The sequence below is a fragment of the Pagrus major genome, chromosome 9 (assembly GCF_040436345.1).
Source record: "Pagrus major chromosome 9, Pma_NU_1.0".
Taxonomy (NCBI): domain Eukaryota; kingdom Metazoa; phylum Chordata; class Actinopteri; order Spariformes; family Sparidae; genus Pagrus; species Pagrus major.
Window position 1 is genome coordinate 20,468,364 of NC_133223.1, and position 55,195 is coordinate 20,523,558.

A 55,195-nucleotide genomic window follows, 5' to 3' on the forward strand; every position below is an offset into this window, starting at 1 on the left:
TGAATATACAGTATATAGCTTACTGTATACAATGGATCAACCAATTATTTTTGGATCCAATATTCAACAATTTTCTGATTATCGGAATAAGTTGATTTAAAAAAAAAAAAATCATGATGCTTTGGCTCTGATGCAACCCGCAATCTGCAAAGTTACTAGTAACTAAATTTACTCAATAAATGTAGTGGAGTAAAAAGTACAATATTTGCCAAGATTTTCTTAAAAACTATTTTGATTTTCAAACTTTCATTTCATATAGAAATTATACATTTTCATTTCATAACAGGGTTGTAGCCTCCAGTCATATCCTCAGTATTTTTTCTGGGAATTTGGTGTATTTTAATGATCTACGGAGGAGATGACACAAATAATTACAGACGTCATGTGTGGTGTTTTTTAAGTCCACATCAGGTATTCTATATAAAGTGTCTTCAGATGTGGCCGGTGTTAACTGAAGGGAGTTAGTGTTCTCCACCAAAATCTGTGGCCTTTGATACAAAACTTTATGTAGAGGAATAAAAAATGACTGAAAATATAATATGAAAATATATCTACTGTGTGACAGAAGAGACAGACCACCACATGTTGGGTACAGTACATCAGCATTTATTCCATGCAGTTGTTTGCTCTGATTTTATTCTCCCAGATACCCTTTGCACTGTACACTGGATAATACAGGAAACTGACAGGATTGGTTGATCGTAATGCCATTCAACAGGAAAGGGAGTTTGGAAATGAAAGTAACAAAGAAAACAGATGTTTGATACATGGGATGAGGCAACATGATGTCCACAGTTAGAGACAATTTCACAGAAATTCAAATGTAAGTAACTGGTATTTTGATTAAAAATGAGAGGGAGGGATCTCTGCCTTCAGGCTTAGTGTTTCATTTACCCTGCTGTGACAGTCCACTGACTGAGTGACTCCTTATAGCTTTTGTCAAGATAACAAAAGCTTTAGAAACACTTGATGTTACTAAATACTGATGTTAAGTCTGCTAAATCATGATCTAAATGATGAATGGTCCCCTGCAGGGTCACAAAGATAAAAATGACATCAGATTCCCGTGATATGACAATGCCTTTGTTCTCCCATACAAATACTGTCCTCTTCCCGTACCACTTCATTGTGCTTCCTTTAAATAATACTTTTCAGGAGAAATCATAGGTCATGACATTTCTGAAGCTGCCTGAAATTAAAAAGAAACTCAACACCTTTTTCCAGTCATTCATAATAAATTAATTCAATAATCATGTAGGCCAGCTACAAAGAAAAAAAAAAAAAAAACAAGAATCAAAATTAAATTAAAACTTTACAACAATCATACTTCACAGGATATATGCCAGAAAGACAATGTTATTATTAACAGCTTGATCGGATTACCCAGTCATTACAATACACTAGGTTATTTCACACGTACGTAAACAGAGTGAAGAAGGTTGAAGGAGGATCAAGGAAAGGCAGCAGCTGCTTTCGGTCATTTATCCATCAGTACAGTTTTAGATTCACCTTGTGCTACTCGGTTCTTACGACTCACACCCTCCTGTAGTCTTCAATACTGATGTAATACACATTTTCTGATCAATTTCATCATCGACAGGAGCTCGAAGCTGTCGGAGCTGTGCGATACGTTAAAGGGAGAAGACAAAAAAGGATTACATTACATTTTACAGATGTTTATGTACAGGTGTAACTAACACTGAGATGAGGTTGTTTGAAAACCAAGAGCAGTGTGAATGCTCTGTGGCCTTGTCTCTGGCTTATATTTCCTAACTTTTGAAACTCAGCCGTCTGCATACACTTGAGCTGACATCTTGACATCATTATCGTTAAATTCAACCCTGGCTGGCGAAGTAAGTAGTAAGGAGGATAACAGGGATAAAAATAAAGCTCTCGCAGGTGCAGTATCCCTTTTCATAGACAACAAGACAAAATAGAGTAATATTGCTGGGGTTCTTGGGAAACAGCAGATCATTTGAAGGAATCGAACCAGGACGTTACATAACACAAGGAGAAGAAAGTCATTGTAACTGTCGCCATCTGGTGGCTGTGATTATATTGCTCCTGCTGTCAATCGGCAACATAAAAACCTGAGCATCAATATCTGGAAAGGCAAGATCACGAAATTAATGGGACAATTTAAAATAAGCTGTTTGACACTTGCTGCTCTCCTCTAGCCACCAGTCACTGTAGTGTGTCTAGCCAGCTAGACGCCGCGGATCCTGAGCCAGCAACTTCATTCTCACCTGAGCTCCGACTTACTGTATATTATTGCTGTTTGATTCACTACAGCACAAAAAAAACAAAATGATGAGCATTTTTGGGACTTATTACCCTGCTAAAAAATGGTACATGGGAGACGCTGCACCTAGTAATTAGAAGAAATGAGATACTGCACCTGGATTGCAACTAAAACGCTCTACATGTCTACAACATTAACAACAATGGGTTGAACATCAAGGCTAGCATGGTCCGTAAATATGTGCCACTCGAAGAAGACTCCTACATACGACAATTGGTCCAGTCCAGTTTCTCGCAGTCCTCGAACAATCCTGAGATGAGACTTGAAACTGTGATGTCTAATGGAGAGGAGAGGGCTTCACACACACACACACACACACGCACACACAGACACACACACAGACACATTCACACTGATAACTCCCTCAACGACTCTGGTCATGACATCTGATTGATGATGACAATGACGTTGGCGTGTCTCGAGGAAGGATGAGCTGGGTCACAGAGGAAGAGTCTTTTTTTATTTATTTATTTTTTTAAATCTCTTCATCTCTGCTGCTCTGCTAGCTTGTCCCCTTCATGCAGTCTTCTGGCAGCTTTTTTTGCAGTTAGCAAGCTGCGCGGGCATGCTGGGACAGTTCAGCGGGGATCCTGATGACGAGACACATGTGGTGTTTTTCTTTTTTTTTAGGGAGGGAGGGAGTCCGGTTGCGAGGCAGGTTGTTCATGCTGGTGTTCACACGTTTTTTTTTTTTATGAGCTCCCCATTCCCCACTCAGCATGGTGGGGACGGGATGGAAGGAGAGGAGGTGAGGGGAACTGTCTGCACTGTAAACTCATAAGAAAGCAGGTCGGTCTTACTCGAGGAGAAGGGAGTCCTTGTTGGTTTGGTCTGAAACAGTAAGATGCTGAGAGCAATCCCACAATAGCAGTGACCTAACTCCACACTGCTAGTTGTCAGCGTCTGATACATCAGCGCCCCAACACATCCTCCTTCTCATCATCATCATCTCAGTCTCTCCCCAACACACAGTTAGCCCATGCTCAGTTTCAAAATGTCAGGTTTTTGTTCTCTGTTCAGATCAGAGAACATACAGAAGTCCTGAATTTTCCTTCAAAACTCAGACAAAAATAAATTATGAATGTTACACTATCTACTGTACATTATCATTCAAAAGGGAATCCCTGCCATGGGTTGCCTGGATGCTGTGCTAGAGATGAGGGTCTTATGAAGGGAAGGGTAGGGGGTTGGAGGGGGTTCTGGGAGAGATTGCATGGGGGCTTTTGCTATAGGGAGCTTTTGTTTACACTGTCGTCCTCTTATTGCTGTGTTTTCTGCAGGGCAGAGTGGGACACGACGGCCTCCAGGCAAAAAAACCAAAACAAAACAGAAGCGAGCCCTAGGGCGGGTTTCACCATGAGGAAGGAGCACCGACTTTGTTGTTTCTGATGGTGGCATCGGAGCACTCTGCTTCTGACGAATCACAGTCCGAGTCCCCGAACTGGAGCGGGTTCTGAGAGAGAGATGAGAGAGACGGACGCAGGAACATCAGCACAGAGGACAGCTAAAGTGATCATGGACTTTGATATTTTAATGCTTTGCTCATTAACTGCATTTTAATCTACATAATATCTATGTATTAAGACATATAATAGGGTACAACTAATCTTTTAGTTTATTAAATGTCAAAAAAAGTATGAAGATTCTTCATTTATTTTCATAAACGACAAAGAACGACCTTTTGAATCTGTCCACTAGTTGTTGATATATTTCGGTCTGGACCAAACAGACTGACATTGCTATCCCTGGAGGCACGCTGCTAAAAATACTGACCTAACACAACAGGACCACACTCATCCACAGTACTGACCTCGTAGCTGTGTTCATCCGAGCACAGTTTTCCCAGCGAAATCTGGGTCTTCACCCTGCGGACGGCGCACTCCTTGTCAGAGAGGCCGTCAGACTGGGTGGAGATGTCGATGGGGATGTCTGGTGTGTGCGACAGCAGCTCGTCCAGGTGCTCCTCCTGACTGGCGCTCATCCTCTCCAGGGGCCCGCTGTGGGAGTGGTCGCTGGTGTTTCCCTCCTCTCCGTCAGACACAGACAGGTTCTCTGAGCTGAAGGTGGAGTAGGACTGGAAGCTGCTCATACAGCGGTGAGGTCTGTGAGGGAGCAGAGGAACAATTATTAACGTGTACCTATACTGATCTTTTCAGCCATATAACGCTTTGTAGTTTTCTTTTGTTGCACCACATGATGTAACAGTGTTACAACACAGTGACGGTCAAGGTATCAAACTGTATTTTACCTCTGTCTCCTTGGAAACTCCACTTCACTATCAACCTCCCCCTCCTCCTCCTCAGATGACTCATCGCCACCCTATGAGAGAAGCAATTACAGCTGTTAATCACCCATCTTTCACCTAACAAAATCACAGTACAGACTGATTCAAGGCCTCCAGCTGTGCTCACCTTCCTGAGAGGTCTGAGAGTGCGGGGCAGTGCACTGGGCAGGGTGTGACTGTGTTGGCATGCCTCTTGTTCCTGTGGCTCGGCCTTCTTCGTAGCCTCTCCCTCTAATGCCAGATCTTTGCCTGGAACCACCAAAGAGGTCGGGGCGCTTTCCTGGGTGTTGAGCAGTGAGTAGTGGGACAACTCTGGGTGGTTGGATGCAGGCGGGGTCTCCTGACAGTGTAGGCAGCCAGGGAAGGGGTGAGCCTGGCAGCAGGGACACAAAGAACCAGCACCAGCACCTGGGACAGGATTGGAGCTGGTGGATGAAGTCCGCTGTCGTGTGTCTGCATCCACAGCAGTGGATATGAGGTCAGGGCTGGAGCCAGACACGCGGCGCTGCAGGTGGTCCGTCTGAGGGCTACGGAGGGCGGCGGCGGGGCCGAAGTAGCGCAGGTTGTTGGCACAGTTGACGACGGCCTCCTCGCGGCCCTTCAAGGGGAGGAAGGGCCCCTCGGTGGGTGGGTGGTGGTGGTGGTGATGGTGGAACTGCTGCTCCTGAAGAGACTGTGTCTCTTCTAACGGCCCAGCGATAGGCTTCAGCAGCCCAGGGAACTCACTGTGGCTTCCTTTGCTGTTGGCGCGGCGGTGACGAGGCTTGCTTCTGTACCGGGCTTTGCCGGGAGGCGTGGACACCTTCGGGCTGGCTGATAGTGGCGAGGGGGAGGGGAGAGGGTCGACGCTGGGGATGCCATCAGAACGAAGCAAGTCAGGCCTGTAAGAAATGCATTCGGCGGCATTAACGAAATGTATCTAAGCTAAGAAGGATAGTCACTTATTCAATATGACTGAATGTAAATCCCATCTATATAAGGCATGCTATGCTAATGGATGTATAGCAACTGGAACTTTTTGTGTTTAGTTTCACACCTTTTAGTGGGGGGCATCCCAGGTTTGTGGGAAATGCTTCCTTTCTTCTTAATGAGCTTCTCCACGGCGTTGGACCTGACGATGGGTCTGACCAGGTGACGCTTGTAGGTGCCGGGATATTTCTTCTCCACTGCCTGCTCTCTCCTGCAGGGATGTCTGGATTAGTTTAGAGTTATAGAACAATAAACAGCATTCACATTCAGTTCTACAGAACGTTATCTTTACTCCAAACACTGGACTGATATGATTTTACAAGAAAGAATTTAAAGGGGCACTGTGTAGTTTTGGAGAAGAAATTCAAACTCATAATATTTACAATATTGATGAGGTAATAATACAAACATTAGAAATATCAGAAACTCAAGGTCCCCAGAGCACTGTTTGAAGCTAGAAAGGTGGCAGGGTCTGCCAAATATAAACAAAGTAAAACAGTATGAAATTGCATTGTCCTTTAAGGTCAGTTTGTTTATTCCGTTAATTCAGTCATGAAAATGAAGACAGTTTCATTATTTAGTTTGTTTAGGCATAAAAAAAAATATCAGTCAATGAAGATCTTTCTCTTCTCGTTAAAATTTCTTCCCCAAAACAACATGCAGTGTAGTGCACCTTTAAGTAAATTTTAAAAAACTATTAACGTGTCTGTTTCTGTGAAACACAAGACAACATACACAGCAATTATTTAGAACAGGAGAGAAAGCCTCACAGGTTGAAAAAAAATAAGTCAAGGAACTGGCAGCAAATGAAGGGAGGAAATAAATTGGCACTGTTTTTAATTGAGTCATTCCCCAGCAAAGACAAATAAATGCCGAAGAAGCTCAGGCGGATATGTGATGTGACTCAAAAAATGCCCTATTGTGCAGTGACTTTTTATTTCTTCTGTTCTTCTCGCTAGATGAATATGCTCTCAGTTGTCTTGCCAGGCCATTGTAATAATTAAAAAAGTTCCATTACTTTAAAATAATTTTGACAAGGAGGAAACAGACATACACTGACAACCAGTAAGGCTTGATAATGGAAGGAAGGAGCAGTGATAAATAACTTTACGTACTTCATTAGCTCCTTCTCTCGGACCTCCAGCTGCAGCATGATGGCACTGAGCTCCATGTAGAGGTTGTTGGCCCGCTCCAGTTTCCTCTCATAGTGCTCCCGGATGTCCAGAGCGTGCCTGAATGTGTACAGGAAATGCAGACAAATGTTTACATCGTTCACACCAAGTAATAATTCCATACACAAGTAATTAAATTGCCGTTAAAACACACAATGGTCTAACATGCAAAAGCCTTTCTGATGCATTTAAATGGAAAAATACATCTGTGCAGTAGAGTAGGAGATGCTACAGAATTTGTTTACTTGTTACTGACAGACAGAGATAATCCATCCCATTAACAGAAAACATGTTTTTATGAAATGAGGTTATGTTTTCCTCTATCTTACCTGAGTTCATCCCGCCTGCGTCGGATCAGCTCTTCGTCCAGCCTGTGGATGCAGGTGCCTTCGCTTTTGATCTTCTCAAAATGTTTCTTCACTTCCTCCCTCCACTCTGACTGTAATATGGATGGACAGAGAAAATAATGCTGACAACCCACTCGAAGACAGAAACGTCATCAGATGATTTAAACCCTGCGCTGTGTCAAAAAGAAACAATATCATCTTGAACTACTGTCTTTGGCTTGAGCTCTACACTCATTGTAAGCACGTATCAAACTTGTTTTAAGAAAAGAAGCGTCTAGAACCTTGTGACTTAAATAAAGAGAAGGTTATTGTGTTATAGTGCTAACCTGAGACTTGAAGTAGGTCTCCTGAGGAGCTCCGAGGACATCAGCAGAGGCAATGTCGAGGTGTAGGAGGATCTGACGGAATGAAGGCCTATTCCTGGGTTTGCCTTGCCTTGAATCAGCAAAAAAAGGAAGAGGGGAGAAAATTAAATTGGTAAGAATGCCCCGATTTTAAGTTGCAGTTTGGGGTAATCCTGTGTGGTGCATCATTAGCATTTATCTTGAAGAATAACTTCAATATTTTAGCAGATGTGGTGGACAACGATGCTACTAAACATAATACGTGATCCACACTCACCATGTTTGTTTCATGAGGATTTTGAAGCCATCCGGGCAGGTGGAGGGGACAGGAAGGTGAAGACTGTTGCTGCCGACGCCCCAAATAATGGCAGAGGAGTCCACATCTTTGTAGGGAATCTCTCCGGTCAGCAGCTCCCATAACACAACTCCAAATGACCTGCAACACATGAGTTAAGAGAGTAAGGACTCACCACAGACTTTTATCTATGATGTTTTCTATTTTCAAACATTTTAAATTTGTGTCAGTACTCACCAGATGTCCACTTTTTCAGACACAGGCTCGTTTCTTATCACTTCCGGTGCCATCCAGGCCACCGTACCGGCAAATGACATCTTTGTACTTTTGTCACTGAGCTCTTTGGACGTTCCAAAGTCTGAGATTTTCACAGTGTCGTTGTGGGTGACCAAAACACTAAAACAGAGGACACAGAAGACTTGTTGGCAAGGTCAGACCAAAAAGGACAGACAATATCTCCTACTTTACAGATGTCTTATGATGATCTATTGATAATCTACTGTATAGAAATACTATAGTTTTTGTAAAAACATGTTTACTTTCATATTGGACCTGAACGCTTTCAGACAGATTAATCTAGGTCAGATGCCCTCAGTTAAACACCAAGTTTTTCCTGTTACATTCGACTGGTTTTAAAGCGGTGTGAGTTCATTTTGCAGCGTTTCAATCTAAGCCTTAAAGACTCAGCTGTTACAGAAGCACATTTCTGCATCTGAATCACCCCATTAGCCGAATGAGGCTGACCTTTCAAGCACATTCAGCCCGCGATCGTTCTGCTGACTAATACAGTGTTTGGCACTGCTGCGGCATGAAGATATTGATTAGAGGAACAGGGCTACAGTGTGCAGAGGATGAGACAGGACGAGCAGGAGGAGACAGGACACTGTGTCTTACTCTTACGATGGGGCGACTAGCTTTTATGAATTCTGAGAATGGCCTTTGAGTTAATGTCAGAGCTGAAAGGATGAATTGTTGTTGTTGCTGTGGGCTAAGAAATCTTGAAAAAGGCTGTTGAGCTGTTTCCTGAAATTTACAGATCAGCTGCTGCATGTTAAGGACAGAACAAAAACATACTAAACTTTCCTGGAAATCAGAAGGGAATATCAAACTTTCTGCTTTTTATACTGCAGCAATTTCATTTAATTTAACTGTATTTTTATTGTAATTCAACACAATTGTAAATCTGGGTCCTGCTCAATGGTTTTTGATCAAATAAAGATTGCTCATGAAGCAGAAACTCACTTGGGAGACTTGAGATCTCTGTGGATGATCTTGTGCAGGTGTAGGTAGTTCATGCCGCTGGCGATGCCTGAGGCCCAGTCCACCAGCATCCTGGGGGTCACTTTCCTCCCCGCCCTCAACACCTCATACAGTTGGCCCTGGGCACAGTACTCCATGATGATGCAGTAACAGGGTGCCTGAGTGCACACGCCCCTAAGATGGTGAAAACACATCAGAAACACATTTAGAGATCAACACCTGTCAACCAGAGATCTACCAGCTAAAACAAGAAGAAAATATCAGATAACATGCAAGTGGTTGTAGACTTACTTGAAGCTGATGATGTTTGGGTGCTTGAGTTTCCGCAGGTGTTTAATGTCCGTCTCCTTCTGCTCGCGCACCTTCTTGATGGCCACCTCTTCAGAGCGGAACTTGCCCAAGAAGACGGCTCCTTGTGCACCGCTGCCCAGCCACTGCAGCTCCGAAATCTCCTCAAATGGAACCTCCCACATGTCTGGAAACAAGTGAAGTATATTTTTTCAAAATAAAAGCTAAAAAAAAGGTGTTCATAATGTTCTTCCACAAGTTTGGGTCGACAAGCTAAAATGTCATTTATTTGTGCAAGACAAATACAGAAAGATAAAGACATTAGCTGCCAGCAGGAACGCCGTAGGGCGAAAATGTTGACAGGTTAAACCTCCATGAAACACTGAATGAATCGATACTGTTACTGCTGTTCAAGGGATAGAGAAAATATCTATTGATGTGTATATCCATCAGTATAACGCCTGTATCAATACATAGGTGACCAACTGTTTTGTTTGTTATACCATGTTTAACTGTATTCCAATATGTTCTTGAAAATATAAAGTATAAAGTAAAAAAGAGAGGGGGGGGTTGGTTGATCTGCAGGACTATTTCATGGCTGGGCGAAGTTACTTCTTTGAGGTTCCACTGTTTGTCTGGCAACCTCACAGTGACAACAAGACTCCAGGAAGTGAAAATAAAAAGTGAAAATGTCAAACTACCCCTTTAAAATGTGAAACTTAAATGTCATGAAGTTTATTTCTCCTGGAAGCATCCTAAATGAAATTTACAGATGTGTGGCACAGCACAACAAAACACAGAAAACATGGTTAAACATGGTAACACTAAATATCGTATTTCATATTTTTAAGCCACACTGAGCAAAAATAAACCTAAAGCCCTGTGCAACACTGCTATAAATGACTTAGAAACAGCTCAAACAGTGAGTCATATGCTCTTCCATCCTCGTTATGTGGTTTGGAAGCGTAGCACTGAAGCTACAGTATGCTGCTGAGATCTCCAGCCCACCACATTTAGACATTAGCTGATCAACCACAAAACCCAGCCCAGTTCTGTCTGACCTCGACTCGTATCCTGTAGCCTCTGTGTCCAGCCTGTGCAGGCAGCCCTGCAGCAAGGTGAGTCTACCTTTACCATGACCTCAATTCAAACTGACAGCTGTATAGCTTCACACGCAACACACAGTAGGATGAAGCTAAAGATGGATGTTCAGTTACGGTTAGCAGAAACAGGGAGGGAATCTGAAGTTTGTTTCTCTGAGGCCTTAAAGGGATGTCTGAGTTAAACTCAAAGCATTTAGTTTCCTTAATTAAAGCCATGCAGGAATGAAAAAACAAACAGAACCAACCTTGCTGTTGTAGCTTGTATTCTGTGGAGTAGGTCTTCCCTATGATATTCCAGACAGGCCGCAGACATCCAAACAGCCCCTCTAAGAAGCCGCCTGACCCTGGCCCGGCTCGGTGGAAGTGCAGCTTGATGTCATCAGGGTGGTGATGGTGGTGGCCCTGTCTCCCCTCTCCACTCTGGTGCATGGGACATTCCCCTTCTCCCATCTGCTCCTCCATCCCACTGCCACATCCACCGTGCTCGCACGAGGCCGGCGATCCTGCTTCCTCATGGTCATGCTCCTGCAGCTGGAGCACGCTGTTGTCAAAGTGCCCACCCTCGCTCCGAGTCGAGTCCACGCTCAAGGCTGTGTTTGGGGGACTTATACCCCCCAGCATTGAGTCCTCATCCTGGCCCGGAGTCTGCAGCGTCTGCAGGGGAACGGGCAGGTGCGTTGGCGGGGCCAGGTCTGTGATAATCTGAGGAGGTAAATTGGAGGCAGGGGCCTGAGGAGGCTGAGGTTGGGAGTTGGGCGAGTTTGATTTCTTCATGGCCTCCCCGACCACGGTGAGTTTGAGCTCCTCCTTCAGCTTACCCACCAGCAGACTGGGGCAAGAAGTCCACGAGAGCACCTCGGGGGAACTACCCATGGTGTCGTGCATGTGCATGGGCTACCCAGTGATGAGGAGTCGGGCGCGTCCTAACACACTGGTTTGACTGAATGCTGAAAATCACCTGCAGATACAGAACAAGACAGAGAGACAGGTTAGCTAAAATTATAAAGTAAGTGGCAAATGAAATGCAGATTAAAAAAAAACACAGATGACTGCAGACACTTCTGATGCAACGTAAACATGAATATAACTGTTGCCATGGGGCTCTATTACTTCCACAAAGAGAAGTGCAATCCTCTCATTTCCTCTCATAGATCTGGGATTGAAAGAGCTTACATTAATTATGATTATTTTTAACTATAAAGTGAAAACACTGCTGTAAAAAAATATCAGGATTTAAAACAGCATAAGAGACAGTGTTGCTAAATGAAAGACGTTGCAAAGTAGATCCTAATAATGGAATTCTGGGAAATTTCAGGGAAACAGTTGGACTTAACCAATCACACAAACACAGACACACAGACACACACACACACACACACACACAAGTGGGGCTTTACTATGTTCTCTGTGAGGCAGTAACAGTATAGCTGGGATTAGTGGGGAAGTCTTGCTGTGTATTAGTGCTGCTGAGAGTGAAACATCTGGCACACACAGCCCGTTCTCACTGCTTAACCAGCCAGCTAGCCATAGCCACCACAGGCCGGTAACCTGCCGCACAGCAAACCTACTAGTTTCCTTCAGTCGCTGAATCACCAAGAGAAAATCTGTATCATCTCAATCTGCCTATTAGTGTTACACAAGAGACGCTGCAGAACCAGGGTCAAGAAAGAGATGCACCTTTCCTAAACGCCTAAACACAGAGCAACATGTTGTCTGTAGGGCTGCACGATATGGGGAAAAAATTATATAATGATTATCTTAATTGATATTGCAATTTGAGCAGGTTAAGTTTAATTTTCACTGAAGAAAAAAAACCTAATTAAAATCATGATTATGTGACTGGCACCTGTAGATCAATGGAGTCAGTGAACAAAGATACAAAACAGGAACCTAGTCCTAAAAACATTGCCTCACTACCATAGTTGTTGTTTAAAGGTGCACTATGTAGTTTGGGGGAAGAAATCAGAAGACAAAGACCTTTTTATGCCTAAACCAACTAAATAAACAAACTCTTCATTTTCATGACTGAACAAGTCAGGTTCAGTCAAGTTCCATCAGTTACGGAAAAAAATACAAATTTCTGAGTTTGTATTATTACCTCATTAATATTGTAAATATCAAAATACTGATTATATTGTCTTAGATCAAATTATTATGATAGCAAAAGTTTTAGTTTGTAGTTTGTCTTTCTTTCTTTTCATTATCTCCCTATTTCAGATGGCGTGCAATGCTCTTTCCAACAGTATCCTTTTCAACACTACCACTCAAAGTCAGAAATGATAAAATCCTACACGTGGGGGCTGTATTTTGTTGCAGCCGTAACTTACACCGTGTTTTCTGACAAACAGATGGCCATTTATCCAGCCGGTCTGTGCTTGTTTACCAATCCAGGCCAAAAAAAGCTGTACAAAACACTGAATCAATTGCTTTGCAAATGACACTTGATTCCCCCCCTGTTTTAAACCCATGAGGACATGGCCTTAGAAATCCAATCAAGTTTGAGGGGGCAGTAGAAAACACAGAGTGAGAGAGAGAGATAGTGCAAGGCTGTACAGTCGGGAACAGAAGATCAAAGTCCAGGAGGGAGGAGACAGAGAGGCAGAGCAGTGAGCTGGATCTGTGTTACGTGGACGTTTTCTGAGGGCGACAGGGCAGACAGGAAGTCCAATCCAAACGCACTTCGGTTATGTTGCCCTCTGCGGGGGAACGTGGGCATGAATGCACAGCTCTTCCTCAGCGTAGGTCAAACCACAATCAAGAGATCCCTCTAATACAGATCATTTTGCTGCTGAAATGATGCAAATGTGTTTTTTTAATTATGCATTCGTTGCCTTTTTGGATACTTGATAATAGAATAAAGAAGGGAAAATATGTGGAAAGAGAAAATGGATATTAAAAGTTCCTGACAGGACTCAAAGTGATGCTCACAGTTGCTCCACACAGATGCTGCTTACACATTTGTGCGAATGCATGTACTGTATCTGTGTGGGGTAACCTGAGCGCTGTGAGAGTGTAGCAGCTGCCAGGAGCTCATCTATAATGCAGGCCTGTCTCTAAGCAGGTTGCTGAGAGTGCAGGGGAAGGAGAGAATGCTCTCTCAGATATCCAATAAATCCGTCCCCTCCAAAGCCGAGACAATCGAGCCGTTCGAGTAGAGGCCCGCGCTGTAATTCCACCCTGTGGACGACTCTCAGAGCTGGGCTTGTGACGTGGGCCGCGGTGGGTGGATGTGGTCGGCTGGGCAGGAGAAACACGCACATGAAGACAAGCCCAGCACGCACAGTCACCCCTATATAACCTTACTAAAACTGCACAATTATCTCGCCTGAATAATGACTACAGAGCTCAGTCTGAGAGAAAATCTGACGCCTTTCAACTTCTTATAATTTTCATCCGTTTGTACTCTCTCTGCCCAATCTCTTTCCTCTTTCCTGAATCAGGGCCGAGTCTATGCATCTATATCTGACACCAAGAATAGGAAACGGACCTCTCGCTCCTTCCCATTAATCTCTAATGGAAGATCTCTATGGGCATAGAATCCCATGAATAATGTCTGCGCCTCATCAAGAAGGGTTTCGTTTACAGTCATTTATTTACAGGAACTTTCCGAAAGTGACCGTGATGACTGGGCAGAAGGAAGCGCTGACATACGTCCCTCTGATGCTGAAAAAATGCTTGCATGAATCTCTTTAGAGAAAGAAACAATGTGGATGCTGAACTGAATCATTAAAAAGAAGAAAGAGGGGAAGAGAGATAGAGGGAGAGAGAGAGAGCTAGAGAAATTATCAGGGGCTGATCCTTTAATCCCTCTACAGGCCTCTAGAAACAAGCTTGTACAAACAGACCGTATTCAGCCCTCCCCCTCCATATCTCCTCTACACACTTCCTTTCATTTATCGCCTCTCTTAAGGCGACCTTATGTCAGTGGTCAATAGCACAATGCACCATGGGAACTTTAGTATATGAACATACTGTACATACTGACAGAGAGAGACCTCACTGGTACAGTTATTGTATCACACTTTATTAGAGTGTGTGTGTGTGTGTGTGTGTGTGTGTGTGTGTGTGTGTGTGTGTGTGTGTGTGTGTGTGTGTGTGTGTGTGTGTGTGTGTGTGTGCGCACATGGCAGCTGGTGATGCAGGGGGATCAGGTTCAGAGAACACACACTCACACACACACATGCCTGGGGCGTGTCTGGCAGGATCCAATAATCCCACTACTCCCAGCAATCCACTGGGGAAGGCAGTTATTCTGTGCCACTCAGCAAATGCTACTCCAGTTTTTTAGATTGGGTTTCAAGGTACTGAAGCCTAACAAAAGCAGCTGGACCTCTCACCACATATTAACAGACCTTTAACATACACAGGAGGTGCTCGTCACATTCACACTCACGCAGCAGCATCAGTAGCAGCAGCAGCAGAGTCATCTGTGTCTCCATCACTCGTCTCCTCATTAAGGGGAGTCCTGCTGGGCCCCATAGGGGGAACCTCCCTTTAGGTGACAGCTGCGCCACCAACAAAGAACCAATTTAGCCCCTATCCCACCTCGTCATTCACACGTTACCATGTCAACACAGCATCCATCCTGACCTTCTGGTAGCAGTCACACTCGCTCTCATCCAACACTTTGGAGAGGCCAAAAAGCCCGGAGGTTGCTTTTATATCCACTGAGTCACATACGTATTGGTCTTTTTTTGAAGATCATGCTATAGCTTCTTACCTCAAAAGAAGATGGGTGCTAGTCTCAGCCTCACGAGCCACAAAACATAGTGAAAATAAATAGTGACAGCCCAATTATTGGATCTTGATATTTGCAATTTGTAAGATAAACGGAATCTGTGTTTTTTTTGTCCGATTGCCGCTAAATTAAATTAACTTATAAATGTGCTATTTTGGCTCTGATGCCTCTGCCTCTCTCTGTATGTAGTCAGAGACTCTGAAATAGCAGTGTTGGTGTTGTTCCTACAAAATTACAATTAATGATGCTCCACAACCATCATTTCAACTTACGAAACGGTGACGAAAAACACATCTAGAGCAAGCTGACAAGGCTGAGTGGGTTAGATATAGGACTCTCACTCAGGAGACATGGATTCGTATTCCATTTGAGATACATTATTGTGCTGTTCAGTTATTATTTTCCCTTTTTTTTCCGTTTTCTGATGAGCTTAAGGAAAATATGGTTTGGGTTAAAGTAGACCCTTTCACAATGTTTAACATGTGTTACAAAGGATAACTTCTTCCACAGGCGTATAGTCGCACAGCTATAACAATACAAAAACATGATTGGTCAGTTGCAATGATGGTCCTGGAACAAGATTAATTATGATGATGATGGAACAATAACAAAACGGCCATATCAGATCATGCCAGACCAATTACCGGCTCCAATATTCATCATTGGTCCAAATTATGTGAATCTCACTACTTTGGCTTTGATGCAGCTGCCTCACTCTATCTGTAGTAACCCAACTCAGTAATCTAACTCAGTGTGGGGCCCACAGCATTGTCTGATTGGTTACATGTCAAGAGTAATAGCCTATCAACCCCGAACAATCTGAATCTGCAAAGTAACTAGTAACTAAAGTTATCCCAAAAAAAAAAAAAAGATTAAAAAGGATGGAAATACTCAAGTAAATTACAAGTAACTCAAGACCAGATAACATCACAGTTTACTCTAAATTTTGAATATTAGATTTTCACTTTAACTGAAATTATATATCAGTGCCAAATATCAGCTAATAACAGATATCAGTATCGGCCCTGAAAAATAAAAAAATATAACTTCATTCAACTTCATCATTAGACAGAGATGTATGACTGTGGCCCAGGGTCAGACCTTTTCACAGATACTGTCCAGATCCGACGTCCTGGAGAGCTCACTGCTGGAAGGAAAAGATAAATACCTCCTCCAGACTGTTTCTGTCCCTCCTGACCTCCTCTCTTGAAACAAATGGAGCACAAAATGGATGGTGAGAGCAGGACTCGTCTCCACTGAGCATCAATAAAAACAAAATAAACTGGACAAATACAAGAGTCTGTTATCAGACGGTCTCTAGCGTCTGCACTACACATGTGACCGTCTGTTATTCTGGGTCACAGTTGAACAGCTGAACTCTGCTATCTGTACTTGTTTCCCGAGTCAGTGCAGACTATGGACTTTCACAGCCAGTGTTTATCATGTGAGTAAACAATGTTACGAAACAGAAATCTGGGAACGAACTGCTTGTAGATCTCTTTCTGGTCATTGAGTCTGCCAAATTAAAAACACATGCAGCAATGTCAAAAACAGAGACCTCGGAAATATGATTCTGCCAGCAGAGTCCTGATTTGATTGTCGGGATGTGGGCCGATGTCTAAATCAGCTTTCCCTCGCTACCGTGGCCGTGAGCGCTGCCAGAGGGGATTGGACGGCCTGCTGTAGGTGGTTGAAAGTAATAATCTGCTGGTGCGCGGCGCAGTGAGCGGTGGAGGGGGAAATAAACAAATTCTGGCACAGCGTTCAGGCATCTGCCGTCACATGGCTGACATTTTCTCTATAATCTGCCTTTCTTCATATTCTGATTCCCTCTGGTGACTCACCTGGGCTGATTTAACAACCTGGTTGGCTGGAGGGGAAAGCGGGCCACAGGACAATAATCCCTGCCTGCCTAGCTGCCTGCCTGCTACCCGGGGTTTGACTGGTGTTGCTGGGCAAATGGAACAAGGTCAAAGCTGCAAGCCACGGGGAAAGTGCCAGGTGGGATCATCTGGAATACGCCTGGTTCGTTGTGAAGGCAGGAGGAGGAGGAGGAGGAGGAGGAGGAGGAGGAGGGCAGTCAGGTGGATGAATGAAACAGGCAGAGAGTGTGTAAAAACAGAACAGCTACACTTTGGCTTCTTCTTCTGAAGTCTAAAACATCAACATCTGAGTCATACTTTATAGAACTCAGCTGACCGACACGTTCTGGAGGCTGAAAGTGAATCTCAGAGTTGACATGGCTGTGAATAATTAGCACTCCAAACACACACACACACACACACACACACACACACACACACACACACAACTCATGCCTCAAATAGCCTCAGCCGGTACCAGCCAGAATCAGAGAAAATAAATAACTGAAGAAAAGAGTGTGCGCCATCGACACGTCACACACTCTCCCCTCCAGCTTCATTCTTCCAGCCTCTCAGCGAGGCTGCAGCCAGCACTGCAACCAGGACACACCGCATCCTAAAATCTGCAACTATCATGCACACCCTACTCCGAAAAAACTCCAACATCGGCCTTTTCAGTCGAGTAGACTCTTTGTCCCCATGTTCTTAACGATAAAGCTTTACAGAGCTCTGTTTATGAATGCTAACCAGATCTGTCCAGATAGATGATGAATGCAAACAGACAGAGAGGGATGGTGAGGGCCAAGGAGACAGTGGAGGGAAAGAATAGTTCAGAGAAAAGTAGAGGAAGAAAAGCAGATTAGGGAGACGGAAAAGGATACGGAGGGTTATGAGTGAGCGAGACGGAAGCAGAAAACAGAGAAAATAGAGAGACATAAAGGAGAAACTGCCTGTCTGCTTTACTGCTTGCGGCACGATACTGTACCGACCACGCTCCGATGGGAAAGACTCCCAGAGCGACAACAAAGGACACAAGAGGAGCCGGCTCCATGTGAACTGGGCCTGTCTGCCCTGCACGGCCAGGAGACAGGACACACACACATACACAAACACACTCAACACTGCACACCAGAGCAGCTGCTGCCACAACAATCCCCCTTGTGCTCTTTTAATAGGGACGGCCTGCCTGGCCCGCCAACAACAAGGGCTGAGGAGAGAGACAGACACACAAAAAGTGACACAACAGACAAACGCGCATGTTGCAGGAGACTGGCTGCGACTGACACCGTTATAACGGCTGCAATATGAAAATACACAAGGCTACGGAGCACAAAAAATAAATAGGGCATGTGAGTTTAACAAGAGGAAATGGGTGTTGGGCTTCTTTCGTCTGCATAAAGCCAAGAAATCAATGCACATTAGTGCTTCTGTCAGCTCCTGGGTTCATGCTATCCCTGCAACGTCAGCTTTGTTTTTATATTAAATCCTCTGGAGCAGCTCAAGTGAGACAATCTGGAAGAAAATATGGCAAACTCCTTGTGGATTTGAATATGCAGCCATTATTTCAAACGCTCAGTGGAGAATGCATGGATGGATGGAGCTCTCCCCTCCTCCTCCTCCTCCTCCTCCTCCTCCTCCTCCTGCTCTCCTCTAAAGCCCGGCTGCCGGCTACTCATCCAGTGCAGTTACATAAACATGCTTAGTAGCAGAGGACAGAGGTGGGCACACAGACACACAAACACACACACACAGCTTTCCTGCTGCCAATCCGAGGGAATAAAGAGATGTATGAAGATGCAAAGTGGGGGAGAAATGTCAAGTGATCGTGGACAAAGAGGACAAAAACACTTGTGCACATTGTGAAATAACTGTGCGCCAAAACACGTGTGTCCCAGAAAAGTCTGTCATCTCTGACCAACCAGCGTCATAATGCTTCAGAGTATCATTCGGCTGCTACATCAGGAGGAGGAGGGGCGGGTTTACCTTTACCTACGTCTCAACCTGTCCTTCAGAGGGCACGGAGATGTACTGCATCAAAAAGCAGCAGCAGCATCATCACAGCTGAGCCTAAAATAGCTCCTGCACGCACCAACGCACGACCGCTCAACACACTTCTGCAGCAGTGCCACTGAACAAACAATGACAGCTGATTCACAGACAAACAGCACACTTGACTTTGTCCTTGCAGACGTACACACAATCAAAGAAAACAAAAACACAAGCAGGAGAAGTACCTCCACATCACGCCACCTTCAGCTCAGAAGACACAGATTCAGCAGATTACTCACAGCAGACAGAGCTCAGATTCATGGTCCTCTCTCAGCTCAGAGGCAGGGATGGATAAAAAAAAAAAAAAAAGCCGGGGAAGAAAAGGCTGAACTGACGGTCAGGATTGGAGAAAAACAACAAGAAATGCACAGAGAGAGCGAGACGGAGACATTCCTCTAACTCTCGCAGCACCTGGGCCGTGAGTGGGTGGCCGGCGGCAGCGTCACCGGGTCGCTGAAGACCTGCTCACGTCACACTTTTCATGAATGGAGCTGTCTGACGCAGAGAGGACGCGGCTCAAAGAGCAGAGGAGGAGGAGGGAGGAGGGGGGGTGCAGGAGAGGTGGAGCTTTCTGCTCAGACTCAAGAGAGGAGGAGCGACGAGAGATGAAGAGGACAGAGGAGGAGGAGGAGGGATGTATTTCAAAGCAGAGCCAGCTGGGAACAGCAGGTTAGGCTGCGGTGGCGTCTCTGTAAGTAGGACAGACCGTTTCTGCACAAGAGAAAATCCCTTTGTGCCAAATCAGTAATCAGTTCTCTCCACACCAGTTTTATCAACATCCCACATTAGACTGCACACTGAATCCTGCGTTTCCAGCAGGGACTACCCAGCTCTGATAATGTGTGTATACAATGTCAGAAAATAACATGAAAAAGACAAATTTCCTGGCCTGACATCTCTGTTTTAAAACACAAAGATATTCAGTTTACTATCACATATCATCAAAATAGGCTGCTCCTCACTAGTGAGGAGCTGAAACCAGAGAGTTTAGGAAATTTGGGGCTTTAAAAATAACTAGAACGACTCCCAAGCTTAATCGAATATTCAAAAAGTCGTTTTTTGCTCTAAATACAAAGGACTCCTCTTTCTTTCAACATTGTCGTCAAACCAAGTGAAACTGTTTCTACATAGCAGGTCATTTGACTAAGAATTACAGGTACAGCAATGACTGATGGTGATATGTTCAGACTAATGGCTTTATTAATGGATGACTAATGTTTTATAGATCAGTTATATAAGCCATTCATTGGAAAAAAATCTGGAGTTTTCAGGAAAAATCCCTTTGGCTCCTGTGCATCTTCTTCTAGGACAACACTTGTGTAACCCTAAATCTTTGGGAAATTTGCCTTTCATATAAGTTATTATTGTAAATTATTATTATTATTATATTATATATACTATTATATAAACTTGAATGGCACCCAGTAGAGTGCATACCTCTGCCAAGGCCCAACAGTCCCCTTTAATTCAATCAAGCCTGATCCAATACCATATAAAACATATTTAAATCTGCTAGATGCTGATTTTTATTAGTATCCACATCAAATTGTCCTCATAGATATCAGCCACCGAAATACAAGTGATTTTTTTCATGCATTATTCCTGGAGAAATTCACGAAAATGTAAACAAAACACCATATCTTAAATGTTAAAGAAAATGGGGGGAAAAACTCCTGGATCCACACCAAGAGATTTAAAATAGCAGCTAGCAGCGGTGAGAAGAAGAACAGCAAACAAAAAACTGGAGAGATTAGGAGGTTTGGGAGCTTATTACCCTCCTAGCATAGCACGAGATCAACCGCCATATAAAAACAGACTGTAGATGATCATTATTACCATGTTTAGTATGTATAACATCACACTAGACACTTGTGTTACACGTCATGCCTCTTTTGCTTGCTGAACGGTGGCATGCTATCCAAAATCACACACTGCTGCGGCACAACATGACGTAAAGAAGGGTCTTCAATGCAAGGGCTACAGCACCACACCACAAACACAACCTTCTCCTGTAGTCAAATGAAGTCTGACTATGTGATTGTCATCATCACATTGTTTTGATTAACCTACACAGCTCGGCTTTCTCCACTGCAAGCTGATCAGTCACAGTCAGCATATGTGTGCTCCATGTTTATACATGACATTATGTACTAACATCATCTGACTTTGACCATTTTCTCAAATGTCTAATGTCGCAGAGCACTCAAACCTAAAAATCAAACCACCTGACAAGAGTCCAGATTCAGGGGAATGATCAAGTTCAAGCTCCAGGGCTGAAGGGCGACAACAGTCAGAGAAAAATACAAATGTCAGAGTCAGAATATCACAATAGCCGGTCTTCACTCTCTCCCGAAAGGTCATTTAACGTCTCACAATTTCTCACACTCCCCATGAATGTGCTCAATTGCAGCCATTCAAAATGTGTGCAGCTTTGTGCAGGCTTGTGAATGTATGTGTGTACTCACCTGTCAGGTGGGTTCTGAGCATCTCACAAGATTTGTGATCCGACTCCGATCTTAGGTTCGGCTCCGTCTTGCTTCTCACCTGCATACAAACACACACAGCGAGAGCAGGGTTAAAGGTTAAACTTTAACAGGCCAAGAACTGGCATGAATGAAGATGATGCGTTGAGTGTATAATGCACAACAAAAGGTACAGCCATCTGCAACATTTACAGAAATTAACTGAACGGTTGAGTCACCAGATAATCAAAAAACCGGTGGGTCTAACTCAGACGGAGGGAGGTGTGTCTGTCTGTCTGCAGTGTTGCATGTTTGTGAGTGCTAATGGCAGAGATTGAGGCTGACTGCGACCAGAGGGGGTATATATCAAAAGAGACTGATTGAGAGGGAGGTCCAGCGGGTGAAAGGAAAGGCTCGGGTAACATATGCTCCACCCCATACTCTCCATACAGGCCTAAACCTCTGGGGAAGGCGATGATGGAAGGAGGAGGACGGGGAGAGGAGCAGGAATGTAATGATGCATGGAGTGTGGGGGGTTGGGATATTGGAGCAGCATTGTCCAATCTCCGTCCTCAAGCCACACCCCAGCAGGGGGACACTGCCAGAGGAGGAGGTCCGGTATCCCGGGGCGAGGCTGAGGGGGCGACACTTCCAAAGACAGCCTATAAATGGCGTGAAATGACAGTCAAATGAGTCACGGTGCAGATGGCCAAGGATGCTGGCTCTAATGGGGACTGACATTAGGGAACGGGGAGTATGTTAGCGGATTTCTTCAAACTACACCTTTGTGATGCAAAGTCTAAAATTAACACAATGTCAAGCATTCCTCTGGCCCTGATGAGCAAAAGTGGGTGGAAACTGAAATTCCTATTCCTGCCATGTTGGGAAGACACACACAAAAACACAGCAGGGGGATTCCCAAAAATACAGCTCTAGTTAAATATTGGCAGAGAGAGGGAGAGAACGACAGAGAGAGAGAGAGACATTAGATATCCAAAGAAGCATGAATTCAAATACCTGAGCTGTTTGCTTAGCGAGAACATCTAGCTCTGCTCTATAGCCGAAATTCCAAAGGTCAGCAGATCACAAGCCTGTGAGCTCATGTGGGAACAAGCAACGGCCACATTGTATCACAGAAACAAGCGAGAAACACACCCCGACCAAGTTTCTTTAATAGACATGAAACACTCTTAAGTGCTGGTTTACTGTATTGAAGCATTTCACTGACACTGACAAAATCATGACATGGTTATGCACCTGTAAGCCTCTCTGTTCTAATCTTAGCAGTGATATCACATTACACATTCATCAGGCTGTTATGGCATTTTCATATGCAGTATTGTAATTGTTGGTTTCAAACTTACCTACTTAGTCTGAAGCTTAAGAGGTTTTCCAATGTTTTAAATGCGCAGTTAATATTTTAAAAGGCTACCCAAATGGTGGTGCTTTCAACAAATATTGATTGCCTTTACTTTAAACTAATTAAGGCAGTGTTTATTTGTGAGGACTATCTATCTATCTATCTATCTATCTATCTATCTATCTATCAAATATAATAATGCATGAACAGTATAAGACAACATGAAACAGTATATTTTCAGTACGACATCACAAATCCACAGAAATTATATTGAGCCACGGCTTTGATTTCCTTCACTCTTCAGCTTTGTTACACATATTTGAATTCATTTAACTTTAATTTAAAGTTTCAAATAACGTTGAAGAGCAACAAGCAGGGCAGCTGAAATCTGAGCTTATTTGTTTTCTTCTTTGATTACGGCTGTCTCATAAAATAAACATAAATAATGTTCGTCCTGGGGTCCTCACTTGACAAGAAAATACCATTTTCTTTGGACCACACGAAATAAATAAATAAAAGCAAAGCTCATAATACTCAGATTACAAAACTGTTACTTTGTGATCATGAAAAACAAAAAACACTCGTGGCCTCGCAGGCTTTCTAAACACGCCTCTGCCATATTGACTGCAAACAATACGTTATGATTTTATTCTCACTAGGAAGGTGACAGATGTTGAAGGGATGATACTCCACCCTGTACTGAATGACAACAATCACCACTAAATACACACTAAGGCTGCAATTACTCTGATATTAATCTGACAGTTATCATTTAGTCTGTGAAATAGAAAAAATTGAAAAAATTATTTCTCCAAATGCCAAAATCTTTCATCTACAATAATATAAAACAGAGAAAATAAGAACGCTTTCTGATTTACGATGCTGAAACTTTGGTGTAGTTAAATGACTGATTTATTGATTACAAAAAAGTTGCTGAATCATTTTCTGTCGTTAATCGACTGCTTTCAGAAGATCTAAGTCGATTTAAATGTCTAAAATAATTACTTACATCCACTACTTGCCCATGAAACCTGACCTGGACCTTCTGAATCCATACAAATATTGTTTATATTTACTTATTCCAAGCCTCTCAATAGGCTGTCTGATCTAAACTATAGCTACAACCAGATATTGATGACCTAAACCGACAAACTCTTGACATTTCCAAACCAAAGCGATAAAAGGAGCCTGACCTCACTCTCTCAATTATCTTTACTCCAGCGGTGGCCAAAAGCCTCTTGTTCTGTCTCCATCAGCGGCACGCAGACATGATGTACAGCCGGTCAGTGCTCCATGTGCCCCAGCCTCGCCTCCAAGTGCAACAGAGCTGTAAACCACACTGGCTCAGCTCTGTTATACACACTCATTACTATTTCACCAGCAGCGGAACAACAGCACTGACAGCTCCTGTGTCCCCCGCATTAATAAGAGAAAAAGCACCATCGAAGCTTACAGTGGTTTACCTTTACAATCTGCCATCGCATGCAGCGGCCAGGTACAGACATGCTGGCACACACACACACACACACACACACATATCTATGATTACAGACAAATCAATGGACGTCTGCTCAGTTTGATTGTTGACACATTGAGGTATGTGGCTGTCATACTACGTCCCGTGACATTATGATAAAGTCCAAGTAGTCACCACAAAATTTCTCCAATACAAGTGACGTCACTTAGGTAGGTATTTCTTATGAAGAAGTGGTGATTTATCCACAACTTTATTATCAAAGCTCTGAAAGGTTAGGATAAAATCATTATTTTGCATGGCTTTGATATTTTTTTAAATGTTTAACCTTAATATATATTTGTATTCCATTCACTTACAATTTTAAGCAATATATAGTGCAACATATGTAATTTCATAATGTAGCAGAATGAAGTGGGTGAACAGTGACAATGTTGAACATGAACAGCAGCTTTAAAAAGACTTAAAACTCCAATAATATGAGAATTGTCCAACCACGTTGCCTTAAAACAGAAAAATACGACTTCTGCCCTGAGACCAGGAGGGATTCACCTGCCCTCAGACAACTTCTGCCCTGAGACCAGGAGGGATTCACCTGCCCTCAGACAACTTCTGCCCTGAGACCAGTTTTTTCTTCATTGAAAAATTAAAAAAAAAGTTAAATTGACCTTGTTCACTGTCATGCTTGATTTTTAGTGCCAGTTTCTTCAACAAACAATGGCCTTTGACTGTAGAAGCAACATAGTCAGGTGGTGTAACTGGTTTGTGTCAATTGGTGTAACCAGTATTTTTCATAAAAATATTGTAATATACAGGAAATTCATGTGGAATAAGATGTAATCCTCTATTGCAATGTACTAACATGTTTTTTAACAGTTTATACATAATTTGTCAAATATTATTTAGAAAACACAAAGTGTTTCAGCATTTGTCCTGCTCTATATTAAATTTTTTTTAAAATTTAAAATAATCCTAATAAAATCTATTTTCATGTGATATTTTAAAATTAAGTAACTGTTTTCATAAGTACACTTGCATACACTCTAGGTGGAAAGAAATATTTAATATTCTCCTTTTGTTGTGGTTACACCGCTTGACATTTTCAGTCTTACCTTTCGTAAAAAATAGTTCAAATGCTATTTCAAATTACATGAAACCAACATAAATACAAAATATACATTTTAGCAAACCTGATGCAAGCTTTTAAAACAATTTTTTAAAACATTTTTGAATTGCTCATAATGCAAACCCTTATTTGTCACTGATCCATCTACCTTTTGTGCCTGCGGTGTGTGTGTGTGACCTCTAAGACAATCAATGTGATAAACTGGGAAATAGTGCGCAAAGCAATTAAACTGTCAATAAAGGACTTTCTCAGCCACTGATTGGTTCAAGGTCTATTGTTGGCACAGCAACAGTCTGTCTTGATCTGCAGAGACGGGCCGGACACTTCTAGAAGTGATCTGAACCAAACCAAGATTATTTTATCACTACGTTCACTTTCAGGTCTGTTATCAAAGACACACCTTTATTATCTGTTCAGCTATATCATACTGTCTTCGGAATGATTAAGTAGTACTCTGTCCTGTAATGCCAAAATGCAGCAAACAAACAAACAAACAAACAAACAAAAAGCCAACAAACGCACTGTAGATTGCAAGGAGAGTTATATCAAGTTATTGGTAGCTAAAATTAGCTGATGAGATATCCTTGGCTAGCCTTGGTCAAAGCTAACCTAGCTAACTTTTCCCCCTAGACATTTCCTGTAATTGACCAATATTAATTTTAAGAAACCAGCATCTTAGAAATTTAGTTTGTGGACATAAATAAAAAGGGCAAACAGCAATCATACAAATACACTAAGAAAGAACATCTAAAGTAGTCCTGCTAAAAAAAGCAGCTATTGTAGCATTAGCTTTGCAGAGAAGCAGTAATGTTAACTGCCGAAAGTAGTCCTGCTAAAAGATAGCTAACATGGTGTTAGCTTAAAAGAGTAACATTTGCTGTAGTTGCTGCTCTCTGTAGTCAATATAAATTAGCTTTATTTACTTAATCTCAGGGACTGGTGTCCCCTGCTTGCAAAAACTGAAATTATTCACACTTTACTTTAGTGAAAACACTGAAGAAATATCCTTGTGATTAGATATGTGTGGTTGGGTGTTGTTAGCACTGTTTCAACACCAAATGCTTTTTGGTACCAACTGCAATCCTTTAAATCTCCCAGCCCCGCGGCCAACTGGATGAAATGTTGAATACAATTGAGTAAGTGGATGGGGAAGTCTGATGAGTTGGGAAAACACCGAAAGTAATGAGAACAGACTGGTCCTGAGTATGTTGACTTCATGTATGAGGACAAACCTGTTTGTCCATGATGAATGATAGAAACAGACCGGCCTGGCTGGTTGTTTGGATTTATAAAGGCGGGCATGGATGAGAGAGTCCTGCACACAACAAGCACTGATTCTGAGAGACAGATAATGCTTGTGAGATTACTGTGCTGAGCCCACCAACAACCCACAGCCTGACCAATCCACACTGAGAGGAAATTACATAACAATGACTGGTTCAACGCTCCCGGAGGATTCTGCCCGCACCACAACAATCCATCTATCCCGGTTCAGTCTTTACCGTGAGTTCAGAATAGGCTGCAGGAGCAGCAGACAGAAAGCCTACTGTGCTGCCCCCCCTCCTCCAAACTGTATGCACCTGGTAATCCCCAGCGTGATTTATGGGATTGTGTGCAGAGCTATAATGCAGAACACAGCAGCTAGTCTTAGATAACATAAAATGTTATGAAGGCTCTCCAGCCTTCTAATTATTTCACTAGAGAGAATTACAGAAGTGGGAGGAAATGAACACATGCTGGGATGTCAATTCACCTCCTCCAGTCCACATCCCTGGACAGAGGATGTGAGGAAGAGTGTGGGGCTGCTGCAGTGGGTTGCAGGCAGTGGTGGTCTGCCCGAGACTACAACTGTGGGTGTTGGTGCCGTTAGACGAATATGTGAGGTTACAGAGGAGACTGTAGGGTAGAGCCCACCCTGTACATACAGGATGCACTGTATACAGTAGATTGTTAGTCAGAAAAACAAAAAGTCTAATTTTATACTACTTTGAAACTAGTCCGACTGATGGAAGTAAAACATTCTGGTCTCGATATATTGGCCAATATACACACATGATCAAACACTTGAAGATTTGTAACAGAGGAAGGATATTTTACAGTTAAACAATAAACTGTATTATTTAAAATGACAACAGTGCAATGACAACGTAAACTTCATTGGGAATTAAATAATGACACAGTAAATAATTCAGAGGATATTTTTCTGCAGTATAATCTCTATAAAGAACGTTAAACACATATCGGGCAACATATACGCTGAAACCAATATATCTGCGTTCAGCCAATTACGGCCAACTGATTTATTAGTCGGGCTCTAGTGCAGCTATAACCGTAAACAAGACTTCTGACAGGATCCACACTTATCATTAGCTGTATGGTTTAAGACAAAATATGACCAAATCACAAACAACCTTTCTCACACTGGGCCGACTCATTGTTTTCCACTTGTGTTTCTCACAGATGGTCTGTACGAGAGCTAGAACAATTAACCAGCTTGTAATTATGTTGGCATCAGATAAATCTGTATTGTATTTTGACAATTAATCAGGACATCTCCAACCATGTTTGTGGTGACCAAAGCTGATATTTTAAGCTAAAACGTGATGTTTTCCTCGCCCTAACCACGTGGTTTTTGTGTCTAAACCCAACCAGACCACACGCACAGTGTTGCGACAACAAACGTAAAGTTGCAAGATATCCGTGGTTTGCAGAAAAGTACATTGCCAATATTTATTCTGGTGATTGGCCAGGAAACTAATCAATTTTTCAGTATCAATTACCACATCAATTATTTTTTCCAATGATTGATTATGCATTTAATCATTTAGTTGCGGAATATACCCAACTTGTTTTGTCTGGTTAACAGCAGAAACCCAAAGCAGAGCTGCGACGATCAGTCGATTAATTCGAAAGAAAATTAAAACTATTTTTATAACAGATTAGTTGTTTACTTCATCTTCTAAGCAAAAAAGTCAAACACTTTCTATATATATATATATATACACACACACACACACACACACACAGTCTGCCTGTTATTTAAGCATGTAGCTGCACTAGTCTAATATTTATCTTGGTCACATGGTGCACGCTGCACATCACACCTTGTGACTGATTTTATGACAATAACCCTACTTGCATTAGACAAGCATGACTCATGGATACTTTAGAAAGCATTATACAACGATATGTGACTAACACTGCATCCCTTTCTACTCATATATTATTGTACAGATGCACACATCAGAGGTCAGAGATGTTGCAAATGCATTCCAGCAACCACACACACACACACACACGCAGCCTGTATGACTTGTGCATGTGCTCCTCCACTCGTGTGTGTTAATATGCTCCCCATGAGGCGCTGCAGGCTGTGGTAATTATAGAAGCTCGGCTCGCAGACACATCACAAGAGAGAAGTACATTTAAAGCCATGTGCAGTTGGGTGAATACAGTACATGCATACAAAGCACACTCACACTACTAAAATATTGTAGACGGTCGTACAGAAAGTAATCTTTCGTGTTAATGTTAAGTGGGTCTCCTGCGACGGCTTTTCATGATGTTTGGCCACATTTATTTTCAGACTGCTCTCCAGGATGTAAAGCCTGCATACTATTAGCAGCAAAGCCCAGGCACACATAGGGTTCAACAATGCTGAGCTAATCCAAACCCCTCACAGTCTCTACTGTAATACCCCTGCCCAAATATAAAAAGATGTGGGGGGCTTAACCTACTTCTCAACTGAATCCCAGTCCTAAAACAGGCTGACCAGCAGAGTGTCTGCAAATGTGTCCAATAAAACCATTGGCAAACGCCACCTCCAGGAGAGCCAACAGAGCAAGAGGGGCCCGGAAGATGGAAGACGCTTACTTTCTTCATCAAGCTGAGTTGTCCTTATTGGCATTTAGTGGTCTGATATAGATGTGAGGCGTGCCAGGCAGGCTCTCGGTGTGACAAGCTGGCCCTGCGTGTGGCGCACAGTAAGCTAAGGATGGAGATGGGGTGGAGGCAGGGCCTGTGGAGCTCAGACAGTGTCATTACAGAAATGTCAGTCAGAAGGGAGGAAGGAAGGGAGGAGAGGGCCTGAGGGAGGAGAGGGAGGAAAGGGGCCAAGACATTAATGTTCACATCCCTCCTTTAGCCCAGCGTTTGTTGTTTGGATTTTTCCACTCAACTGCCCTTCAATAGCTGAGCTGCACGCGATGGGAAACCTCCAGCACATAAACCTACGTGATGTCTATTTTCAACGGCTGTTAAGCATTCATCTTTATAAACCGCACACACCTGAGACACATACATATATAGCTTAGAGAGATGATGAGTTTGACCCACTTTTTTGACATCAACAGCTTATTTTTATTATCAATTTGTTGTAGTTTGATTTGCTGTGTTGTGTTTTCATAAATCAGTGAATCATTTAGTCTAAATAAAAACAGTGCCTCTTTCACGTTACAGATGTCACAACAGCTAACAGCTGTAATGGATCTTCATCAAAGACAGCACACCACTGATAACACATATAAACTTTACATGTTTGAGCTTATGAAACACAGCGATGAGCTTATTCATTAAGCCTGATGGGACACGACGCTGACTGGAGCCACCGCTACATAAATGAGACCGAAAACAAACAAGCTGAGTCTCCGGGGTCAGGATTAGAGAGATCAGACCAGCTGCAAGGCTATGCTGCTGCTGTTGCTACACATGTCAATTACATAAATGCAGCTTCCTGTCTGTATGCCAGCATCAGGACCGCCCCACCTCCCCCCCACCTCTCGCTTCCTACGTCTCTGCTGACACTCTGCTTGACGTGGCACACGGTATTTAACTCAGATGTGCAGGTAGTCATGACACCTGGACAAACAGGACAAACAAACAGGGTGACCCACTTCTTCCTGAAGAGGGGATTTGAGTGTTCAACCACTTAAGGGATGAGGCGAGTGGCACTGTATATTGTTCTTATTGTCAACAAATCCCATAAAAAAACAAAAGTTTTTTTAGGTCTTTCAATACACTTCCCTATCCTGTCTGTGACACTAAATCTTTGGGTCAAAAATACGTTAATATTTTACCCCAGCATGGGCGAGAAAGTCCATAAAGGGATTGGAAAAGAAAGGACATCTTTATCTTCTGGTGAAGGTTGAGTCATATGACTTCGAGCTCAAGAACCAAAGTGGACTTTGTGATGAGACTCTGTTGTCGACTACTGTTTCCAAGGTCAGGAATGAACTTTTAATCGCAACAAAAATATACAGTTTCATTTCTAATAATAAGGCTCTGTGATTTTCCAAAGCAGCTGCTCTTTGTAGTTTTGATGAAACAGGACTGAAACGGGAGAAATGGGGCATTTGCTGGGGACTTTTCACAGTGGCGGATTAATACTAATATAAACTAGAGTGCCAATATATTAAATATAGTTAAGATTTTCTTTTCGTTTGTTAATTTAATTACATTTAATTAATTAAATGCCGTCCCAAATTTTTAAGAATCTGATGTTGTCTTCAAATGTTTCCTTTAATCGGGCCAACAGTAAAAAAATCCAAAGATATAAAGTTTAAAACTTGAATGGCACTCAGTAGAGCGCATACCTCCGCCAAGGCCCCTTTAATTCAACCAAGCCTAATCTGATAAAAAAAAATCTTATATCAGCCTGATCCAGATTTTTACTGTGATCTGCATCAAACTGTACTCACTCATAGATACCAGCCACCTGAATACGCCTGATTTTTTTTCCCATCAAGATCAATGCATTATTCACTGAGATATTTACATCTCACAATGTTAAAGAAAGTCAGAAAAAATTCCTGCATCTGTCCCTTTTTTATGGATCCGCACAAAACATCTAGGGGTCTATTCTGGGCTGAGACCCATCCTCCATCCAAGTGTCAGGGAAATCCGTTCAGAAGTTTTTGTGTAATCCTGCTGACAATCCAACTAACAAACAAACACATACGGACGAAAACATAACCTCCTCGGCAGAGGTTAAAATAAGAACGCGGCAAATCTTTACATTCGAGAAGCTGGAGCTGTTTTTGCTTGATTAATAGATTAACAAAACCGTTGCCAGTTTAGGTTGTCAAAAGTATCGATACAGACAAAATAAATTAAAACGATATAATACAATATCTGTGTTCAAAACTCGTTCTTTAAGCAACACTCATCTCATATTTGCTGCTACTAAAACGTAGGGAAGGGAAAATCCAGCACTTCACGCCTCTTTGTAATGTTTCTGGAAATTAAACGGCTGTTGTAGTTTCATGTCACACCTTCACTAATGTGCAAGTCGAAATGCAAAACAATCTGCTCATTCTCCGTTGGCGGCAGATCTTGGGTTCAATGTCAAAGCACTCCTTGTATAAAAAGACTACATAAAACTGGTCCACACGTGTAGCTGCTCACATTTGCTGTTAACCTGGTGTTCGGTGTCTTTGTGCCATAGTTAAGAAGAACACCTGAGAGGTGTAGGCTTCAACGCGCTGTTAGTGGGGGACCACATTTGGCTGATTGGTGCAGAGCATGACCTGTAACTGCACCGCACACACCGCAGCAGTTACAAGAGGAGCAGAGCCATTAGTGACACACGTGGACACTTACTGGAAATGTCCCGCTCAGCACAATGAGGCTGGAACACAATGCTGCTGCCATGACAGCACACAGCATCCACCGCTCACACGTGTGACGCTCTCCGCGGCTGACTGACTGTCAGAGTACATGGGACAGAAGTGAAAAGCAGCCGAACCATAAAGCTGTTGTGACATCGAGTCTTCACGAAAGACGGATGAATGATCGTCTCTGATTTGTGTCAGATGGCCGCTGAGAGCTCACAGAGAGCAGGCTGATGTGTTATCAGTCCCACATCTGGCAGACGACACTGATCACCACTTCACCTCGCCTCTCTGAACATCAACATACAACATACAACATACAACAGTCCTGCGATAAATCCGACTTGCATCAAGCTTTTAATGCTTAGTTTTTTGTTGAAAGTGTTTTGGGAGAGGTGTTGGTTAAACGTTTTGGTCATTTATTAGAAGACTTCAGTTTGTGACATGAGTTTTGGACTAGAGTGTCATGAATCTGGTGACTTCAGACTCGACTAAACAAAATCCAAAAAGACTTTAAACTCAACAAAAAGTCTGTCACAATATCTACTTTTGTTGGACGCCTAATTTTCCCCCAAAAATAATGCAGTCAACAATATAACTGTTACTTTAAGACAATTTTATGCCACTGATATAAAGATAATAGCCGAATAACGCGGATGCACCTTTTCAAAGAGCAATGATCTTTGATTTATTAGGAATATTCAGATTACATTTATCCTGAATAAATAAAATAAAACCAAACAACCAAAATAATATTGAAATAAAAAAATGCATGTGAACACAACAGGCAATATCAAGGTCTGCATAAATGATCAAGGTCATGTACATATATCAATAAGTCAATAACTCTCTTGATGATATCATGATAAATATCGTGACAGACCTACAACGCTGACATTGACACCGGTATGAGATTTTCATGGTACAATAACCACCTCAGAAAATATCACGGTGCTACATAGTTATCATTAGTTGAAGTTACAGCAGTCGTTAAAGGAATGAAATCCAGACCTTTTATTTTGGTTGAACAAATGCGTTATTTTAATCGTACTATGTATCATGTCTTGAATTACATTAAACCTGACATAAACTTGAATTATTTTTTAATAACACTAGTAAAAGAGAATTCAATACCGTACATCAGGGGTTCCCAACCACCGGGCAGTGGACCGGTACCGTGTCTCGGGTCGTTTAGAGCCAGGCCGCGAAAAACCCAGTAGGAACTGAGGGGGCTGATGTAATTGCCATTTATGTACTATATTGTGATTTGTTATTATTTTCCTGGAAATGGCAACCTTTTCATTACATATCACATGGCAAATAATTTTCATTTAACATTAAAATGTCCAAAAATACAGATGTTTCATGTGTATTGTGCAATAGTTTGGGCTGCAGCCGGAAAGATTACAGCTCATGTCTGGTCCGTGTGTATAACCAAGTGTACGTGGTATCATAACTGTCCGTTTTTATATCAGGTATACTTTAAAATCGGTATCCTGCCACAACCCCACCAATGACTTCGATTTCAGCATTGTTTCCCCTGTAATGACTTCATATCCTCCGTAAACCCAAAAAGATTAAACTGATGTGTTACATGTAAAAATGCAAATAACTGTAACTCTGAAACACACGGTAACAAGGCACACCTGATCATTTTGCTTTTAAATACAGGTAATAACTACAAATCGTTCTTAACAATACTATTACTATATTTATAAATATGTAATAGCATTGCATTTGTTTAAGGGTGCATTAAAAACGTGTTTAAGACTTGGATTTGACTCTGGACCTCATAAAGCAAGACTTGACACCACAAAACAATGACTTTGTCCAAATTCTGGCTTGTGATGCTGCTGGATTTTAATGCATTATGCTTATGTGGAGTGGACAAAATATTAGAAACATCAGCACCACAAACTCAAAAATGATATTAAACTCTTCAAAACAAAAACTGAACACTGTGTCATTTTAATGAAATCAGACTGCATTGTTTTAAACCAGGTGTAACTAAGAAAACAACGTAATAACATAATAACACCCTCATTAAGACCGCATATTCACAAATCAGAGCCAAACTATCCCAGCCAGGATCATTTTCTCACAGTTTTGTTTGAGCCACGTAGTCAGAAATACTGCACAAAACTACAATCTAACTCAAAAACAAACATTTCTCCACCACCCACTATAATTTAGCCTCCTTCCCTGCAAACAGCAGGGCAGAGCAGCCTATAATTTCCTCCTTCTCCTGGTTCAAACTAGATCCAAACACTTCAGTATTCACCCAGATTGTACACTTGGTTACATAATGAAGGCGAATAACAGCTTCAACCTTTTTTTTTTAATACTTGTATGCGCAAGAGGTCCACTTCACATCTGGCCTGTCCGACCCAAAGTGATCACTAGTGACTCAAAGTGACCGCGCAGTGTTTCTCTGCGGACGTCTGAGGCTGTAAATTCATTCATAAACAGTCTGAACAGTCGCGTCACGGTCCATCGTCGTCGTGTTAATGCTCACAGACCCGAGGCTCAGCTGACAGCTAGCCGAGTCAGCACATCCAGCCACGTCCCGCGGGTCAAAACCAGCCCGTCTGTCGTCAAACGGAACCAACACCGAGGCGTTTTATCTCACCACGAAGCCTCGTCTTTCGATACAAGTCACATAAAATGGAGAATATTACCGTAAAGCTCCGCTGAGTCCCTCGGAGATGTCCAGCTGCCGCCTCTCTGCCGCTCTCTCCTCTCGGTCCATGTATTTATCATCCAATCCGATGGCGGAGTCTTGTGAGCGTCCTACGTCACTTCCGGACACTCTGGTACACCTGTAAGCTCCGGCGTACACGGCCGCAGAGATCGTCTACTGGACAGATGGATCCAGCAAGCAGGACAAAAATGGCCGTAATGAAGAAGTGCAAAGTAAAAGTCATACCCATACGAATGATACGTGAGTAAAAGTACTAAAGTATCTGATATTAAATGTACTTCACGATTAAAAGTATAAATAAAAGTAAATTATACATTTATGTGCATGTATGTATATAGTGTTTGCTATATTACATTATCTGATTGCTGATTAAATACATCAATTTTAAAATGTGCTACTTTGGCTGTAATGCAGCCAGTAATCTGTGTAGTAACTAGTAATTACAGTTACCAAATAAATCTAGTGGAGTGGAAGTATAAAGTACTCAAGTGAAGTACAAATACTTAAAAAGTGGACTTAAGTACAGTGCTTGAGTAAGTCTTAAAGTATGATATTACCTGTATTTAAGTATCAAAAGTAAAAGTAAATTCTACATTTATATGTATGTATATTGTATATACTATATTACATTACATTATCGATCTGGCTGATTATTAGATCTGGTATATTGACCAAATCAATATGGTGGAGTAAAAGTACAATATTTCCCTCCAGAATGTAGTGGAGTGGAAGTATAAAATAGCATAAAATGTAAATACCCAAGTACAAGTACAAATACCTAAAAATTGGACTTAAGTACAGTACTTGAGTAAATGTACTTAGTTACATTCCACCACTGCTTACCAGCTAATAGCTAGTGTCTGTTTTATGAAATGTCAAGCTGAATTAGTGATGGAATGTAACTAAGTAGGCCACATTTACTCAAGTACTTTACTTAAATCCCACTTTACACAAGCACAGCTTTGAGGCACTTTTACATTATTGAATATTTCCATTTTCAACAAATTTCGGCTAAATGATCTCAACACTTCTTCCACCACTGACATTAGTTATAGGTGTAAATGCCAGTAAAACTTAAGTATCTCTTAATTTCAAAAGGGGAACAACATGATGAGCCAAGAGTAAGAAATAAACTACAGCTCACATGAGGCTGAGCACGTGTCTAAAACTCTGGGGAGCTGTACATAAGAGGAATAACTGGCCTTTAATGCAGGTTGGACAGTCTCTTAAAAAAATAATCATGGCCACATTATCATCAAGAGACTACAAAGGATAGGTTATAATGAAGGACCCAATAAAAGTGATAAACAAAACAGCTGCAACAAATATGCAATTAATCAAACTACCAAAAAACAAGGTCTCCTTTGGTTTCTCTGATTCTTTCCCATTAAATGTTTCTGCTTTTTGTTTGTTTTGTTTTTCCGTATGTGAATCACAGAAATAAAGAAAGGGTGTTCCATGTCGAAGGCGCTGTATGGCCCTCAGACAAACCTTTAATCTTGCATGACATATACTATAAATAACCTTGACTCTCTAATGCATAATAGACACGCAGACGACCATCGGCCTCTACTGTCTACATATCGCAACAACAGACGGTTACAGTTCATACATGCAAACCAATTTTCTAATCACGGCACAGGAGCAGCAACTACTTCTGATCACAATGTGTGTTTGTTGTGTTTACTGTGGAAAAATGACAAAATGCACAATTTCTTCAAATGCCAACACGCCACATTTAAACTGATTATTCAGTGTGATGTCATGGCCCATTCAAGAACAGAAACAGAGGTTGCTAACAGCAGAAAAACATCAAAACAAAGTCTGGTTGGATGGTGTGACAGCTCCAGGGACTCTGGGGAAAAACTGCTATTTGTCAGGTTGACAGATTTTAAATTGACAAAATGGTCAAATTAATTCCTTTATGATCATAGTGAAATAATACAGTATATACATACATATTTCATACTTTATAGTGTTTGTACATAATATATTCCTTGACCCCTTATCAAATTATTTCACTTTCAATTTTGATTATTCTTTTGATTTATTCTGGATTATTTTAATTTTTATTATTATTCTTTGATTATTAAATAATACTTAAATGAATTGCATTATTTTCACTATTTATTAAGTGTGCAGAGAGAAGCAGTGGTGGAAGAAGTACTCATGTCTTCTACTTCAGTAAAAGTAGCAATAACACAGTGTAGAAATACTTGGCTACAAGTACATGGCATGCAAAATGTTGCTTATAAAGGTGAAAGTATAAAAGTAAAAGGGTCAAAATATACTTCATGTCCCAAAAGTGAAGGTCATTCATCATACAGCATGACTCATGTTAGAATAAATATATAAATATAAATGACTGGATTATGCATATTGATGCATTAATGTGTACATTGTGTTTATGTTGCAGCTGGTAAAGAAAATGTTAGCAATACATGTAGTGGAGTAAAATGTACAATATTTGCTTCTGAAATGTAGTGAAGTAGAAAAAAAATGAAAATACTTAATAATAGATAATAATAAAGAAAGCTGCTTGGTACACATTTCATTTTACACATCTATAAAAAAAAAAAGACAATCCACTTAACCAACATAACTGACTGATAATAATGTGACAGCACTGGATGTAAACACATTACTTTTACTGTGAAAAAGTTGGACCAACAATAACAGAACACAGCAGTGACCCACAGAGGGCAGACAGTTAAGTAAGCTGTGCTTTTTTATGGAGCTGTATGTGGTCTCATAAAATGCGATCAGAGTGGGAGCTCTTCGTTTTTCTCCTCTCTCTGACGCTATGGTTAAAAATAGCTCCCGTTTCTTTTCAATGACGCTCCGCCGCCGGGACTCACAGGACAAACAACAACAACAACAACAATGATAATAATAATAATAACAATAATAATAATAATAATAAGAGAGACTTTATAAAGATTTTAGTCATTATAATTGCATGCAGGAACTTTAAAATTCACTTCTTACTTAAGGCCACACGTGTTCTGTTTATTTTCAGAGTAAGAGCATGATCGTCATTATCTAGAGAAGCAGTAACTGATTGATCTGAATGAGGAAAAACATCAGCGGTATGAGGAGGGTGGGAAACCGATACTGCGCTGTCTGGCCACCTCCGCCCGGGCCAATGAGCGCCCTCAGAGGCTGCTCCGAAACTGCTGCAAGGCTGCATGATTGGCAGGTGGACAAAAACACCGAGGAGTATTAAAACAAATAACACACACACACACACACACACACACACACACACACACACACACACACACACAAGAACAGAACACAAGCTTTTCTATGAAGCACCACAAGCAGTCAAGACAATTCAGTTTGGGTCGATTTTTTTTTAATAATTATTAAGGCCAAGAGTGCTTGATTATGTCAAAATCACATGTGAAATAAACTGCAAAATGAATAAATACAGGGAAATCCATCTGAAGTAATTTAAATAACAGCAGCAGTGGTCAACTATCAAGTAAAAACACTCCATTGCAAGTAAAAATCCTGCATTTTAAAAAAAATACTCAAGTAAAAGTATTTGCAGCAAAATGTATGAAAAATAAAAGTCATTATTTGCAGTATATTCCCTTTCAGAAGTTTATATATACTGTGAGCTAAGTCTTATTATTGTGTTATTATTAATGCATCACCTTGTATCAGCTTTGTTAACTACTTTTTATAGTGTTAGGCATCTGTAACTGCATTATTTTATATTCAGTAAGATGATGATTTACATGTGTATGTAAAAGTGAATACTGACTGTACTGTCAGATAAATGTACTGCAGTAACAAGTACAGTTTACTGTACGGACGTGTGAAGTAGTATACCGTGGGAATACTCTTTAGAAGTACAATTACCTCAGTTCCACCATATTTGGAGTTTTAATGGTCAGTGAACACACAACACAGTGTGGGGGCTAAACATTCAGTCTCCAGTCCCTAAAGAAATAATCCACAGCAGCATGACATTATGGCTTTAAAGTGTCTTTTAACACAAGTGCTTTCAGTGCAACAGAATCAATCAGCCTTTAACAAAAAGGCCACATGAACAGGCAGCAGAAAACTCTGCGGACAGAGAGGCACATTTACAGCTAGAGTGGCGCGTGAACATCAGAACTTCCTGCAGTGCAGCTTGGCGACCTTCCGCAGAGACTCTCTTTGGTTTGAGCTGAGTCGGGCTTTGCCGCTCACCTCCTGCCACAGAAGAGAGCCGTAGCCGCTCACCACCTGAGAGGGAGGTGTTACAAATCAATAAGTGATTAAGTATTCACTGCAGGAGGAATACAAATTAGAATAGAAAGTAATAATGTTCTCACCATGTTGTTGATATCGACCATCAGCTGGCTCGTTCTGTCCAGGTGAATGTTGAAGACGGTGGTTTCCACCCAGGCGTTATCTGTGTTCCTGCAGTCGTCCACATAACCCTCGAACACCTGAAACAGTAACAGCAACTGTGAGTAGAAACCAACAAGGGTCAAGGTTCAACTATCCTACATGTCAGAGTCGAGAAGGGTGAAGTCATCATGAGAACACTTTATATTATATTAGGGGAAAAATACTTTATTCATTGATGAACATCATTTACACAATATAATGTAGAGACAAGTTGAAAAAAAACAGCTGAAGGTGCTGCTGTGGGGCTTACATAGACTCATTTACGTCTACACGCCATAAACATGTTTTAGAAATACATTTTCTAATCTTTGAATTATTAATATTTTCAGTGATTTACAGGTAGACATAAAGCTGCAATGAAAAATTAGTTAGTTAACATGTAAATACACTATTCTTGAGTTATTTCTGACACAAACAATATTCTTTATAACCCAGAACTGTAATATAATAATATTGTGAGCGGTTATTACTGAAGATGTGCACATTTCTGTAGGTGCTGGTGTGATTTTTCATGTATCGTGGGTTCCTGGCAGCTTTATACTTTCTTAAATTGACAAAATGAGAAGTCAGACATAAAGTTGAATTTGTGCTGGAAAAGAAAGTGAATATACCAAAATGAATCTGGACCTCAGAGGTTCGCCATAAAGTGTTACCATTATCATATATTTAATACTTAATGCAGGACTGTTGTAGTGAACTGCTTTAGCTACTTTTAGCTAGCTGTACAGATTCCCCAGCTACAAACAAAATTTGGTTTCAATTAACCTTGCGACTATTTTTGAGTCCCAATCCCCAAATCAGGTCCACAAGACCTCTCAGGCAATGAAGCAAAGGGCTTCTCATTGTGTCCCTGGCTACTCTCCATATATTCTTTCCTAGGATGGCGAAGACATGACCAACCCTAACGGACCTCTGATTGGCTTGTTCTTTCCCTGACCCTGACCTGTCATCACTCGTCACGCCTAAACCTAAACAACAAAGGCAATGAGTACTAGTCAATCAGAGGCAAAGCGGGGGAGATCATACCTTCCTCCCCATCCTTGGAAAAGAAAATGAACAATTGCTCGAAGTTTGAATTTCTTGGGGACGATCAAGCTTTTCCTGTCATGGCTCCTAATTACTGTCTCAGTGTTTAAATATTTAATCAAACGCAATTCGTTGTTTTTTTAATTCCTCTACTTACAGATTGTTGATGCGATTAAATGTAACTTCCAGGAGAAAGATGGTTGATGTTGAATCTCACCACCAGATTGTCAAATACCGACGCTGATTTCAGTGACAAAGAGACATTCATACAGTATGTGCACATGGACATAGTCGTGGACCAGACCTACCTTTATTCCCTCTGATACTTTTTCATTTAGTTTTTCATACAGCGTCTTTCCCAAGGTTCTCTTAAGAGTCACTGGCAGGAAGTCAGCAGACTGGACGGGTCCCTGAAGGTTTCACATTCACAAAAGAACCACATACATATACATATACATATATGTATGTATACCATTTATTTGAACAGTTCAAAATGTAAATAAAAAACAGCTAAAGTGACTGAGCAGTCGGACTCACCCCAGGTAAAGTCAACAGTCCTTGGCTCTCTCCCCAAACCGCCAGGTACTCCATAACAGATCGCTCACTGTCTTGCCAGCTACGAACCAATTTTCAAAGTGTTAGATCATGCCATGCTCTCCATGCTGGTTTTTAAAAGCACTGTAAGGACATGAGATGTCCTACCGTGTAAGCACAAGGTCTAGGTTCAGATTTGGACCGAGGCGGCTCAGTGTGCCTCGCCCTTTGATGCCCGTCCTCCCTTCTGGGTTTCTGATGACAGATGAGACACACATCAGACCTACAGACATGCATCTTACAAGCATCTCTTGTTACTGAAGGTGCTATTGATGCCTTGTGTATATCATACCTGTAATTATCTAAGGCAGCTAATTCTGATCTGCAAGGAGAAAGAATCAATCAAATGAAAGAGATACAGATACATTACATCATTAAATTTGATTTGATTGGAAAATCTTTTGTTGTCTTGACAAAAACACCCACAATGAATGCAAATATATCCACACACAAGCCTTATATGAACCCAACATTATGTATGATCTTCTCTTGGTAAAAACATACCCGTCTACATGGTCTTCACTGTCTTCAGAGGCGTAATAAATTGGCATGTATGAGCTGAAGCCGACCTGAAAAAAAAAGAGGAGATGAAAACCTGGAAAATCTGGACTCATTAAACCCAAACAGCATGCTGTGATGCTCTGAGGACCAGCAGCTGGTGATTTAGTGTGTGTGACGTACCTCCCATGGCACCTTCTCGTCAGGCACAGGGAAGCGTGTGACTTTGCTGCCTGGGTAATGAAACTGTCGGGCGTTCACGTGGAACCCGTCCTCTTTCTCTGATGTACTGACATACGTGTCAGGGGACTCGTCTGTTGTTGTTAATGCTGAGTAGAAGTGAGGGCAAACGAGGAGAAGTGACGTGTGATATATCTGCAAAATTATGACAAAATAATGTAAACGAATGAAGAAGATGGCTGCTGACTCAGTGATTGTGGTTCTTTTGCTGCAAAACCCTGAGATTTCAGACTGTCCATAATCCACTGCAGGGCTTTGGCTGACTGGACGACCTGAATGAGACAAAATAAAAGTAGGTCAAATATTTCTGATGACGACGAAGATGACTGATTTTTACATCGGGGACGTCTGGAAATAAAGTTTACAACACACGTGGGTGCATCAAGACGTGTGTCATATATTTTCTGCACTGCGTCACGCTCTATGATGTATGATGTGAAATGTTACAGACAGAGGTGCAACATTAGCGATAACCAAAAAAACCAGGTCACAACCTGCTCCTCTAGACGAGCCAGTCTTTTCAAAATGACATCAGAGCTCTTCTCGTCTTCCCTCTCCAGCCAGTCGCCTATGGTGGTAACCCTCAGGAAACAAACAAGCAGAGTGTGAGGGTCTGTATTTACTTGACTGTCACTCATAGAATAATTAAAGGTGCAATATGTAAGAAATGGCCACCTGGGGGCAGCATATCACGAGAGAAACCACCCACTGCTACTATTTTTAGCTCTCATTAGTCAGTTAGCTCAGTTAGCCGCACAGCTAGCGCTTCTATCAGCTGACTTTACGATACAAAGACGTCTCGACATAAAGTCAAAATTCTTATTTCTTCACATTCTGTTCATAATTTTAGTTAATTTGTTCATGTATTAAACTAAAATTCTTACACATTGCACCTTCAATGTTATATACTCTACACTTAGAGCATTTCAGCCTCATCAAATCTTAAAAATAAATCAGACTGTGTTGCTGCATGAAAGGAAAAATGTAAGAAAAGTTGTGAATTGTGTTTGTCCGTTAAATACTAAATTACAGCTTCCAGTCGATTAGCTTAGCTTAGCACAAACACTAGAAACAGGGGGAAACAGCTAGCCTGGCTCTGTCCAGAGGTAACAAAATCTCTGGGCACGTCCTAAGTCTCTGAAGTTGCAACTATGTTTCTGGCACTAGCATCCTTTCCTTCCTACCGATGATACATGGAGAGAGACAAGGAGACCAGAAAGGAAGAAACGAGACGTCCTCTCAAGCGTCATATGAAGGGTCGTCCGCCATCTCGGTAATTTGTGTCAGATGCCAGAGTATGTACACGTGTTGGCGATCAGCTCAAAGTCTTCCAGCAAGGCTGCTCAGAGCAGAAATAAGAGCTTTGGGATGAACTACAAGATGGTGGACCGAAACCACTTTCAGTTAAAGCTAGGAGCGCAAAATATCACATAAGAGAAGTGGAATGTAACCTCTGTTTTAGTCTTCATGCTAAGCTAATTTAAGCGTCTCCTGGCTCTAGCTTCATATTTAACGGACAAGACATGAAAGTGGCATCCATCCTCTCATTTAACTCTTAACACAAAGGCATTTAAAAACATATTGCCCAAAACATTTTTGGGGGATTTGGGTACGGGGGGGGGATCCAAAACAGTAAAGCTGCAGGTGGTAAAACCAAAACAATGAGATGAAAGATGCTAAAAAGCTCCAAAGAGTTGCGGGGGAACTGTAGAGTTGAAAAAAATAAATGTCAGGGGTCACAAGATGATTGATCGGAAACAGGAAATCAAGATTTTAAACATTTTCTGGCTTTTCTGTCATGGATATTTTGTTATCAAAAACGTGATAGTTTCATCCCTACAAGGCTCTAGAAGTTCAAATGAAGCAGACTGAGAAGGTAAAATACGGCTTGTGACTAAAATGTTTGATGACGGGTCCCACAAACAGTACACAGCAGGACTCTAGAGAATTGTTACACAGATATACTGGGTTTCCCTCCTGTGGGATTTTACTTCTGGGCCGTGTCCAGGATGCGTCGCTCCATGCTCTGGCTCTGCTCCTGCTGCGTGGACTGCAGGTATCTGTCCTTCATCAAAGCCTCCCAGGACAACAGCTCCTCTTCCTCACTCGCAAGAAGCTCGTTCTCTGAAAAACAGTGTCACATGCTATTTCAATACCTTACTTAGGCCCACTGTACATGTGCACATGGACACGACATATAAAAATTACAGACAAAGATATCTAAAGATAACTACAATATGATATGCTTTCTTCTTTGACTATAATGACGATAATCTGGCTCATAGTTTACGCGCACAGTGTGCATTTTCTGCTGCTAAGGATCCCTCAAAACAATGAAAACAAAAGACGCTAAGTAGCGTGGGATCAGGGGAGTTGTCTTCATTGTTAAACAACCACCATTGCTGATGAAAATCTGTCTGACGTGACTCAGGCAGAAATCAGGTTCGCAGACGAGGTAATGATTCAAGTTTTACACACAATGTTCTGTCACGTTCGTACTCTCTCACGTATCATCTGACGTTTACCTGGAAGTTGTAGTGAGCGGCGATCAAATGAAATGCATCGTTACTTTGTTGGATTAACTTGTGGATTTCTCTGGGTTTGAACATTTGGGATGATGTAAACAACAAATATATAACAAAGGTCTCATCGTTTTAAGATATTTCAATGCAGAAGTGTCAGATTTTATATATTTAATAGAGTGATGAATCTAAAACTTGTGCTGCATATAATCATGAAGCTGAATACTTACTGAACTCTTTGCATACGACGGGGGGCCTGCACAGCACCATCCTCCTGATGAAGATGTAAAGATGGCTGAAGATGATGAAAGGAGGAGGCGCAGCAGGGCGGCTGTGGTACTCCTTAATCAGCTCGTATCTTTGAAACTTCCAGATTCTGTCTGTGTTGTCCTGAACTTCCTGGAATGTAAAGCTGTGCAGGAGGACAAAGAGAGACAGAGCTCAAAAGAGTGAGATCAGGACTCTCTTTAGATACAAAGATGTGGAGGAGAAAACTCACTTGAAGATGGCTATGAGCAGGTTGAGCAGCAGTATGTTGGCAAAGAGCAGGTAAACACAGAGCATGATGATGGTGAGCCACTCAGGGAAGGCTGGGGTTTGGCTTTCATTCAGCACGGGACACTTTGGCTTCAGAGGATCGGTGGCGTTCATGCTGCAGGAGTCCAGGTCAAATTGAGCATCTGCGGAGGGCAAATAAAGTGTTTTCATAGAAAGAAATGTATACAAAAATGATTATTAAGTCATTTTTTACTGCAAAAAACGACATAAAACATTTTTCATCTTCACTCACAATCAACATTGCTGGGAAAATCCCCAAATATGGTGAGGTATGGCTCATAAACTGCCCCACGGAGAATCCAGTCCAGCCGATTGTCGTTGTGGATGAGGATGCCTTGTTTGGCCACACCGTACGCCACCACCCAGATACTCAGCAGGAACATGAAGAAGAACATATCCATCATCTGGAGACACAAATGTGGACGCATCTGTATGTCACGACTTTAATAGGGCTAGATTTTTACATTTAAAAACTCCAGAAAATTGGATTTGTCAGTCTAAGCATCACATCAACAAACATTTGATTATATATTTTGCAGTTTCAGTATCTAAGAGGTTGCTCTGTTGTTCCAGCTTCAGTGTCTACAAAACCAATAATAAGCTCTCTAAAAGGTCATGAATGTAATAAATGTAACAAACAGACCAGCTGCAACACTTTGTTCAAAAACACCTTTTATCTAACACCAGATGGAGACCCAGTGAGGCAGAGGCCTCTTTTTGTGTTGGATAAAAGGTGTTCTGGAGCGTAGCATTTGGTGCTCCGCTGTTGCTCCCACATTACATCAGGGCGGCATTCGTTATATTTGGATGTAGCCCTCTCACCATCCTCTTAACAATGATGATTTTGGGTCCCAGGGTTTTACTGATAGTGAAGATGGCCATGAGACGGAGGGAGAAGACCACAAAGTCGATGCAGAGGATGATTTTACCCGCATAGAAGAGCACAGTCGTCAGCCTGAAATAGGAAAACTTGGTGATTCATAGATAATGCAGGGAGCACTTCCACAGGATTGTCAGGGAGGAGGGAAACTTACCTAAATGCAAGGCCAATAATAAAGAGGATGATGGACAGAACGTCTAAAATATTCCACAGTTCGTTGATGTATATCTTGGATTTCTTACGAATCCCAAAGCCGTCAGGATCATGAAACAGCTGAGACAATAAAGACAAATTAAAATTGGCAATTTGGGATTTTAAAATGTTTTTCTTAGATTAAGGAATAGTCTGGATGTTGAGGCTCCTATTTGCTTCTTTCTGAATATTGTGTAATCATGGCATAACATATATGCATTGTAAGCAACTGTAAAGAGCCCCTTAACCATCAGGGGGCCCATGCAGGGGTGTTAATTTATTTTAATTACTTTTTTTGACCTTTTCAGGGCTTTTTTTGTTAGGACAGCTCAAGATTGACAGGAAGCGGGATAGGAGACAAGAGCAGTGACACGCAGCAAAGGGCCACAGGTCAGATTTGAACCTTGTGTTTGTCAAATGTCAACAAAGCAGGTGTTCAGTCCACAGATGGAAGCACTTCAGCTGTTTTAGAAGTCAGTATATCTTGATTTATTCTTCAATTTTTACTGCAATGTGTGTGTCCCAGATGCAACCGCTCACCTGTCTGACCTCCTCACACACCAGAGAGAGCAGCCAGACGTAAAGCAGCAGCTCCCAAGGAGAGGGCATGTCCTGGAAGTCGATCATCAGCACCACCGCATACAGGAAGAGGAAGGCGAAGTAAGACACGATGTTCCCGTAAAACTTGACCTGCGGAGAGCTGTACAAGCTCACCAGTTTGGACCAGCTCTTTAGAGGCTTCTGGCGCCTCAGGCTGGCGAGGTCGCTGTGGACAGAAAGGTCACTGAGGTCAGAGACAACTTCATTTTCCACGTCTAACTATTTCTTTTTCTCAGGTGACATCTAATTTCTACTCTAATTTCTTGCTTTCCGACAACTGACCTGCAAATGACGTCCGAACTGAAAATTTTGAAAATAACAGAAATATTAGGGTGTCTGTGAACTTTCACACAGTCTCTAAAGGTTCTTCATTTGTTGTCAGTGTATAAAGACACAACTGTCTACTTACAGGCTACGAGAGTTTGTTCGAAGTGTGCTTCCAGTCACTTTCTCCACCGTCTTGATCTCCTCGTTCTTCGCAGTTTCTCTCTGGATGACTTCATCACGTCTAGGGAGAATCATAATTCATTAAAAAATCAAATACGTAAAGACTCTCGAAAGATTAGACATTATTGTAAACTTGAACACAAGTTGGAAATGACAAAGATCCTGAATTATTTATGGTAAGAAGGGAAAACAATGAAAGAGGTCTTGCTGCCACCCGGTGGTGTCTACAAATAAATGGCTGCATTTTTGAGAGTATAGACAGCAAAAACTAAACATGAAAACATTTCCTTAAAATTTGTATTTTAGTCTAGTTTAGTTTGTGAGTGCACATTACCATTTTAGTTAGTCTTTGTCTTTTTTAAGTCTTGTTTTTGGTTTTATTTCAGTTAAATAAATGTTTTTTCACACCCAGTTTAAGTTGTTAGTTTAATTTCACTTAATTCCAATAACCTTGGTCAGAGCAAGTCACATTATCCATATTTTGTTAGACTGTGTGACAGATGTGCTGAATCAACATGGTCATAATTAGGAACAAGTTTAACTGAGGGGAGCAACTTCTTTCCCCGTCAGAGAGCGTCAACTTACTGACTGCTGTTCCTCTTTACAGGCTCAATTAAACAAGTGAAGTTTGTCACATTTCGCATTAATTGTGTTGACTTATTCTCTTTGTTGCATTAAGAAACGCAAGCAAAATATTCGATAAATATACTTTTTGGGACTCTGTGTATGAAGTGTGTCTGACCTCCTTCAAAGCAGCCAAATCACTACAAATCATGATTAAGCTCTTATGCTACACCAGTTATTTATTTATTTTTCACTGTGACCCGTCGCTCATATCATTCATACTTCTATGCCAGTCTTGCTGTGATCGGTTATAAGAGGTTACTAAAGGCAGTGACATCTTGTGCTAATCTGACAGTTGTCAGAAAGTAGGCTGATAAAACTCACCTGAAAACCAGAAAGCGAGTGTAGATGAGTGGGAAGAAAACCATGCAGAGCAGCACTCTCCACACAGGGTTGTCCACTGAAAGCTCACCGCACCAGATCTGCGTCAGAAGAGCCTTAAAGACGGACATGTTATCAGACCGGGTCGTCATGAACTCTCATATACTCATATCTGGGTGTCAAAATGAAAAGTAAGTTAGATTCACTGATCAGTTTTTCTACTAATTCAGCACAGTTTGTGTGTGCAGTCAATGATCTACATTGTAGTCCACACAGACTTACCACTAACCTCTCAACGTGTAAAAAGAAATCCCCCTGAAGATAAATCTGAAGGTTTCTCTCTACCTGAACACCCGACTGAGCTACAAAGCTTTTATCATCAGCCTCCAGCGCCAGCCTCAGGCACGTCGTCCTTCCCCAAAACGGTGACGCATGAACCAACAACTTCCGAGCCCGGTCTTCATCACTGTCGTGGCACTCACTGAACACACCTGGGACACACACACACAGTAAAGTCAAATGCTAACCTTGTAAAATCCCTTTATTTTACATCTGTAAACCCACTCATTACATCTGTGGTGTTATACCGATGGCGTGTTCCTCATAGTGATCGGCGAGCTCTTTCATTTCCACGGCCTCGTCTGCGTCACTTCCTTCCTCGGCCAGCTTCTTCAGGATCTTACTGGCGGCCAGGGCGGCAGACATGCAGTCTCTGCACTGTGAAGTGAATGTGAAGATACAGAAAGATGCAAGGTCACATAGACATACAACACACAAACAAGTATTTTCAAACTTTCTTTGTTAGGGGTGTCTTGATCACCTGCTCCCAGGCAATTTCAGCCAGCTCCTTATTGTTCTGCACGATGGCCCAAAGGAAAAGGTCTGTGCCCGGGTCCCTCGGTGCTTCAGCAACGGCCTCCTTGAGTGCAGCTTGGGATCCTGCCTGACTTTTAGACAGCTAGAGGAAAAGTGAAAAAATGACTTCAGAAATATCAAATCCAACACCAAATCCTCTCAAGACATGCCACCCTCCCTTAAAACTTTGACAAGACACCAATTTGGATCTTTAGGAAGCTGAATGATAGAAAATCACTCAGGGTAATAAAACCTCCAGTTCCCAGAATAACAACCAAGTAAATTACATGACATCATGGTTTTAAGAAGCTGCAACCAACAGATGTTTGACATTTTTGCTTTCAAAACGGCTGGAACGATTAATGAATTACCAAAATAGTTGCCAGTTTAGGTGTTTTAGATGATGTTTAAACAGACTCACTGATGAAGATGAATCCTCCATGGACATGTTGAACTGGTTTATCGTGGTGGAGGGAGGGTAGAGGGGCTTGGTGAAACTGCCCAGCAGGTGGCGCACCGTGTCAGACACGTGAGTCATGGTGATCGTTTCGCCCGACTGAGCTCGAGACCTGATGCCGATCGCCTGCCTCCTAAAGCGGCGAGAACTGTGGACCCGCTTGGCCAGCCTACGGAGAAAGAAGCAGCTGGGCAGCTGTTTGTAGAGCTCGCACAGTGTCTCCTCATCCTGCAGGAAATCCCTCAGACTCACACCGTTCTCCAGCAGCAGACTCACAAACTGAGATTTGTTTCCAACCAGGGCTGAGAACATGGCCCAGTGGAGGTCACTGGACTGGATGGGAACAGTAGAACAGGACACAGTGAGCAATATGATGGCTTGTGTTTCAGTAAAGTGACTGCTGGCTCATTTATGTCAGCTGCTCTTTTGTTTGGACATCGCTAAACTAACCTCTCTTATCCTCTGCTCCTTGTATCATTAAAGTTTTGTGATGCAACGTTTTATGTTTTAAAGCCCATGGTGGTTTACTGGTATTGTAGAAATTGACACCACTCAAACATTTTGTTATTATCTCACAGGACTTCAAAGGAAAAACATTACGATCACTCTCCATGTTTTCCAGTCAGTCCATTGAGACAAGAAGGGTTGCAACACAGGGTCAAGTTCATGGGGGTGTGACACAGAGTGCTGCTGCTGTTGTGATGTTACAGTGTTGTTGTAAAATAAGCGAACTCACCTTCCAGTGGCTCTCCTCAGTGAAGATCTCAGTCTCAGCTATGTCCACTCGGTTCCAGGCTATAGCCAGCTCCAGCTGCCTCTTCCAGCAGTCGATTCCCAGTGACTCGTTGGTCCTCGAGGCTGTGTGGAGAATTTATAGCGACACGATTTATGTGACTCTTTACCAATTCTGTTTAGGTTGAGTCAAAAGATTGATTGACTGCTGCAGGGATGACTCTGTTACGAGACTTTGTGTCTTTCAACACAACAGATCAACCACTGATGTTTTCATGCATCCCATAAACCCAAAGATATTGTTCAATTACGCGATGCCAAATTGAGTAAAGCAGCAAATCCCAAACCAGTCGCTGGCAAATCTTCACATTTGAAAAGCTGAACTAGAGAATGATTGCAGTTTTTGCTTGATAGCTACACTCAATGATTAATCAATTATTAAATCTGCTGATTATTTCCTTCTCCTCCAACCAATCAAACTCATTGTTTCAGCACTTTAATGTTTTACCATTACAGACCCCGGGGGATCAGAGGTTGTGATAGTGATCTGCACCTTAAAATGTTATCTGAACAACTGCACTGCATGATCAAGCAGCAAATAGCAAGACTTTACTCAAAAACAAAGACTCCACTCTGAACTTTGTGGCTGCAGAGACAGTGGTTGTCCTCACTGATGGAGCCTGGAAATGCATTTTTATCACTTTATTACTGGAACTTAGTGATGGAAACTATGGGCAAAGCAGTTTAGCTAGAATGATGAATCATCATGATCACAACCACGAGTTCAGTGCAGTGGACTCGCATGTCGTTTAAAGCACTTTGGCTCAGTTTACTTTCATAAGAAAATGCATTAGGCTTGCTCTAAATAGGTTTCATCCTTCTCTCTCAAGACCTGCATGAGGAAGAATATTTAAGTGTGGCTATCAATGTCTCTCTGTAAAAAAATAATCGTTACGATGAAAATATCTGCAAGAATATCACTGCTGTCTTTTTGATCTACGTACATTCGAAGAGCTGGTTTGGCACAAAGCCTCTCTATCTTCATACATACTCCATCTTGTTCACCTCCAGTTAGTCCAGTCAGGTACTGAGTGTCGTTACCTTTGAGCAGTGCTTGGAGAATAGCTACATCCACATCCCCTTCATTGTCATCGCTTATTCTGAAGACTGTCAGCAAGTGAGACATCCTGATGATATCCTGAATCTGCCACAGAAAGCAGAGAAAACATGCGTTACAGTGTTTCACAGAGCAAAAATACAAAAAACAGAAACATGTAAAAGATGAAACTAAAACAGAACACAACAATAACAATCAAAGACAGACATTTAACTACAAAGTGCCTCACAAAATCACCAATAATGAAAAATATAAATATACCAAAATGCAGGCGACACACACATATTGCAAGAATTTGTTTAACAGAGCCATCCTAGAAAGTATAGAGCAGGGGTGCCAAAACTTTTTCTGCTGAATCTCTCTTCTTTCTAGATCGACAATAGTAAGTTTAAAAGTCTGTGGGGACTTTCCAGCGTTAGTGAGTTGTGCTGGACCCCCCCGGATTTTTCCCCTGAAGTAGCCTTGACTTCTACTTTATGTTAATGGTGACCAGACAATGTGACGCTCTTTCTCTTACTATGTAACACGGTGCTACCAGAATGCAAGGATGCTTAACTAGATAATGAATAGATAGGGAAATGAAGAATCCATTAGTCCTGTTTGTAAGAAAGAGTTTGGTCTGTAGTTGTTGAGGTCGTCAGTATGTTCACACACCTTCTTGGTCCATTCTATGATCTTGAGGTCGGGGAACCTGTCATACTCTTTGCCAAAGAACTTTTTCATTAACTGTTGGATGAGGGCGATGGTGACCCGGCTTGGTGGCAGGCCTGCCACCTGAGCGATCACATCTGCTATTCTCCCCGAGCCCTCCAAGATCACACATGGTGTACTATTCAGCATGGCATTATAGATGGTCTGAGAGGAGACACACAGGACAGTCAGACAAGATGAAGCCCAGAGACATAGAGAGAGAGATAAACGGATGTCTCACATTTAGAGTGCCTGGTCCTCCATCCAAAACCACGCACACCACAGGGATGGTCACGCTGTTCTCTGGAGGCAATAAAGAATCAATATTAAAAGCCAGGCAGATAAACAGCATCAGATTTGAGATGTTATCTGTGGCATGCTGCTTTTGAGGGCACCGCCTCAGCTATTTTTAACCTTTGTTTCCAAGACGCTTCCCAGCAATGCATTTCTCCAGACGGCTCCGCAGCTCAATCTCCACTCCATAGTGTCCCTGAGTCCCATCATCCACCAGCAGGAAGTGGGTGTGGTTGTTATCGAGGCAGGAGAGTCGGCCTTGGTCCTTAATGTCCATCTCATAATGGGCTGGGAAACAACCCTGCAGAGAAAGAGGAGGAGGAGGAGGAGAAACAGATGACTAATCCTACCACGAGAAAGACACAAACCATGTGTAAATGTGTTTATCGAACCTCTGGATGCACCAGAGCATCCCTGTTGTGAATTATTCCCCACGTTGCTACTCCGATGGCCACGATCTCACCCTGCTTGGAGCTGCTCAGGGCGTAGTCCCTCACAGCCTGCCCGACATGCTTCATCACACCAGTATGTGTGCCACCAGTGACGATCCACGCACCTGTTTACAACACAGCATATGTCCCAATTCAATACTGTACATGGGTTAGGGTTATACCATATGTCCACATATTGTTGGCCAAACTCTAAAATCACAGTCAGCTACTGCACAAACAATGTAAAAATGTGTGGAAACCAACAAATATTGTTGTTGAGCACGTCATTCTAAAAACATGGACATTAAAGGAACAGTTGGACATTTTCAGACATCAGAAATATCAAACTGTTCCTGTCATGTGCAACGTTAACAGCCCTCCCTCTTGCATGAAGGCTCTCCACAAGAAGCTAGCTCCAGGTCCCATCGATGCTCTGGAGTAAGGTCTGGCTCTAAGCTCTGTACAGGCCAGTTAATTTCTATGTTAAATGCATGCATGGGACCTGTCGGAGCCAAATTTATCTTTACAGAGTATATTGGAGATGTTACTTATGTTGCTTTATTTAGATATACAATTTTTGTTATAGGTTTATTATATTTTGTTAAGGAGCTCCAATATGGAGGATGTTTGAGGTGCACAGTGTGTTTAACCACAGACTAAAAAAGAGACGCCCATTCTCCATAACTGCACATGTTCTCATAAAACACATGTTTTCACACACTGTGGCTAATCACACACACACTGACCTGTGGTCTGGGCCACTTTAATGAGACCTCTGTGGAAGACAGTCTTGAGACGAGCCCTCAGGTAGAAGTTCTTGGCTCCTCCGGTCACTGAGATCAGCAGGTTGGGAGGGGGAAGTTTCCACTGATCGGTCAATAACTGGTACAGGATTTCAGAGCTGGTGTCAGTGGTCACTCGCACATACTGGAGAGTGGACACAGACGCAAAGGCAAGGATAAGTGTAAGGATTCAAGCACTCGTGTATTGCTACTGTAGTGGAGAGAAAGGATGGTTTCACCTTGCCAGTCTTTTTTCCCAAACCACCAAAGCTGATGTCTCCAAAAGCATCGGTGGGAACTTTACGAATGTGTCTGTGTATGTCCCACGACTCTCCTGTGAAGTCCTCTGGTTTGATGGCTTCATCCACATGATCGGTCTTAGAGTAGCCACACTTGCATGCATCCGGTCTGGTGGAGAAACAAAAGCTGATACTTGTAAGCACAGCAACTGAGGGAGATGTCTCCTCTCACATAAATACACCAGAGGGTGGATGCTACAGTATCTCTGAGTCACTGTGCAGCAGCAGCATCCACTACAAGGTCAGTTCACACATTCATCAGCAACATTGCACAGAGCAGTTCATCTTACCCGACACCTTTTTCAAAGAAGCAGCACTCCCTCTTCTCGACGTTCTCCCTGACCCAGGAGGCAAACGTGTAGCGCTGGAAAGAAGGCGAGAAAGGAAGCTGCTTAGAGGCTCTGACTGCGCTGATTGCCAGAGTGTGAACCAGCCGTGACTCCCCCTCAGCTTCACCCATCCTGGAGGCAACATGGGGGGGCTACGGTGCACAGATCTGCCTCCGGCTGAGAGCTGACAGCATGACGGGAGAGAGGAGCCTCTGCAGTCAGAGCTGTGGGTGCTGGCTCACGCTCAGCACTGCATCAGTGATGTCAGAGCTGAGCAGACTGCCGAAACCCAAATAAAGCTTCCACGTACGGGACAGAAAGTAGACAGGCGCCAGATCCGGATCAATAGATAACTGCATCACTGAGACTGGATTAATTACATGCCGATGCTGAATTAATTCAAAAACAGGAATATAAACAATCTGCCATTAACTAAACAGCTTCTATTTCTCTTCACAGGAACTTTCCAAATATCTTAAAATAAAAAGATTCATCTTGTCTTTTTCTATTCTGCATTTATTTTACAGCTAGAAGAGTATTTCTTGTTGCAAACTGACAAAACCTATGTAGAGTTAACACCAAATGATCCTTCAATCTGGTAATTGCTCAGTGATAATTAGACTGTTGCATCAGAAGTAAAGGGCGATCACTCACCTGTTTAAAACTAGAAACCGCTTGTTTTAGTTTGTTCCCCTGGAGCCGCTCGATAGCGATAGTTGGCTGTGGTTGGATCTTGTTTTCAAATTTATGCAGCATTTCTGAGGAAAGGAAAAAAAAAGTAATATCAGTTAAAAGCCTCTGCTTGGAAGAAGTAAAGCGAGCTCCTTCTGGAGGAAGAGCCAAGAGGCAGAGTGTGCATTTTGTCTATTAGCTAATCTATAAAACCTGCAGAGACTTTAGTATTCTGACAGATGCCTCTATCTCGCTGCCATGTGATCTGTTTGGCATTGTCTTTACTTTGTTCACTGAGGAACCCTGGAAAAGAAGGAAACCATCAACTCCAACTAACTGATCTTTGTCCACACTAACCCGTCGATTCAGTCATGGTAATCAATCCCTCTTGATCTCAACTGGACAGACAGAGAGAGAGGCTGTAACTGCACTGATATGTTGCACTGTAAAATGGGCTCCACCCTCTGAAAACAGAATTAACCTCCTCCTCTTGTAACTTCCAAACATCTAATTTCCCGATAAAAACCAATCTCTGAGGAGTCTGACTCCGGGTGGAAGAGAAAGAGAAGAAAACTCACTCATTAAGAAAAATAGAAACAATTGTCAGGGTTTACATTACCCATCTTGCTGCTTTCAGGCCCTTCTGTCACTTGGATAAACGACAGCAACAACATGAAGTCTTTTCTGGTGTCCGACTGGAGAAACACACTCTATTTTCTGCAGGTGCGTGTGGAAGTGCTGTTTTTCATGTCCTTCGCTAGGCGTTTACAGCACTTGTTGCCAAGGTGACACCTCCAGAGTATTCAACTATAGGGATCTTGTTACTGATTGGAGCTCTGGTTGGCTCGGCAGCTGATACATACATGTCTTAGTACAGTTCATTC

General features: G+C 42.1%; 2 protein-coding genes across 6 annotated transcripts; both read right to left on the bottom strand.

Annotated features, from left to right (window-relative positions):
• Positions 1-585: 585 nt before the first annotated feature.
• map3k13 (mitogen-activated protein kinase kinase kinase 13) lies at positions 586-34,750 on the bottom strand. 4 transcript variants are annotated; one of them, XM_073474339.1, is made up of 15 exons: positions 34,722-34,750; positions 21,479-21,557; positions 10,610-11,322; positions 9,265-9,448; positions 8,956-9,147; positions 7,951-8,109; positions 7,696-7,854; positions 7,401-7,509; positions 7,057-7,166; positions 6,671-6,787; positions 5,623-5,778; positions 4,714-5,467; positions 4,551-4,621; positions 4,113-4,404; positions 586-3,755 (listed from the first exon to the last, which is right to left on the bottom strand). In XM_073474339.1, the coding sequence occupies exons 3-15, from the start codon at positions 11,253-11,255 to the stop codon at positions 3,654-3,656; spliced, it is 3,051 nt and encodes a 1,016-aa protein (XP_073330440.1). In that variant the 5' UTR covers positions 11,256-11,322; positions 21,479-21,557; positions 34,722-34,750; the 3' UTR covers positions 586-3,653. The 4 variants fall into 4 exon arrangements, with proteins under 4 accessions (XP_073330440.1, XP_073330441.1, XP_073330442.1 ...); XM_073474340.1 differs by lacking the exons at positions 21,479-21,557; positions 34,722-34,750 and adding an exon at positions 16,271-16,396; XM_073474341.1 differs by lacking the exons at positions 21,479-21,557; positions 34,722-34,750 and adding an exon at positions 16,204-16,396 and having other exon boundaries at positions 5,623-5,766.
• Positions 34,751-38,080: 3,330 nt separating this feature from the next.
• trpm2 (transient receptor potential cation channel, subfamily M, member 2) lies at positions 38,081-54,761 on the bottom strand. 2 transcript variants are annotated; one of them, XM_073474309.1, is made up of 34 exons: positions 54,294-54,761; positions 53,601-53,674; positions 53,251-53,419; positions 52,976-53,156; positions 52,191-52,354; positions 51,919-52,099; positions 51,746-51,807; positions 51,469-51,669; positions 50,799-50,901; positions 49,702-49,823; positions 48,930-49,298; positions 48,474-48,611; positions 48,241-48,370; positions 47,999-48,144; positions 47,657-47,769; positions 46,671-46,769; positions 46,544-46,561; positions 46,202-46,427; positions 45,624-45,742; positions 45,412-45,544; positions 44,822-44,993; positions 44,531-44,711; positions 44,262-44,443; positions 43,501-43,633; positions 42,004-42,091; positions 41,697-41,781; positions 41,453-41,598; positions 41,276-41,340; positions 41,064-41,093; positions 40,880-40,966; positions 40,715-40,793; positions 40,486-40,587; positions 39,073-39,189; positions 38,081-38,983 (listed from the first exon to the last, which is right to left on the bottom strand). In XM_073474309.1, exons 1-34 carry the CDS (start codon positions 54,393-54,395, stop codon positions 38,867-38,869), a joined length of 4,434 nt encoding a protein of 1,477 aa, XP_073330410.1. In that variant the 5' UTR covers positions 54,396-54,761; the 3' UTR covers positions 38,081-38,866. The 2 variants fall into 2 exon arrangements, with proteins under 2 accessions (XP_073330410.1, XP_073330411.1); XM_073474310.1 differs by lacking the exon at positions 46,544-46,561.
• Between the last annotated feature and the right edge of the window lie 434 nt (positions 54,762-55,195).

Excerpts from the sequence above, each read along its gene's own strand:
- trpm2 (XM_073474309.1), bottom strand. The coding sequence starts at position 54,395 with ATGCTGCATAAATTTGAAAACAAGATCCAACCACAGCCAACTATCGCT. Across the intron at positions 49,824-50,798 it reads TCTCCAAGCACTGCTCAAAG|CCTCGAGGACCAACGAGTCA; the intron begins GTAACGACACTC and ends TTCTCCACACAG. Across the intron at positions 41,599-41,696 it reads AAAAGAACCACAATCACTGA|CATTAACAACAACAGACGAG; the intron begins GTCAGCAGCCAT and ends ACTTCTACTCAG.
- map3k13 (XM_073474339.1), bottom strand. The coding sequence starts at position 11,255 with ATGCACATGCACGACACCATGGGTAGTTCCCCCGAGGTGCTCTCGTGG. Across the intron at positions 8,110-8,955 it reads AGAGATCTCAAGTCTCCCAA|TGTTTTGGTCACCCACAACG; the intron begins GTGAGTTTCTGC and ends CCTCTGTTTTAG. Across the intron at positions 5,468-5,622 it reads GGGATGCCCCCCACTAAAAG|GCCTGACTTGCTTCGTTCTG; the intron begins GTGTGAAACTAA and ends CATTTCTTACAG.